Source organism: Chenopodium album, chromosome 9, assembly GCF_948465745.1.
Source record: "Chenopodium album chromosome 9, dcCheAlbu1.1, whole genome shotgun sequence".
NCBI classification, from domain to species: domain Eukaryota; kingdom Viridiplantae; phylum Streptophyta; class Magnoliopsida; order Caryophyllales; family Amaranthaceae; genus Chenopodium; species Chenopodium album.
The window spans coordinates 55,332,205-55,401,949 of record NC_137842.1 but is presented as its reverse complement, the minus strand read 5'-3'; the positions used below and the strand labels follow the sequence as shown (position 1 = coordinate 55,401,949).

Below are 69,745 nucleotides of genomic sequence, written 5' to 3'. Positions count from 1 at the left end.
CTCTCTTTTTGAAAGTGAATGTTGATGCAGCCTTCTGTCCCTCCACCAAAGAAACAGGCTGTGCAGGAGTTTGCAGGGATGAAAAAGGAAACTGGAAGGAAGACTTTCAGTGGAAGGGCTACTCTGCATCAGCTACTGAGGCTGAACTTCAAGCAATCTTCCTAGCTCTAACATGGATAAAAGATCGTGGATGAACACATTGTCACATTGAGTCCGATTGCAAGTTCATAGTGCAGGACATACAAGAATGCAGGGACTATTTCTAACCCCAAAACTGAATGCTTGCAGGCTGCTGCTACAGTAACAAACTGAGGTCAAGCTATACTATGGAGAAAGGGGCAAGAACAGCGTGGCTGATGCTTTAGCAAAACAAGCTAGAGGAACACTAAATGTTTAGAATCATGTTTGTAATATATTAGTTCCTCCAGTTGTCTGTAGGAAAAACTTAGAACTAGATGCTGCAAACTGTGTTAATTATGTTAGGGACCATGATCCCTATGCTGTACTTTTGGGCAACCCCATGGGAAGCCAACAAAACACTAACTTAACTTAATATATTGCCCTTTCTCTTCAAAAAAAAAAATATAAAATTTCCAATCAGATAGTTTGAATATTCAGTATCCAAAGATTTTAATAAGACCATCTTCAATGGTGAGACTCAAGTGAGTATTTTTAGGAAAGAGAGTGTTTTTTTGCAATGTATACCAATAAATTGGTATCTAAACTTAGCTACTCCTTTTGGAGTTGCTAAGTTTAGATACTCAACTTTGAGTCTCATTTGACAAAAAGAAGTTTAGATACTCAACTTTGAGTCTCATTTGACAAAAAGTGTGGACCTCTTGTCAATATTCTACTACCTCTGGTTCAATTTAGTTGCAACAAAGTACAACTTTTCGGAAACCAAGGCAAAAGATTGAAAACATGATTATGAAAAAAGGGTATATGCTTAACTATTAATCCAACCTTAAAAAAACAAATTTAACCTTAATTAAATTAAATAACCCACCACCACCAACACCACCAACCATCACCTAAACCACACACCACCACCCAGTACCAAACCCAGCACCGTCGACGCACCACCACCACCCCCCCCACGCACCCAACAAACCGCCGACACACCACCACCACCTCACGCACTCAGCAACCCGCCACCAGCAACCCAAGAACCCAGCCACCACATGAACCCAACCACCCCACGAACCTAGCAACCCACCGACCCACCACCACCCCACGCACCAAGCAACCCATGAACTCAAAACCCACGAACCTCGAAACCCAGAACCAGATGTTCGAGCTAGTAACCACGAACCCAGCACTGCTGATCTGCAACCACGAACCCAGCACCGTCGATCTGCAACCACGAACCCAGCACCGCCGTCCACCAACCCACACAACCAATGTAATCCCCCGTATTTTTTAAATATTTTATAAATGAAAATTTATTTTATTTATAATATTTATTTGTTATTTTTCATAATTTAATTTCAAAAGTTTCAAATTATTAATCTGGGTCGAAATTTATTTGAACAAATTATTTTATGCACCTTTATTCTACAATTTATGTCCAATCACACAAGCCTAACCCATTTGTAATCGACCCATTATTTTTATGAGGCTCAATCTTCTTATTTACCCTACAATTCTCTCCTATAAATACCCCATGAATCCCCAAAAAAATTTCCCACACAAAAAGGTTAGTCTTATTTTCTTTCTCCTTAGTTTTATTAATTTGTGTAATTATAATTATTGATTATGGGTTTTGATTTTATTATTTGAAATTAATTTAATTAGTATCAAATTGTATTTTGATGATTAAACTTTATAATTTCAGATTTTATAAGTGTCATAATTTTCAGATTTTGTAAATTTTATAACCTAGGGTTTTTAATTATTGAAAATCATGATTTTAGGGTTTTTATGAACAATTGATTTAGGGCTTTTATAGTAATGATGTTTTGAAATTTTGGTGATTATAAGTACTAATTAGTTTAACTTAATTCCAGATTGTTTTGAACACTTAAATTCGTGTTTTAATTTTAAGATTTCCGTTCATTAATATTAATCCCGTTTTAATCCCGATCAGGTTCTGAACTCATCCGATTTTGACAAATTCAGCCTCTAAATATGATTTTCGGGAAGTTTTTTATTTTAACGAAGTTTTTTATACTTAATATATTATCCTTGAGTTTGATTAATAAAATTAATTATGTTTAAAGTTAATTAAGCATAAATATATTTTTTTTTATTGAAGTTTTAAGTGCTGGAAATAGTTCCTAAGTACTACTTTTGATGTTTTATAAAGAGGGTTTAATCACCTATTAAAAAGGGAGATTATTAGAGGTTTTTAAATAATTTTAAGATTTTTATTAAACTTTAAACTTGCTGTAATTTCATGTATAATGATGTATTTTAAGGTTTTTATGAAGAAAATTTAAAGAACTATATATAAGCCTTGAATTTTAACTAAAGGGAGGGTTTTAAAGTGTTGTTTGATTTGGATTTTGAAGGTTTTAAAGTAAGTTAGTGTTGCTGTAAATTTGATTGATTGGGTATTGATTGAGATGTTATTGTTTGGTTTAGGAGAGGAGTTTATTGAAGGTGATTTCTAGTTTTTAAGTGGCAAACCGAATTGTTTACACGGGGTACGTACATGTCTACTTTGTTATAAGTAGTATCATGTTTAGGTACCAAAAGGAAAGAACTTAGTTTCATGATTAGGGAACACTTTGATGGAAATTGTTTGGTTACACATTGATTTAATTCATGTGCATATGTTTATGAGATATGTTTTGGTGAATTGATTATGTTTGTACGGAATTATGGATGCAAACATGTTGAGTTATATTAGATTAATTGTTTGTATGGAATGTTGATACAAACATATTTTATTGGATTGGTTTGTTAACCACATTTGGATTATTAAAGGATTGGAATTGAATGGTTTAAGTGGAATGAATTTATTAATTATTCCACAAGGTTATTATTTATTTATTTATTACTCAATCATGACTTGTTAGTATGTTGAGTAAAGGTGGATTAAGCCGAAATGGCTAGGTGGGTTGACTATGTTCAACAATTTTGAATAATTTGGAAGTTTAATGGAATTAAAGGTCAACTTGTGATGTGATCACCATTGTCCTAAATAAGATTAAAAGTGAATTGATGTATGATTGTTATGTATGGTCTTCTTGATTGAGTCGGCTATTAATTAAAATTGTAATCACGTAAAGTGAAACATGGATGAGCAATAAAACTCTGGAAAGCGTGCACTTCTAGAGTATTGACAATTATGGGTTGGGGTACACGGTGGTAGCCCGTGGATTTTCGAGGCTTGTTTGATCAACATGTCCTCTTCTCTTTTGGTATTTACATTTTTATTTTATAATGAAAGTTAGATGGGATCCTAGACTAACTTTGTGAGAATGGAGTCGCACTCATTCTTGCATCGAGCTAAACTTTTATTTTAAATGGTCATTTGGGACCAAAATTATTTGGTGGATTGGACAACCTCGTCTATTGCTTACTCCAAACTAAATTAATTAAATTAAGTATAAAGAATCAAGTGTTTGGAATTTATTAGCAAGTATGTTGAGTCGTTTGAATTGTTTAAGTGTAGAGTCTTGATTAATGAATTCGAGTTGTATATTTATTTACTTTAACTAGTTGAGCATGCTAGATTTTGTGCGTTGTAGCTTGTATGTACTCAGCTTTGCTGATTGCGTGCTTTTGTGTGTTTTCTTTTGGTCATGGCCTTCGCCTTTCAATGACCCTGTGATGATCCAATTATTACACTTGTATTATTGGGGAGCAGTATTGCACAGGTTATCTTGATGATGTGAAGTTCGGGGATTTGACATACGCATTGTCAAGGGATTGGTGTGATTGAGAGTATTCGTTCTTTGTGTTAAACTTATTTATGTTTTACTATTCTAATTATGTTTTGGGATTTTGATTATTGGTTTTTAAATAAGGGTCTTTATGGTTCCAATTTGTAAGCTTTGACTTATTGGTTTTCTAAATTACATTATTTTAAGATTTAAGTTGGATTTCCGCTGCAATACTTTGATAAAGCCTTAACGTTTTAACACATGGCGGTAACATGCCAATGGTTCTCATCTATTTTTATTTAAAGTAAGTGGTTTAAAAAGGGAGAATTATTGGGGTGTTACAACCAGCGACACCTAACCACGAAACCAAAACCCAGGAAACCCGACAACCAGCAACCCGACCCACGAATCAAACCACGAAACCCGACCCATGAATCAAACCCACGACGCCGCCGCCGATCTGCAACCCCCGCCGCTCTTAACACCACAAAGCCACCATGAAAATGGGGTTGGAGGAGGAGAGAGAAAATTAAAGGGGATGAGGGTTTAATTAATTAAGCTTGAGTTTTAATACTACATTCGGTCCACTTTACTAGCAACTTTGAGGGTGTTTGCGGAGGCCGAGGCAAAACTTTTAAGGGTGAATTAGAAAAAGTAAGGGTATGTAATTAGGAGATAAAATTGGAGGGAATTGTTGTGGTCCCCTATTTGACTTTTGTAACCCATTGTACTTTTGTGAAAGTAGTGGGAAATTCCCACCCTTATTTCCTGGCAGTGAAAGAAAGTAGTGAGAAATTTTTTCCCCACCTTGTTTCCCTCCCAAATTTTCCCCAAATTTCAAATTTTTTTACCAATTTCCCCCAATAAAATTTAAATTTATCAATTCAATTCAAACAAAATGCCCTATATAAAAGCAGGGCTTCCCTTTTAATTCCCCATTTTCAAAAGATCAATTTTAGGGGAATAGGGGAGGGGAGGATAAATTCAAGTACGATCACATCAGAAATTAGTTTAGTAAATCCAAAATACAGGCAGCCCTAACAAATTACAACCATCTAAATCTAGATTAGTTAAATCCTAATTCCTAAAGCTATATTAGTAGATGCAGCTTCATTAATTACAGGAATAGGCTCCGTTGAAGACCATCCAAAAACCACCAGTCGCCACTTCATCACCAAAAAACAATCCTGAAAAATAAAAAAAGAGAAGGTACGACTCATGGCAGAGTTCATAGACGAACTTATGGATGAGTTTATTCAACAGCAGCAACTCATGAAAGATGAATTGAACAAAGAACAATTCATCCAAGAAGAGTATCAATGGTCGTCAGATTCAGATCAGGAACAAGACCAACAACATGAAGATAATGATGCAGATGGCTATGATGCAGATGATGATGCAAACCAAGAAGAGCTACAACACAATGTCAGAGCAACCAGAGAGATGACAGTAGAACAGAAAAGAGCAATTGTTGATGAGATTATGTTGCACATGGAGGGGGACTCACTGCCAAGAGGCTTTTTAGCGAATTTGGCAAGAAAACATTCAGTGCACAAATCTACAACAACAAGATGGTTTCAGGTAATAAAACAATCTCTAGCACAAGGTATTGTTGTTGATGTCAATACAAAAAAATTAGGCAGGACAGGACGCAAAGCAAAAGAATACACAGTTGAGTTCCTGACTTCTGTACTATTGTACAAAAGAACAACTGAAAGGAGATATGCTGCTGCACTGAAAATACCCAAAACAACATTGCATAGGCTAAGGCAGCAAGGCAGGCTGAGAACACACACAAGCACAAATCACCCAGCATTGACAGAGAAGCACAAAGTGTCAAGACTTAAATGGGTTTTAAGTCTAATACATCCTGTACCAGCTGTAGGGGACCCAACATTCACTGATATGAAACAATGGATACATTTAGATGAGAAATGGTTCTACATTAATCCAGAAACAAGAACCTTCTACCTACTGCCAACAGAAGATGATCCATACATGGCTCAACAATCAAGGAGGTTCAAGATCAAAGCAATGTTTATGAGAATGATAGGGAAGCCATTGTTTGATGATGAAAACAACATGATACATGATGGGAAATATGGTCTTTTTCCTTTTGTAAAGTATGAAAGAGCCAAAAAGAAAAGCAAGAACAGAGATGTAAGGACTCTAGAGACAAAGGCAATACAAAGTGTCACAAAAGAGTGCATAAGGGAGATGCTGCTAACACATGTCATCCCCACAATCTATGAGAAATGGCCACAACAGCTACCAAAGGACATCATCATACAATGGGATAATGCTAGGCCTCATCAAGTACCAAAGGATAAAGAATTTCAAGCAGCTTATCATGCACATAGGTTCAACATTCAATTCATTTTCCAACCAGCTCAATCACCAAAAACAAATGTTTTAGAATTAGGCTTGTTTAGTGTGATTCAATCATTACAATATCAATCATTTCCAAGGAATCTAGATGACTTAATCAAGGAAGTTTCTAGAGCTTTTCAAGAATTTGATCCTACACTAAACAAGTACACATGGATCACACTTCAATCATGCATGATTAAGATACTAGAAAAGCAAGGTGGTAATAACTTCTCTCCCCCACACATGAAGAAGAGAAGTTTGGACAGCCAAGGTCTACTACCACAACTACTTAAAGTAAACAGGGATCTCATTGCTCAGGTAGTCCATTTTTTGGTCACAGTCACAATTATAGGAGATGATGAAGGGCACATGGAAGTAGATGCAGACTGATACATGTGCATCACTTTTAGAAGGATAGTATTAGGGGACTTAATTTTGACTACCACACATAACCTTTTCCTTTTCAAACAACTTTTTGAGTTAGATTATGTGTAGGTTATGTGTACTTTTGGTAGATACAAATGGATCATTTATTTGGCAGTCATGTAATAAGTCAAGTTCATATCTTTTGATTAAACAAACATTTACAAGTTAAAGTGTATCTGTGTTTATTTTTTAGAACCTATCATTTCCATCAGAATGGGTGTGTTTTCAGTCAAAGCTTTAGTGAGTGTTGGTACCTCAACAAAAACATCTGTGACAAGGTTTATAGAGCATCCAGACCACCCAAGTAGCTATCAGATGAGTCCCATCATCATATTAAAAACCAAAAGGGATATGCATTAACAAAAAAGGGACTCGATGCATGAATGGCAGAATACAAGGGACAAAATTCAACACCTCCATGGCTTCCATGCCAACTCGGTCAAGGTTGACAAAACCAGCAGGGGACTCAGATTCAACAGCCATAGTAGACCAATCAACTGTACAATCAACCAATGCAACAGACATATAGACAAACTTCTAAGTTCTACAGGTCAATCACATGACTTCTCCAACAAATGCAAACCAAGCAGTATATCACCAGTAAACAACCTACATGTCCAAACATACCAGTTTTAACACAAACAAACATCAAATTTTATCAAACACCAGCATCCCAAAACAGAGAGCCAAACAAAATTAACTAGTCACAGATAATCCAACACTCATGCAACACATTATTAGGTGAGCTAAACAACCGCAGCAACAACCAACCAAACAACTTTTCAACAAATAATTTCACATTACAAGCATAAACAGAGAAGCTTTGAAAAAAAAAATTAGGGTTTATAGAGTATACGTTGCGCATTCAATTATGAGGAGGGTTAAACTAAGGGTAGTAGATCTGCAGGTAAGCCTCAATGACTTCCTCCCTCGTCATGTCGTCCAGAGGTCCAGATTTGATGCGTTTTGTGCCGGAGGAAGGCCCCTCTTCACGGTCTTGGGACTCCGGTGGCTTAACTACCTCAAAAACCTCCAGATCTACTGGGGTAGACTCCCCGGTAGCAAATCCGGTGGATGAAACCTCAACCTCAGTCACTGGAGAACCAGAACCCCCAGCAGAAACACCGACAGCAACCACGGAACCCTCACCCGCAGGAACCACCTCAAATGGTGGTTCATCATGGGCCACAGCCTCAGAGACCACTACCTTCGGCGTCTCCTCCTCATCGCTGACATACTTAGCGAGTTTTGCCCCCCGGATCCGCCTCCTCACAATCACAGAAGCACGGCGAACGGGTTTCATGTTACCCGTTCCACGTTGGGGCTTGTAGGTGACGCTACTAGATCGGCGGCTAGAAGCACTGGATTCTAGGGTTTCATGGCAAGTTAGATATAGGTTTTTGTCGGTAGGAGAAGCCATTGACGGAGCTCAAAAGTTGAAACAGAGAAAGGATGAAGAGAGGAACTAACAGAAAACAAACCAAAGAAGAGAGACAGAGAGAGAGGATGGGATTCGGCGAGTGAGGAGAGAGAAAATAGGAAATAGGGTTTATTTGGGAGAGATTTATTCTGGAGAATTTTCTAGAATAAATGAACTTCAACCAATTCATCAGATGAATTGAATGAGGAGCATTCAATTAAGGTAGTTGGGGAGTTGTTGAATTTGAAGGGTTGGGGTATAATTTTGGTGGGAATGATTAATTTAATTAATCAGTTTTGTTTTGTAATCTGATACGGTTAGTAGTTTAATAAAGTTGAATTATTAAAAAAATAAGGGTAAAATGGTAAATTTCCCTAAAAAACTTTACTAAAAAAAGGAAATAAATGGGAAAGTTACAAGTAATGTGGACCAGCCCAAAAAGGAAATAGTTGCAAGTAAAGTGGACCAGAGGTAGTATAATAAAATCAGATTTGTAATTTAATAAGGTTGTTTTAAAAAAAAGTAAGGGTATATAAGTATATTGGTCAATTACCACCCCAAAACATACTAAAAAAGGAAAGAAACAAGTTTGTTGCGAGTAAATTGAACTACCCAAAAAAGGAAATTGTTGCGAGTAAATTGAACCGGAGGTAGTAATATATTTTTTAATTAGGAAATTCTCTTTGGTAACACTATAGTTTTAAGTTTTCTCAGTGGTGAATTGCAAAAAAACTTATTATCTTTGGTAAACTCGAATTTCTTATATTAAGATAACTGTAACATTAATGACTAATTTTAACTAAACATTTAACTATAGTTAGGTTATTTTAAAAAAAAAAAAAACCTAATTTAAAACTAATTTATATTTTTTAACTATAATTTTAAAACTAATTAATTTTTTTTAAAATCAAGCCCTTCCCGACCAGCATCCCACTACGCCGGCACCGGTGTCGGAGCCCACTCCCCTGCCCCAACCCACGTCGACACCTAGCCACCTCCCTCGCCGATGCAACATCGGCATCTCCAGCCCGCCGCACCTTTCCCCGGCCACATCCCTAAAACCAACCTCCTTTCCACCCGAAAATCCCAGAAACCACCCCCAAAAATCCGAAATTCCTTAGCCGCCCAATACCTCGAATTATTAAAAAAAAAAAAAGAAATTAACCATAGTTAGTGAATGTATATTAAAATAGTTATTCTCTTTGGTAATAAAAAAAATTCGAGTTTACCAAGGATAATAATTTTTTTGTAATTCACCACTGAGAAATATCAAAAGTATAGTGTTACCAAAGAGAATTCCCCTTTTTAATTTATTTAATTTTTACCTATTTTTAAATTTTACAATATTTGATATTAAAAAAGAAATGGATTTGGTGAGCAATAAATTGAAAGTGACATTTGTATATCTTAGAGAGTCTCACACTCTCTCCCACCATTGGGAAATTAGGCTTCACATGAGTTGCTAAATTGAGAGTTGAGTATGGTATCACCATTGGAGGTTAAAAACAACTCATTTTGTATTTCAATACTCAAATTTGAGTCTCACCATTGGAGATGGTCTAATAGTCTTAGTTAATAATGGTAGGTTTTTTTTTTTTTTTTTTTTTTTTGGGGGGGGGGGGGGGGGGGCTTATTCTTTGATCCTTAGCCAGTTAGTGAAAATCTTTCACTTGAAGTACTAAACCGCTAAACCCAGGAAAAACTCTTAAATAGACTTGACTCACATTAATTTATTGTAGACCACTAATATTAGAGTCACTGATCGTTTTATTAATTAAAAAAGGCATTAGGTTAAAATAAAAGTTATTGTGTTAAAGAAAAATCATTGTGTAAATATAAAGGTCATAAGAGTCTATTTTTTTTTAAATGAAAGTTTATATATATTAACTTGTCAATATGAATAATAAAAGTCATTGTGTTAAAATTGGGGTCACTATACTTAACAAAACATCCGCCGGCACATGAACTTCAGGTTCACAATTAATTATATTAAAAGTCACACAATTTTTAACACGGGCCACTAGCCCACTATGTGAAAATTATGACCACTTTGTTTAACGTAACTTCAATTGCATGCGTAGAGACCTCAGGTCCACTCAAGTTTTTTTTGAATGCATGGTGATATTGAGTAGTTGCATTTCTATTCAAATTATATATACTTTTGGAAAATTTGATAATTTACCCATACTATAGTTCATGTTTTAGTTATTACCACCAAATATTTATTTATTTATTCATTTTGAATTGCTCAAAACCTTAAATTTTACCATCAGCTTGCCCAAATGCCCTTTCATGACAGTCATTCCCTTCAATGTTCCTCAATTCCATTTTATTTCTTCTTTAATTACCAATGATGTTAACCCATCAAATTAATTATTTCTCTATTGCTTCTTTGATCTTTCTCTCCTCTTTCATTTTCAATTTTTTTGGGTAAATTTTTTCAAATTATAATTTAATGTCGATACAGGATAATAGGAGAGCCATCCACAAAAGCTAGCTCAGGAGGGGAGAACCCATTGTCCCATATAAACCCCACATTGGCCCTCATATGACCGATGAGGGACTCAAGTCCCAAACCTTGCAATGGATCATTAAATTCGCAATTAAGATACCCTCATGTAGCCTCAACGAGAGGGTCATAACAAGTTCTACCTCTGTTTCATATTTTTTGCAACTTTGGAATATTTTATATCTCACAAATAATACTCAAAGTTGCAAAAAAAAATATGAAACGGAGGTAGTATATAATTTCATCGTAAAAGAACGCAAAGAGGGACGAAAAATGAACAACAAAGACGATAATACCAACCTTTGGGAACCTATTGCTTTCAAACTCACGCATATTTAACAGACAAATAACTAGGTAAATTTGGGGTTTTTTTATTTATTGATTGTGGTAAATAAAACATCAATGACAACCATAATTTTGTTAATAATAATGTGAAATTCACAAAATTTGAGCTAATTTCCTGCACACCTCACTATAATCAAATTCTCAATTTGATTCCAAAACCCTAACAATTATTTGATTTCTAAACCTCCAATTTAAGTTTCCGAAAGCGCAAAACAATAATTCATACCTTTTTCTTCGATTACATTTGAGTATTAAAGCAAGGAGAATGATTTTTGAAAGCCTAATTTTAGTTTTCACTTTTAGATTTTAGGTTTTTTCGCAAATTTGAGATAGATTAATGAATAGAGAAGGGAAAATCGTGAGAAAAGGAAAAAAAAAAAGCGAAAAGTAAAGGTAGAACCCAAAAAAAAGACGTCATGCCAGAGGCTTAAGGCAAAGAGGTGGTACTTTTTGATGTTTTAGAAATGGTTGGTGGTAAAAAAAATATTGGTGATAATTACTAAAACGTGAAATATAATACGTATTAATTATCATTATATATAATTTTTAATTACGAATTGAGTAAGGCAACTCGGGTCTCACGAGCAATTCGAACTTGACTCGATGAACTCTCGGTCAAAACTCGACTCGAGTTTGCTCGTGCTCGCTCGAATTAGCTCGAAACTCGATAAATGCACCAGAAATTCAATCAATAAATCAATAACTTAATACTAAAACAGACACCGAAAGTGACACATGTCACACCCGGATGTTGTTTTTTCCCTCCAAAATTCCCCTTCCCTTTTTAACTAATTTTTATTTTTGAAAATAATTTATTCTATCTATACTAATATTATTCTAAATCTTTCGTTTTATCTTTATAAAATTATATTCCTTTTTGCTCCGTATTTGGTGTTCATAATTTTTCTATACACATTTACCTAAATAATTATTCCAACTCTTTTTTAATCATCTTTTAAGCGGAGCATTATTAGATTTTGTCAAAAAATGTGATAATAAAATTAAGTCATAAAATTGATGTTAGAGAAATTATTTTAAAACATCACTTAAATATTTTTTCCAATACGTACCTCTAGCTAATATTTTATTTCAATTTCAATATATATAACTATATACTCAAATTAATTACAATTTTGTTTCTAAAATTTTACTTTTATGTATATATTATCACAAGATAAGGATTTATAGATCGAGTATAGTATAACAATAAAATAAATGTTGTTTTTGACAATTATATAAAATATCAACTAATGTTTTTGTTAATTACGTTATTAAAAAAATCAATATTGTAGCAAAAACAAAAAAAAAATATTTTCTTTTACCGAGACACTTGATTGAGATGATAAATTTATTGCATTTGACATTCATAAATATCTGCATATTGAAAGACACGCACGCCGTACATAATGATAATTGACATCTCCTTTTGTTAAAGACACGCGTACAATGAACACAAATGATTCAACTACAATTATTGGATAGCTTCAAACACATTTTTTATAATAACAAAGAACGACGATATTATGTCCATAAAGCATCAATCCATCAAATCCATAAACCAAAATTGTAATAATATAGATTAGTGTTGCCCAATTATCGATTGCTCTTGCCTTTAATGATCATAATAGTATTTATTTCCATTGAAATGTCTGTCTTAGATATAAAAGGTGATATGGTACTTATAATTAATATATCTATGTGTATGTTGTGTACTTTGCTAATAGTTTTAGTGGAGATTTTAGTCTATTGATTGATTAATTATACCAATTGGATGTTGGTGTAGTGGTGATTGGGACTACACTTGGTAACATGTGTTCGATCCCCCGCAACAACAATTGGGAGGGGACTGGAACCTAACCACCCAAAACTAATCCCCGAATCTAGATTAGCCTAAAGAGTGAACCGGGTGGGACACCAAAAAAAAATTGATTAATTATTTTTGATGTATATTAAAAGGCATTTACAAATAAGTGTTTACTTATATGGCCACTAGACCTGATCAAATCAAGCCCCGCCTGAAAAAATTCTCGAGTTTTGGCAGCCTAAAAGCTAAAAAATCCAATTTTTTCTTTGTCTATCAATTACATACTACTAAAAGCGAATCTAAAAGGACACTTGTCAATGTGTTATTTAAAAAATTCCCGCCAAAATTACTTTCTAAAAAAATTATTATTACATTAAAAAAAGGATTGCATTTAGATTATGACTTTTATTATTACATTACATCAATTACATACTACTAAAAGCGAATCTAAAAGGACACTTGTCAATGTGTTATTTAAAAAATTCCCGCCAAAATTACTTTCTAAAAAAAATATTATTACATTAAAAAAAGGATTGCATTTAGATTATGACTTTTATTATACATTACATACTACTAAAAGTGAATCTAAAAGGAGACTTAGCTTGTCAATGTGTTATTTAAAAAATTTCCGCCAAAATTACTTTCTAAAAAAAATATTATTATATTAAAAAAAAGGATTGCATTTAGATTATGACTTTTATTTTATATAAAATCTAAAGTAAACTTCCTAAAATATCGACTTGCACATTATAACTATCATATATTTAAATATTTTCTCTCTCATGTTTTTATTGTTTTAATACGAACTGTATTTCAATTTTAATAAGAAATGTATTTCATACAGTTTAATAGTGATCAATCGATTTAGTTTTTTAATATCTAATTATATTTTCATTATAATTAGTCAATATCCGTGCATTGCACGGGGTTTCACCTAGTTTATAGATTATGACAATATAATTTTTATATATTTGATGTGTATGTTTTATCAAACTTTGTTTGTTAAATATATATAATTAATTTTCTTAAAAATTATTAGCATTGTCGCGTATGCTTGTATTTTTCTATTCTTCTATCTTTAAAAACAAAAATTAAATTTAACATTTAATAAAGTTTAAAATAATACTCAAGAAAATTTTATATAAAAAGAAAATTATATAATCAACAAATATTTGACAGACCTAATAACCTAAATATTTAAATGAGCAAATTGCCAAATCGTGATCGACTCGACTCGAATTTAAACTTAATGAGTACGAGGTGAACAACTCTGCTCATGATCGACTCGCTCGATTAAAATTAGGGATGTTAGTAGGGCGGGGCAAGTAGGAGACCCGTCCCATTCCCGACCCAATTGGGTGGGGATGGGTCTTGGTTTGGCGGGTGGTGGGGCGGGGATGGGGATAAAAATTATACCCGCCATGGGTGATGGGGCGGGGGTGGATTTTACATTGTACCCGCCCCATCCTCGCCCCGCCCCACTTCGTACCCACCTCACACCCACATCTATATATTTTTAAAAACAAAATTTATATTTTTAATACTATTTTATAAAAAAAATGTAAATTAAAATAGTAGATATAATAATAGTAATACACTAATATTATAACTAAAAGAGTGTGTAATGCTTCTTCTTAAAAAAAAAAAAAAAAAAGAAAAGAAAAGAGTGTGTAATATTAACAATAATTTTTTTCTTGTAATCTATATTAATGATGTTGAATTGTGTATTGGGAGGTGGGGATTAGGCGGGTCTTAGGTGGGGATGGATATCTAAGTGGGGGGTGGGGTGGGGTGGGGCGGGGATGGTTTTGAAAATGTACCCGTCGGGGCGGGGATGGGGATGAATTTTGAACCCGCCGCGGGGATGGGGATGAAAATTTTTGGTGAGGATGGGATGGGAAGGCCAAACATCTGCCCCGCCCATTGACATCTCTAATTAAGGCCATGCTCTTTTGAGCTTTTGGGCAGAACAGAGCAGATTTTATTATTATTATTATTATTATTATTATCATCATCATCATCATCATCATCATCATCTTCATCATCATCATCATCTTCATTATCATCATCATCATCATCACTATTACTATTACTACTATTTTACTATTATTAATATTATCGCATTATTATTATAATTATTAAATATTATTATTAAATATTAATTATTATTATAATTATTATTTTCATTATTATTACTAAAAATTAATAATAATTATTTTTCATCATCATCATCATCATCACTATTACTATTACTACTATTTTACTATTATTAATATTATCGCATTATTATTATAATTATTAAATATTATTATTAAATATTAATTATTATTATAATTATTATTTTCATTATTATTACTAAAAATTAATAATAATTATTTTTCATCATCATCATCATCATCACTATTACTATTACTACTATTTTACTATTATTAATATTATCGCATTATTATTATAATTATTAAATATTATTATTAAATATTAATTATTATTATAATTATTATTTTCATTATTATTACTAAAAATTAATAATAATTATTTTTCATCATCATCATCATCATCATCATCACTATTACTATTACTACTATTTTACTATTATTAATATTATCGCATTATTATTATAATTATTAAATATTAATTATTATTATAATTATTATTACTAAAAATTAATAATAATTATTTTTATTATTAATATTAAAAATGAATAATTAATATTATATTTAAATATTATTTATTATCTTTAAATATTAATTTATATTATAAAAAATCAGTTATTATTATTATTAATTTTTTTAATAATAAGTATTATTATTACTATTATTGTAATTATTAATTTTTTTGAGAAATTATTATTACCATTATTTTTTTTTCTATTATTATTATTTATTTATTACTATTAAATATTTATTATTATTTATAATTATTAGTTATTTATTATTATTATTATTATTATAATTCAATATTAATTATTAATTTAATTACTACCTCCGTTACATATTATTTGCAACGATTAAACATTTTTCCTCTATACTTTATGTCAAATCGTTGCAAATAATATGAAATGGAGGTAGTATTAAATAGTTTTATTTATTATTTTTTATTAAATATTAATTTTTAATAATATTATTATTAAATATTATTATTATTTATTATTATTATTATTATTATTTTAAATATTAATTTTTAATTATTATTATTAAATATTAATTATTATTATAATAATTCAATATATTATTTGTAAGCATAGCAGAGTAGCGCGGAGCGGAGCAGAGCAGTTAGCAGTCTAGCAGAACACCTCAAACGGGGCCTAAGATCCCTATCAAACACAAACACAACCCGTCCGCACAGGGTATCTGAAGTGCCCCATCATCAACAAACTCTGTGCTCAGTGCTCAGTGCTCAGTGCTCAGTGCTTACCGTGCTCGATAGTTAGACAGAAAAATGTGGAGAATGAAACGTTTTACAGACCAAGCAGCCACTGTAAGACGATCAATTCTATGCTCTCGGAAACAATTTGCAAATCATGATTCTTTCGCATTTTCCCCATTTCCCAATCCTTCAAACTCTACCTCTGTCCGCTTTCTCGATTTCTACCAGGTTTCTCTTACTATAAATGTCCTATTGAATCTTGTTCAATTTTGATTTTAATTTGAATTTTTTTGGTATTTTGTGAATGATTATTGATGTTAATATGTAATTTCAGATGGGTAACAAAGATGCAATTGAGAAAGAACGTGCTCGACTGTATGTATTCATGATTTGTCAACTGTGTTTTTTTTTACGAGTATTTTGTTGGGTTTCAAAATTTTGATATTTATGCATTTTGATGTGTGTTAATTTTTGTTTAAATTTAGGACAGTAAAGATGAGATGAGTAGGGGATATTTTGCTGATATGTCTGATCTCAAAAAAAATGGTGGCAAGGTAATCTTTTAAGTTAGTTTAAAGGGTTTTTCAATTTATTTCTGTGAAAAATTGTTGAAATTTGTGGTTATTTTGTTAGACAATATGCAAATTGGGTTTTTGGTAATTTGATGTTTTTGGACTTGTGTTATTCTGGTTAGATTGCTATGGCAAGTAAGACTCTAATCCCTGCTGCTGTAGCTGCAAAGTTTCCATCAGTGGATGTTAGTTATTCAGATGGTAAAAGTTTTAAGCTCCCAATTGGGTCAGATGGCAATGTGGTTGATCGCGACAATGTGGATCTTCCTAAAGCAACTTTACTTTGTCTGTCGTTTCGTGCTAGTTCTCAGGTTTGTATTTGAACTGTCCTATGCTACCTCTTCATATATGCCTTATATGTTAATTGTCTCGAGGATTATGATTTTTTCCGAAGTTGTTGAAATTGGGGATTGAAGTTATAGTTTATGAAGATCAGATTGTTGAAAACTTGTTTGCATTTCAAAGATTAGGTAGGCATGGCTATTAAAATTGGCTTACCTTGTCAATTACTATTTCTCTGAAGTGATTCAGCCTTTTGGATTTTTAGTGTTGCTGTCTTATCGATCCTTCTGTTTCGTCCAAATTAATTTGTATTATACCATAATGAAGAATTGAAGAGATTAATGTATCATATATCCACCAGCAACTCTTTTGTGTTTTCCTAATCTTCATGCCAAAAATGTCCTTACCCGTGAATTGCATTAGGCTTCACCCTCTATCCATTTTTTAGGAAGGATTTCACATTCACATTCACTCTCACATCTACGGGCTACAATCCAACTCTTATAAGGACCTGGTGGCTGCATTACTACTCTAGGAATTATCACACCAGAAGAAGCTCTGCTTTCTGAATATTCCCTGGTGGTGACGAAGTATGAAGTATTAGGTAGGAATTTCTCCTGAGTGATCTCTTGTAGCCGTTGCACTTGCTCGGTGACCCAGATATCACCCTCCCAACTTTTGGGTCTAGGCGTGGCATTTGAAGCGACATTCTTTTTATTATTTATTTATTTATTTTAATAATCATGGCCAACAGCTTGACTTTTTAAAACTATTAGGTTGTTTCAATCATAGGCTATCATCTGATCAGATATTACTTCCTTTAGATTCTCAACCACTACCATCTCTAGCCATTGCTAATTTGCTATATTAAATTTGCACTGAGTTGACTGGCAAATGAAATTTTTGATGTATACTTCGGCATGTAATGGAACTCTTGTAGCACTCCCATCCCTGTTCAATGATCTTTCACTTCGACAATTAAAAAGACCAGGAAATATGACCCATAGGGGTATGACTTGAAGAGATTTAGCTGTTAATATCAATATTTGAAATCCAGTGTTTAAGGATGATGGCAAGATCATTCATGATGTGTGGCTCAGAGTAGAGGACATTTCTATCCTCAATTGTCCTTAAATTTCACAATGCAGTATCTTCATGTTGAAGTATGGTAGGTCGTGATAAGATTCCATATTGCATCAATAGGTTTTCCTAGATTTATAATTGTCAGTCTCACACACAACACGAGATTTAAGAGTAGCATGTTATTTCTCAGATTTACTTATAACCTCATCTTTGTGTGATTGAGCCACTGGATTTTGAATCCTCAATCATAGAAACTATATAAGTCAAATCCTTTTTATTAGCAGCGAGTCTACCTCCCTTCAAATCTTTGGTGAGGGTTCCAATTGAAGCTCCCTATCTCTTTTCTGAACAACATTACCATCCTGCAAATTCAGCCTTCAAGCGACATATTAGCATGAGAGGATTTCTGGTGGGTCATTTGATATGGCAGGCTTTGCCCAGACTTTTGGCCCTTTCCAAACGTATCACTTTGTCCATTTTTCTCAGGGCTGTCCACTTGATCTGAATGTTTGAGGTTGTTGAGTCTGTTTATATAAATGTAAGCTTGTGTTCTTGCTGCATCAATATTGTCCTTTTGAACGTTATTTATGGTTGAGCACTTACACGCAGCCACTGCTAATATGTGTAGTATCAGGAGATTTGGTTTAGCTGTAAGAAGAATGGTCGGTTATTTTTCATGTTGGGAATCTGTTTTTCAATGTCTTGCTTTTTTCAATTGCATTGCTCTCTTGGTCCAGTGTGTAAAGTGTTGACTAAACAGCTGTGATATCCTAAAATACAAAATGCTTAATATCTTTAATTTTGTGCAAATCTGGGTCTTGGGCCCTACTGCCCTAGGGCATTTTTTTTTAAAAAGATTATTAAGGTGACATGTGCTTTTGCAGTAGCTCTTTGGTCTGACTTTTCCATGTTCATTTACAGGCAATGAACGATACTTGGAGCAAACCATTTCTGAATGCTTTCAGTGATTCCAAGAATATCCACCTTTACGAGGTACATTATGCTTTAAAATGTATCTTAGGATTAAATAGTGGATTGGCCTTTTGCATCCCCTATGTGCACAAGGTTAACCACAGCCCATAGGTTCTATGATTTCTTTAGTAAGCTGTGTTGTGCAGTTGAGTTTTTAGTAGCTGATGCTTTCATATGTGTTTTAAATGCATATGGTATAATTCTAATCTTTGATGGCTCAATAAGAAATATGAACAAATCCATGCATTGTGTTATGTGGCTTAGGTATGCTCTGGGGGCTTCCTCCCTAAATTATGTATATGCTTATTTTTATTTATTTGACCTATTGATAATATGAAATGTGTTTAACATAAAATTAAGATGTTTATATTATTTTAAGTGCATCCTTGTATTAACCTGCCTGGATGACTTTGTCTAATTGATAACAAAGTTCAACCATCCTAGCATTACTTCTTCCAATTCACAGGTCATATCTACGTATTTAATTTTATGTGGGATGTTCAGCATTGAATTTAATCCCTATAATTTCTGCAAAAGGTGACATACTTTGTATCTATTCGTGTTTTCATCCTCGCAGCATTCCAACTAAGTTATTTAAAGCTCTAATGCACTTTCTGCTCAACAAATTAATAGTTACTGTATGAATCAAAACGATCATATTCAGTGGGTTGTAGCTAAAAATCCTTTGCATAGACATTGTTGCTGGGCAGTAGGCTAGACATTTGAATGCAGCTTTAATTTCTAAGGTCTAGTGACTATAGAGTTGAACTTCATTTTAGAAATTTTTATTTCTAAATTTTTCCCTTCCAACAGAGGTCTTGGCACAATCACCTAAATTTCCTGTCAGCTTAGCTGATCTTTGATTTAAATTTTTAAGGATTTGATGTCATTTCAGAGCTTTTAACTTTTTGCAATACTGGTATGACTAGTGCTAGTAGCTTTTACTATTTTGAGGGCTGATCCTAGTCAATACATGAGGTTTGGAGTAATTGAAAAAGAATAACCTGCAGAATCATCTCTGATGAGTGGTTCCAGCTCTCCCTCTACAGAATATTACTAATGCAAAATATAATGAGAAGCTACATCTAGATTAAATCTTTCTAGTTTTATGCCTGTGTATTGGTGGCTAGTACTATATAACATGTTAATTACTCCTAATAGAGAATGAAAGTTTTAGAAAACTATGTGCAATTGTGCAGTATGGAATGGTGGGTTTTGTATAGATTCAGAAGAATTTTCCTGGTACTCGTATCTAGCAACCACTTACTCTTGGGTTTAGCTATAGTAGTTGGGATTTTTGTGCAGCGTGTTGCCTGTAGGTTTATCATGGTGCTGCTGTCTCCGCAATTTATTGATCACTTGAGGGGGTAGTTTTCCTGGACAAACTGCAGCTTGAAACTCGGTAACTCGTCATCCCCAGTAACTAAAAGCTTCACTTGTCCAGTATTGACAGTATGATTTGTTTTATGTGGATGCTTGAGCAACTCTTTGATGGGGAAGAGTATGGCTGGAAGAGCAAATTGGTTGCTTTTTCGCCCGTTACGTTTTTTAGTCAAATTGGTTCAGTTGTAAATGGTGACAGTAGTAGTCATAGAAAGAAATGGCCAGGGATCTCACTGAAGGCCAATCCTCATTTTAGTTTTCTTCTTTGGGTTTTACTGTAAATGAAAGGAGGGTAGATGACCAGAAGCTTCTCTAACTTGAACATATAGCTTTTTGCCTTTGGGCCTTTCCTACACAAATAATAGTCAATTTTACTAATTCTCTGAGATCCATGAAAATTTGGATAGCTAGTTATTGCTTGAGGCCACCCCTTTAACAGGTCAGGTTAAATTTTGAATCTTCAAGCTCACTAGTCAGTGAGGGCAACTGAAGTCATGCTCCTACTTTGTGTTGCAAAAATGCCCAAGCATGCACCATGAACCAATTGATTAGGAATTTATTTTGATTTTTTGTTTTTAGTTGGCTTGTCACTAAGTGAAAAAGCTGAATTCAAAACAACATAACAGAGTTAACTACTAGTAACAAGCTATGATATATGGATGGAATCACAGTATTTAATAGATAAAGTGTATTAAAACTGAAATTTGAAATTATAAATGAGGATATAGGAATTTGGGAGTGTAGGCGTCGTTTGAAGTGTGCCTACGTTAAAGCATGTGTGAATATGCTTGGCACTCATAGGAAGTGGGAATTGACATATACGATTAGGGACAAAGCAAAGTAGGGAGCCGCCAACAAGTTTTTAAGGAACTTGTATACTGTTCACGGATCTTTTAAGGCAACCACGATTAAGGGACAACGAAAGGCAACAACGATTGATCCATGAAGGTTACACCCCATTCATAATCCATGAGATTATTAACTCCATATGGTTCAGGACTGCAAAAGGATGATCGGGGATGATGGTACGAAGTGAGTCATAGAGTCACATTCGCCCGTATTGGCCTCTACTCGATTCTTATAGTGAAAAGTGATTCTTGCGATCTCAAAGGCATGCAAACAAAGATTCAATTTGCTCCAAACTATCATTGTGCTAAATTGGTTGAATATTAATGCAACATATAATTCTATAATATTGTGATCACTTGATTTAATAATAAGAATAAAAAGAAACTTAAACCGGTTGTTCAAATTATCTTATTAGTCGTGATTTTCAATTACATATTCCCTTTAAACATGCAATATGGTGATCATAAAAAATATAATAAAATCAACATTAATATTGGAAGCAATTCAACAATAAATTGTTAGTCAAATCAAATAATAATAATAAACCTAATCATGATACTAGCAATATTAAAATTAAATAAGTAATTAAATTAATTACTCACATTCCGCACACTCCTTTAAATTGCTACATCATGAATAAATTGTTAGTAATTTCAATAAAAATATAAATCAAATTGAAATAATTAATTAAAAAGTAGAGTTGATTTGGTTCAAACCCTCAATTAATTATACCTTTCACGCCTTGATTTAATGACAAAATCTCAGGTGTTGTATGGACTCCTTGGAGTGCTAAGGAAAAGTATTATGGAAAAATAAAGTGGCTAGAGTTTAGGCTAATGCAAGAGAGAAAGAGATTGTTGGTGTAGAGGGAGAGAGAATGATTTTTGGTGGCCCGAACTGTAGAAAGGAGGGGGTATTAATAGAGAAAATGAGTAGAGGGAACACGCGGAACCCTAAAAAGATAAAACCCTAGTTTTGGGGCGCCGTGACACGGCAGAGGTTGCCGTGACATGGCAAAACGTGCTATGACATGGTATATAATACCGCTTCGCGTTGCAATAGCTGCCCTAAAATGATAAAACGCGTGCAGGGTTTACGCGAAGAAAACACGGGAAAATCCCGTGACACGGCAGAAAATGCCGTGACGCGGCAAAGTCTATCGTGGCGCGGCACGTGGCGCCGTGTCACGGTGTACTTTTTTCCAAAATGCGTCCAGGTTCATAAACGGGTGAGGGAACGCGGAAAATACACGAAAAAAGCACCGTGTCACGGTGTAGAATATCGTGTCACGGCAATATGCACCGTGCCACGTCCGCTTTTTCCGCGTCGCGGCATTTTAGCTGCTGCTCGTTAATTCCAGTTTTTAAAACTACGATAACTTTTGATCCGTAACTCGGAATAAGGCATATAATATTTCATTGGAAAGATTATCAAGTCTACTTTCAAACCCAATTGGAATAAGGTCAAAATCATTTTTTAGATTTTAAGATATGGCCGTTTTAGTGAAAGGGTGTCGGTTTTGGGTCGAGTTTAGTATTTTGCTCATATATTCTTCGTTTTAAATCGGAACTGGGCTTATGATATATTGTTGAAAAGCTTATTTCAAGGCCTATCTAACCAAATTATTATTGGATCAAAATTATAGGTCCACAAAATCAGTTTCTCTCGGTTTAATGATGTGGACACGAAAAGTGGAAAGTCATGGTTTCGGGAAATGAGATAAGAATTGAGTTGGTTTATAAAATGTATTGGGAATGAATATGGATTTAAACACTCCAAAGGTTAAATACTCAACCCGACCAATAATGGCGGTGAAAGGTTGTTCATCATCGGGTTTGGTTTTGGGGAGACATTTTTAGGTGACTATAGGAGTATTGATTATTAATATACAATCCCAGTCCTTTGATTGGCCGTACACTCCCTACTACAATGTTTTAACAAAATTAGATTCACTCAATAAATTTTTGATTCTCTTACCTAACAAAACAAAGTTCATTCAATAATCACACGTACTACCTCATATCCTTTTTGTTCTTCCCACTTTGACCCTTTTTATATATAAAAAAAAAAAAAATCTCACAAAAAGATTTTAAATGGGTAGAACGAAGAAGATCATAGGGTAAATTGTCATAACAATGATTTCACTCATTAATTTTCTAACCTCCTTCCCTCTGTCACCAATAACTCATTATAGGATCTAGGCTAGTTTATTACCATCATATCTTGTAATCAACTAGTATTGAACATGGAAAATTCAATTCTTTTGGCAAGTTCAATTGCCCTTCCTGAGTCTAGTTTTACACATGAGGCAAGTCATCACTTGGCATGCCAAGCTCCCACTTAAATGAACATAGCTTCTCATATAATGATTTAAGGGTATATGGATATAACTTGTTGAGGTCAAGCTTGTTGTGGCTGTGTTATGGTGTCTGTAAATCTGTATGCAAATCGAAAAGTTGAGAACTTTATTTGGAAACATTAGTGGCATTTCAATGTGAGTTGAGATGTTCAGTGTGCGATGTTCGAGTGTATTTGGGGACATTAGTGGCATTTCAATGAGAGTTGAGATGTTCAGTGTACGGTTTTAGAGTGGATAACTGTTGAGGGTATTGGATTGTACTTAGAATATTTGCGGGTTCATATTATTGTCGAGGATTAATCCAAGTGCATTATATATTGGCAATTTGGTATCACGTGGAGGATAAAACAGAATCTTGAGAAATAAACAAGACTCAGAATTCAACAATGAAATTCAAACATGTCTTCTTTGTCCAAAAACATGGCTCAGATAATGAATCATTTTCCTAAGGTGTTGACGGACGTTTGACCATCACAGTGCAAATGTTGGAATTGTTTTTTCTACCAAATCTTTTACAAAAACACGACTTAGTATTGCAGAGCTTTTTTAATGCCCCTTTTAAGATCTAAATGATGAAAATATGAAAGTCACTATTTTTTTCATTGCCATATATTTACAAACGGGAGAATTATATGTAATATGAAAGTCATTTTTTTTTACTGTTATAGATTAACAAACGAGAGAATTTTATGTATTTCGATTGATGATTGAAAGAAGGGAAGCAACCATGGAAAATTATCAATAGTATCGATATTTTCTTGATGTAGAATGGGTGGATTTTGTTAGATATCCTGAATTGAATGTCGGGATCGAGCGGAGTTTTCTTGGACAGATGATGATATTGTAATTACAAGTTTTTGATTCCTTTCATCCCCAAGAAAAAATAAGAGTGTTCGAGTTTATTCACCTAATAAAAAATGGGGGTTGTTGATAATTTGCGTCATAAAGAATCATTCTCATCAAGTGTAATTGAATTCTTGTTCAATCAATTATTCAAAATCTTAGGTTATGAATAATTGATTAGGTATCTTTTGATGGTGTACAGTTGATGTTTTTTTATTGAGATTTTTTAAGTAAGCTTGTTAAAAGTCAAATCTCTATTCCGAATTCAAAGGATAATTTTAGTTAGAGTGAGGGTGGAGAGCTTACTTTCTTTATTTTTTAGGTTATGATGATGTTTATTGAAGAAATTCTTAATTGGTTATGATGGAATGACCTTGGATGCCGACTTAAGATATATAAATGTTTTTAACAATAGTTTATAATTATTAAGGCTGTAGTTATATGAAGAGAGATTATGGATTTGTCTCTTTATTTACAAAGTGTAAGCATAGTTTTTTGTTACGCATTAGGAAAAGTTGTCCTCATACTTCACATAGGTTGCCCTTAGTTCCTATGGTTGAACTAAGCACTCTCCCTTAGTGCCTTAGTCTACATTTATAACTAAGTGTCGTAGACAATTAAGCACACAAGCTATCACCCTTGCTAGTATGCCCGAACACTCACTTGATCCCCTTGTGACTTGGTTTTCCTCACACTCTCTAAATGTTTGAACGAAAGAAATTGAGTTGCAAGAAACCACAAGTGCTTTTGGAATGCTTTTACTCTCAACTAGAATGTATAAATGAGCCTTGGAGCACTATTTATAGAGCTCCATCCTACTTATAAGGAGTATCTAGAAAATTCCTATCCTCCTCAAATGGAGGGTAGACTAAAAGGATCTAGAGAGTTCTCACCTCCTTAGGAACTACATGCATGGAGGTTTTTACATCCTTCCTACTTAGAATGCTAAGGAGAACCCTGGAACATTCTAAAATATTACTCCCTCCATCCCTTATTGATAGTCCCTTATGGGGAAAAATCACGAGAATTAAGAAATGTAACTAAGAAGTAGTAAAAGTACATTGGAAAGGTAAATTTATATTGCGTATGCAAAAAAGTAGAGAGAGAAAGTAATAAAAGTACATGGAAAAACAATATTTACATGGGAAAGTTAAATTTGCACAATTATTGTTGCAAATTGGAGGGAATTTTAGTAAAAAATTAATATTAATGGTACTTGAAAAAAAACAAATGTGACTATCATTTTGGGACTTAAAATTGGCCAAAAGGGACTATCAATAAGGGACAGAGGGAGTATAAGAGATATGTACATATATAGAACTTATAAGACTTCTAATATGCACCGGTCCTTCCTTGATTATTCTAAAATCATCCACTCTAGAATAATTTTCAAAAGAACCTGCCAGAACCTTCTAGAAGCTTCCTGCGTTTTTCGGACTACCTACCGCCAAAAGTCGTACATTGGGACCTCATCTCGGATTACCGACACCACCATGGTCTTCATTGGCCCAAAATACTGTGGACCCCTAAATTTAGGTCCATTTAGACTTTGTTTGGGTCTCTAAATAGCCCATTATTATTATTTTTTTTTTGAAAGACCTAAATAGCCCATTATTGTTTTACTGTCACTTACTATTTTTAAGGCTACTACTTAATAAAGCTCTATAGGGAGAAGTGTGCTGCTAGGCATCAAGGGCAAGCCCCCTAGTCACGATTATGCCTTGTTGCCTAGTGACCCTAATGACGCCCATCCTTGGTGTGAGAGATGACTCGTGACAATATGCTATAATATTTAAAGGAGATGTATGTACAATTGTACATTCTTTCAATTTCTTTGTTCATTTTCTTTTCACTGAAGATGAACTTTTTAAATGCTCAGGTATCATTTGTGGACTCATGGTTACTGTCACGAAATCCTGTGAAATGGCTCTTGCTTCGAATGATGAAAAAATCAAATCCAGCTGAGAATTCAGGCGCTCTGCAAAGACAGTTAGTCTATTCTTTTGGCGATCACTATTACTTCAGAAAGGAGCTCAAGATATTGAACCTTTTGACTGGGTATTGGACCTTTGGCTTCTCTTAGTATTTACCTTGTTCAGTAATCTAACCTCTCAAGTCTTGAGTACTTTGTTAATATTTTTCAAAAAAATGTCTTTTCACAGGTACATGTTCTTGCTAGATAGTTTCGGTAGAATAAGATGGCAGGGTTACGGAGCTGCAACAGAAGAGGAGTTATCATCACTTCTTTCAAGCACTTCTCTTCTACTGGAAGAAAAGTAAGCTGTCAAAATCGTTTAATGTCAGCAGCTGTTAACGTGGATCATCTGTCAAAATTTTGGAACATAACATGAATAAAGAAACTTCTGGGACTACTTTAGTAAAAAGAAGCATTGATCACTTGTTATCTTTGTCTCTGTCAACCGTAAATTCCCAGTGGTGATTGACAGCACAAGTCACCCTTATAAAGATACCCCCCTTTACTTTGGGTTATGTTGTTTGCTTGCTTGATGCACCCACCAAGCTCGCATTAGAGGTTCTCATTTTGTTCTTAACTTCGACCTACAAACACCCCTTTTTGGTCTTTGAGCTCTATAGGGATTTGAGTTTCAGATTACACTTCGGTTTGGTTATTGTATTTTGAGAAGATTCCTCACTTATAATGTCAGTTTACCCCCAAGAATTCCCTGTGACGGGGTTGAATTTATTTAGTGTGGATGTGTACATTTCATTTTAATTACATATACAAGCAAAATGTGTAGTCATGCCATATTGTGTTTTGTATTCCTTTGTTAATTCTAACGGTGGCCTCTAATCATTTCACTTTCTATGCGGTGAAATTTTTTTTGGTTATATTCTATACTATCCCTCTGCTTTTGCTTTTGTATATATATTTGAAACGTGCTTTTACTGGTGTTTTACATGACTAACTTTGCCATTATATTACTACCTCCGTTACATGTTAAGTGCAACAAAGAGGCTTGCACACTTCCCAAGAAAAAAAATGAAAAAGTTGATTAACAAAAATATGGGCATGTGATTATGACAGGATTAGTAAATTAAAATCTCAACCCAACCATCATTATCACCCACTGCATCACCACCACCACCCATTTTCGCCACTATCAACAGACACACCACCAACCACCGTACGAACCACCAAAAGTACCATACCAGCCGCCGAAACCACCATACCAACCCACCACACTACCACCAAGATCCTAAAACCCACCTTAGAACTACCGAAAACCCCGCCATAACCACCAAAAACCACCACCCATCCCGAAGCCACCACAAACTCACTTATAAAACCGGTCATAATTCCCCCAAATTCACCTCCCATATTTGCCAATTTTGCTTTAGATTTGAGTTTTCAAACTTAATATTTCATTCCGATCCCCTTTTGGGTTTTCAATTTCTAGGGTTTTAATTTCAATTTCGACAAGGGGGGCGGGGACTCTCACGAGGAGGGGCAGCGACTCTAACAGGAGGGGTTAGAGGTCGAAACGGCGGCCTTTGGTGGTCGATGGTTTGTGGTGGTCGTGGTGTCGGTGGTGAACGGGTGGTGTTGGTGGTATGGTTTCGATGGTGTTGATGGTAGAATTGATGATCTTGGGTTGGTGGTGTTTGCGGTGGTCGTTGATGATGATGGTGGTTCTGTTTTCAGGTATAAGAGAAGAAAGAGGGTAGGAGAGAGAAGGGGGTGATTATTTGATTAATTGAATTTGGGTTAGTAAATTAAGTATTGTTATTAATTTTAAATTGGGGGTATTGTGGTAATTTCATTTTTAAAAACTTACCTAAAAAGGAAAGAAATTTTTTGTTGCACATAAAGTGTAGCATCTGTTTTTGGAAAATGTTGCACAAAACATGTAACGGAGGTAGTATATGACTAAATTTTGACCTTGATCTAAAAATTACCAACTCACCCTTGGTAAGACCATACCACCATGGCACCACCAGTGCCCACCACTTAAGCCACCCTGAAACCACCCCTACCTACCCGAAAGGCCGAAAGAACCCACCCCCACCGAAATCACCCACCTCTGTCTAGAATAGAATCTACTAAAAAAATCCCCTATAGCATTTATTAATAACTTTTGTATTACTTAAAAAGTGCTCAATAGCATTTATTAATCAACTTTTGTATTACATAAAAGGTGCTCAACAATCTACCCTGTATAAGCTCAAGTTTATCTACATATACACTAATGGCATGCCTGGAATTCCAGAAATTAAAAAGGGGGTAATATCTAATGGGGTAGATTCTACTTGAGTATTAATTTAGAGAGTAATAATTCATTTTCAAAGGTTTGGCAAGAATCCTGTGGTAAAGACAACCACTTCATGGCAATCGGCGGCAACAATCATGTCGTTGATAAATTTGAGACCACCACAAGCATCACCTCACTTGAAAGATCCAAAGTCCTAACCTTTTGTTCGACTATCTCTTCAACCAATGGCTCAATTCATGATACTTGTTTGTAATTCGCCAGAATTGATGAGCTATGGTGGCGGCTAGCAGCTTCCATCGGGTGGCTATAATGGCGGCCAACAGCTTTAATTGGGCGGAGTGAAATGGAGGTGAAGGAGGTAGTATAAGCAGGGGAGAAGGAAGATACAGTATAACAGTGGAGAGTATTTATTTTTGGGATAGTTTTCAAATGGCTACAATAAAATTGTGCCATTATACTAGATCGAATCTCAGCCATTCATAAGATTTTGACTAATCCAAGTCTTTTATTAGGATGACTTTGTGGTTTACAAAAATAATTTTACAAAAAAAAAAAAAAGGAAAATTTGAGTTTATAAATCCCAAGCCTTTTATTAGGATAACAGTGGAGATTATTTATTTTTGGGATAGTTTTCAAATGGCTACAATAAAATTGTGCCATTATACTGGATCGAATCTCAGCCATTCATAAGATTTTGACTAATCCAAGCCTTTTATTAGGATGACTTTGTGGTTTACAAAAATAATTTTACAAAAAAAAAAAAAAGGAAAATTTGAGTTTATAAATCCCAACTTTGGGCGATTTACTATGAAAAATCCCAACTATGCATTATCCCTCAAAAATCCCAACTTTGATACATATTTTCTTTTAAAGATCCCAACAGGTCACCAAACCTATTACTTTAGGTTACAATCCACGTGTCAACACGGGATTGGTAAAAAAATAATTCAAAAAAAAAAATTAATTAAAAAAAAAAACTAAATAAACCAAAAAAATCAAAACAGCAGCCCCTACCCCATCCCGGAAAACACCCTACCCACATCCCCACCCCGCCGGATTATCGCCCCCACCCCCGACAACCCCTCCCCATCGCCGGAATCCGACGACAAACCCTCTCCCACCCTCGAAAACCCACCCCTGTCCCTCCTCCCACCCTCGCGAAACCCCACCCACTAACCCCCCTAACCCGGAAAACACCTCTCCCCTAACCCCCATCTTCGAAAACGCCCCCTTCCCCTTCCCCAACCGTGGATCGATTTCTGGGGTGGGGGAAGGGAGGGGGGTGACTTCGAGGGTGGGGGTTTTGGGAGGGGGCTTTAAGGTTTAGGGTGGGAGGGTTTCGCGAGGGTGGGGGGTTTCGCCGGATTCCGGCGACAAGAAGGGATTATCGGGGGTGGGGGAAGGGTGGGCGCCGTTTTCCAGCGGCGGGGAGGGGTTTTCGGGGATGGGGGGCGATTTCCGGCGGGGTGCTGGTGGGGGTGAGGTGTTTTCCGGGATTGGGGTGGGAGCTGGGGGTTGGTTTTTTTTTTTAATTTTTTTTTTTGAATAAATCATATTTTTTTTAAAATAACAATTAATTTTATTGTTTGGACCACTAAAATTCTGACAAGTGGCAATTTTGTTTTAGAAAAAATGAGTTAACTTTCTCTTCAGGTAACCGGTCATCTGGGATCTTTAAAAGAAAATGGGTATCAAAGTTGGGATTTTTTTAGGGATAATGCATAGTTGGGATTTTTCAAAGTAAACCACCCAAAGTTGGGATTTATAATCTCAATTTTTCAAAAAAAAAAAAAATAAATAAAAAAAACTACGCACGTTCGTTCAGTTTCTATCCTTCAATTACTCTGTACTTTGCTTCATCATTTCATTCATTTGCGATTACTGTTTTATGAAGTTACATTAAAATCCTCACACATACTCCATGGTATGATGGAATTTGGGTGATTAAAGGTAGGATGATGATGAATTTTTAATTTGGGTGGGAAAAAAATCCAATTACCCTTTGTTAATTCTTAATTACCTAATCAACCTGTTCGCTTATATGGCTGAATGGCTCTATGCATATTTGATGGAGATGTGATGAAGATGTTCTTAGTTTAGAGGCAGAGAAACCATAAATGGCAACGAAACAATGTTTTAGTAAGAAATACGGTTTTTGTTTTTTTAGTTGTATTTTGAACTACACGGACGAACTAGATTGATCCGTAAAATTTAAAGGGTCAAGATTGAAAACAGTTACAATGACTACAATTTTATTATTGTAGCCATTGAAACGTCTTCCTCAATTTTTGTACAGGGGAGGTGTTACCCCAGAAATTCTTACGTGGACCTGGTCCACAATAATATTATTGTAGACCTAAGATTTATATACACGCGGAACTGATGTTATTTGGAACATAGTGATCGTAATTTTAACATAGCACCCTTATTTTTTTTAACATAGTAACCTTTATTAAAACTTGTGTGACCAGAGATGTTAATTATGTTTAGATCCCAATTGCTTTTATAATAGTACAAGCTTTTATAATGTAACAATTGCTTTTATTTCAACCTACAACCTTTATTTTATCGGCTATTTCACCAAATGCCACTAAGTAATTTAAAAATTCACCAAATGCCATCGGACTTTTCAGAATTCACCAAATGTCACCCGGTTTTAAAAAAATTCACTAGGTGTCATTAATGACCAACGACCGTTAACTCTGTTAGTAATTAGGGGTTAATCATGACACATGTCATGATATAATTGGACCATTTATCTAAATTTATTAAAATAAAATAAAAAAAAACCCCAAAATTTTCTCAACCACCCCCACCACCGCCAAACCCTAGCCCCTCCCCTCATCTCGCCGGAAAACGGTCGGCCACCACCTTAACCACCAACAATCGGTCGGCCGACCCTTTAGCTCCCCACCTGACCCACCCCGACCCCCAAAACCACTCACGCGGCTCATCCCGACCCCAAAAACCACCCACACATCCGCCCCGACCCCAAAAACCATCGGTAAAAAGCCCCTCCTCCCTTTCCCCACCCTCAAAATCGGTCGTTTCGACGGTGGGAGGATGGGCTTTTTACTAATGGTTTTTGGGGTCGGGGTGGCTGTGTGGGTGGTTTTTTGGGGTTGGTGATGCTCGTGTTTGCGGTTTTATGGGGTTGGGGCAGTTTGTGAGGGAGGTTTTGGGGGTCGGCGGTGGGTCAGGTGGGGAGCTAAAGGGTCGGCCGACCGATTGTTGGTAATTAAGGTGGTGACCGGCCGTTTTTCGGCGAGATAAGGGGAGGGGCTAGGGTTTGGCAGTGGTGGGGGTGGTTGGGAAAATTTTAGGTTTTTTTTTGTTTTTGTATTTTTTTTAACTTTTTTTGTTTTTATTTTTTATTTTTTATGAATTAAGATAAATGGTCCAATTATATCATGACACGTGTCATGATTAACCCCTAATTACTAACGGAGTTAACGGCCGTTGGTCATTAATGGCACCGGGTGAATTTTTTAAAAATTGGGTGGCATTTGGTGAATTCTGAAAAGTCTGATGGCATTTGGTGAATCTTTAAATTGCTCAGTGGCATTTGATGAAATTAATAGCCGTTATTTTAATGTAGTGACCTTTTTTTAAAAAAAAAAAAAAACAATCATAGTGTTTCTAATATTAGTGGTCCACAATAAATTAGTGTGAACCAGGTCCATTTAAGAATTTGTAGGTGTTACCCTAGGGGAGAGGTGGGTAATTATTAACCCTCTTTTTAAGGAAATAGATTACCCCACTAATCAATTACATAATACTAAAAGCAAATCTGACATGACACTTGTCATCTTTCGATTAAAAATTTTCCCGCCACTTTTTTCTTTCCATTTTTTTCTTTTTTGTACAAAATATTCATTAATATTATTTTATATATCCTATGATATTTAACTTTCAATTTGGCAACTATATACGAAATATATTCTATATGCATATCTTTCATATTTTTTATAATAGGTATTTTTCAATAATAAACAAACACATAATAAGGTAATATATTAGAATAATAAAATGTACTATTCCCGTACTTCGTATCATTCTACAACGTATTTTTTCTTTGAAAGTTTTTTTGCTCTAACCAGGATTTGATACTTTAGCTATTATTATATATTTATTGATATTTTTTTTTATTAATACGGAGTAATAACATTACAATTCAATAACTATAAACATAAATATAAAACAAAATTAAAAAATCATGATTATTAATTTTCATAAAAATTAATTAAATAAATTTGTAAAACATTTTGCCAGTTATAGTATGCTATAAAATATTGTGCCGGTCAAAACATGCCAACAAAATAGGGACATATGGGTATATAATTACATTGCACGGGTCATAATTATAAATTGCATTCTCATATGAAACACTATAATCATTAATTTTTTGTGTTTTTTTTTAATGTTTAATAATCAATAACTTTTGATAACAATATAATATTAATTCAAGTTTTTTGATTTTTTTTTTTGAAAAGAAATTCAAGTATTTGTTTCAATTAAAAATATTGTTTTTTTTTTTTTGAAAAAAAAATTATTGTTGTATTAACATTATAATTCACTGATTCATAATTTGATCAAGTAAAAACCGTGCGTTGCACGGGATTTAAACTAGTTAATTTTACTAAAAAAAATCCAGAAATTTTATTCATGTATTTTTTTCCCCTCCCATTACACCCATTTCAGGCAGCCCTAAGAGATTACATAATCTACATAATACACATACATAATCTACATTTTTCCTCATGAGGAAGGCTATCTAATATTTATTTTTCTTACCTTTCTAAAAAAAAAAAACCTACATATATAACTAATAGTATTTATATTCACCCCTTTTCTTTGTTTCATGGATGACAAGCTTGTTCTATCTTGGATGATATCCACCTTCCAAGCAATAAGCCTATTCATACTAGTGCTCAACCCTCCCCTATTATTATATCTTGGTCCCCTCCCCCGGTGGGCTACTGTAAGCTGAATTTTGATGGTTCCGCCCTTCACAATTCAGCATATGCTGGTGTTGTTATTAGAGACCATTTAGGGAATCATTATGCTGGCCGTACTTACAACCTAGGCTTTTGCCTGACTTTTCTCGCATAAGCCTTTGCTCTTCGCAATGGCCTCCTCTTAGCTAGAGATCATGATATCTTCAATATCTTTATTGAAGGTGATAATCCAACAATTATTAATATCTTGCAGAGTTAATATAAATGCTCTTGGAAGCTCTAATTGTTGATGAATAATGTCAAGCATATTTTGGATCCTTTCTCGAACTTCAAGTCCCAACATATCTACAAGTAGGAAATCGGGTAGCAATTTATGTTCTCTCTCTTGGATATTCTACTCCGATACACCAAGATATAGACCCTTTTATGGACACATTTTTTTTTAAATTTATTTATTTTTTAAATTAGGGCACAGTCTTGCGAGAAGAGATTCCTAACTTTTTTTTTTTTTTTTTTTTTTTTTTTTTTTTTTTTTTTACAAGAAGAAGAATATTATCATTAATAAATAGTCATACGACATCTACAACAATAATAAAGATTTGTAAACCACATATCTAGAGAAAATAACATAACTTTTACAATTAAAATCATAACTAATTTGCATATGGGCATAGCTCACACTCCACCGCTTCAAACTTGACGCGAGTAGTGATTTTCGATGTCTTTGCATCTTTCCAAGTAGAGACCTTCGCAATCTGCGCTGATGTTTTGATCGTAGAGTTGATGACGAACCCTAAACCCATATGAATCCAAATCACCTTCTCAATTATTATTAAAACCCTAAAAATAAAATTCTCATCCATAGATGAGAATCAAAATCCCAAAAAAATTGGGAAAAACCCAAAAAAATTGGGACAGACTCTCACAAACGGAGAGAACAAAACAAAGCAAAACAAATCAAATAACAAAAAGCAAATTAAATTGAAGAAAAGGGTCAGAAATAGTCTAATTTCCGAAGAAGTTAGACTATTTCCGGCCTAAACGGCCAAGAAAATTAAAACCCTAAAGAGAGGAGAGAGAAGAGGGAGGCGGCTCTGTTGAGGGTGAAGAGATTCCTAACCTAAGTTTGTAGATTATGTAGATTATATTTTGTTCACTTTTGTTACATCCGCAAAGTGTAAATCTAAATGCCACAATCTACATATGAGCTTAATCATGTAGTTTTTACTCTATTGTACATCCTCAAAGTATAAAGACATAATATATTGAGAGATCGGTATATCTGAAATAGGAAGGGAAGAACGTCGACATTTACTAGGATGCTTAGGCCCTGTTTTATTGAGCTTCTGGGCAGAGTAGAGCTGGACAAAGCAGAGTAGAGCATAGTTGGGCTTCCACACACCGCGGAGCAGAGTAGAACAAATTTTAACAGAGCAGAACATGCAGAGCAAATTAGATTTCAGGACAGAGCAGAGCAAATTAGATTTCAGTACAGACCAGAGCAAATTAGATTTCAACACAGAGCAGAGCAAATTAGATTTCAGTACAGACCAGAGCAAACAGGGGAGTGTTACTATCGTCTGTAATCATAATTATAGTGCATTAGTGCCCCTACATTGTATTTGTATTTGTGGGATGGAATATTGCTTTTCCCTTGTCTTAATCTTAGCCTTTTGAGTTGTGATCACATACTTATGTTTAAAATGTTTAAAAATATGTACCCTAACACAATATTAAAAAAAAAAAAATGGTGTGATTTTAATGTTTTAAAGTGGTCTCATGTAAGAAGAGATGGGAATAATGTTGCCCATCATCTTGCAAAGGTCGTTCCTTGTGGTGTCGAACAAGTGTGGGTAGATCATTGCCCTAGGGAGATTTCCCCGTATGTACTCTCGGACTTTTTGTCCCTTGATTAATATAATTGTTCGGCGTTTTTCAAAAAAAAAAAAAAAAAAAACACAATATTAAAAGAATAGAGAACATGTACTAGTATAAAAATCTAAGAAAAGCAAGGGTGTGGTTATTGGGTGGCATCTTCGTTGTGTATACAAAAGGTACAAAGTTACAAACCCAAAGTGGCCAAAGGTTGGCATGACGACTTGTTTTTCTCTTCAACCCCATTACACATTACACTCTCCTCAACCATCAGAATCCCCCAATTTGTTCCTCTCCTAAAACTAAAATAACCGCCTTGAATGACAGACCAATCACGCCCCGCCACCGGGTACCCGGCCCCACCCCAAAACGGTTACCCGCCACCGCCACCGCCACAATCCAACTATTATTATCCAAACTACAACGCGCCACAACCATATTACCCTCCCCAACCACGCGCTACCTTCTTCCGCCGCTTCTTCGCGGCACTCATCGCTGTTTTCATCATTTTCGGTGTCATACTCCTCATCGTTTGGCTCGTACTCCGCCCTCGTATCCCAGCCTTCACCGTTGATTCTGCCACGCTTTCTTCCCTCAACACCTCCACTTCCCCCTCCCAGATCTCCGGCACTTGGTCCCTCCACTTCTCCGTTGCTAACCCTAACCACAAGCTCCACGTCTACTACGACGAGATCGAGGCCCGCTTGTTCTACAAGAACTCGCTTGTTTCCCAGAATCAACTTCCGCCATTTGAGCAGGGGACTAAGAATGTCACCACCATGGATGCTCAGCTTGTGGCATCCTCGGCTTACCTTGAGTTGGATTTGGTGAATAAATTGAGGGATGATCGTTCTAGAGGTAGCGTCAAATTCGATGTTCAAGTGTTGGCGTTGGTCAGGTTTAAGGCTGGAGGTTGGAGAGCTCGAAGACGGTTTCTTAGGGTTTTTTGTGACGATTTAGCGGTTGCATTTTCATCTAATTCTACCAAGGGGAATTTATCTGGTGGGCCCCGACGGTGTTCTGTTGGTATCTGATTCCTGTTCTTCATCTTCTTTTTCCACTTTTCCAGGTGATTGAATTGATTAATCTTTGCTATTAATTCACTGTATGTATATGAATTATGTATGACACTGAAATCAGAGATACGCTAGCACGTTTATTACCTATTTCGTGTCTATTAATTGACAAATAGGTGTAGTTTGTTACTTAATTTGTATCAATTTATCATGTTTTCGTCATTGCAGCATTTCATCTGATGAACTCGTAGGTATTTAATAATCCTTTGCATAATGGCATTGTTGGTTGTATGGTAGGCTAGACATAAATGCAGCTTTAATTTTGGCCGAGGCTGTACCACAATTACTCAAGTTTCCTGGAAGCTAGCTGACCTTTGATTTGGGTTTTAAGGATTTGATGTCGTGCCAGAGCTTTTAACTTTTGCGATACTAATATGACTAGTGCTAGTAGCATTTAGAATTTTGAGGGCTGACTCTAGTTTTATTCCCGTGTATTGGTGGCTAGTGCAATATAGCATGTTAATTGCTCGTAATAGAGAATGAAAAGTTTGAAGAACTATGTGCAGTATGGAATGGTGGGTTTTGTATAGATTCAGAAGAATTTTCGTGGTATCATAGCAACTATTTTCTCTTGGGTTTAGATATAGTAGATGGGATTTTTGTGCAGCACGTTGCCTGTAGGTTTCTGATGGTGTTGCTGTCTCTGCAATTTATTGATCACTTGAGGGGGTGGTTTTTCTGGAGAGACTGCAGTGTGAGACTCACAATCCCCAGTAGCTTAAAGCTGAACTCGTCCAGTATTGACAGTATGAATTTTTTTTTTTTTTTTTTTTTGGTTACAATTATGTACTCTGTATTTCTGTAAGAGGTGTGGATGCTTGAGCAAGTCTTTGATGGGAAGAGTGTAGCTAGAAGAACAAATAGGTAGCTTTTTGCCCTTTACCTACTTTAGTCAGATGGGTTTTGTTGTAAATGGTGACTATACTAGTCATAGAAAGAAATGGCCAAGGATCCCACTGGAGATCAAGCCTCATTTTTGTTTGCTTCTTTGGGGTTTACTATAAATGAAAGGAGGGTAGATGAGCACATGCTTCCCTAACATGATCTTATAGCTTTTAGCCTTTGGGCCTTTCTTACGCAATTAATAGTCGATTTTATTATGGTTTGGTAGCTAGCTATTGCTCGAGGCTACCTCTTTGATAGGTAAGGTTATATTTTTGTCTAGAGTATTGAAGTTCACTAGTCAGAGAACTGAGGGTAGCTTAAGTCAGGCTCCTACTTTGTGTTGCCAAAAATACCCACACATGGTACATGGACAAGGCCAATTGATTAGAAATTCATTTTGATTTTTGTTTGATCTGGCTTGTCACCAAGTGAAAAAGCTGAATTCAAAACAACTTAGCAGACTTAACTACTAGTATCAAGCTATGACTTGCGGATGGATTTACATTTATTTAATAGATCCAATGATACATTGTATTAGAACTGAAGATTCGAAATATAAAAATGAGGACAAAGGAATTGGGAGAATATTGATTATTGGTATACAATCCCAGACCTTTGATTGGCTGGACACTCCCTATTACAAAGTTTAACAAAATTAGATTCACTAAATAATTTTCTGATTCTCTTACCTAACAAAACAAAATTCACTCAATAATCACATTCCTTTGATTGGTTTGACATTCCCTACTACATTACTAGATTTACTACCTTGAATCCTTTTTGTTCTTCCCACTTTGACTTTTTTTATCTCACAAAAAGATCAAAATGGGAAGAACAATGAAAATTAGAGGGTATATGCAAGGAACCAGAAGCCTCCTATTTTTTATTCACTTATTCCTGCAAGAAATGGCACCAAAGGTGGTTAAAACTACCTAAGGGTAGAGTAGTAATTCAACACTAGTTTGTTATGAGATGCCTGGCAAGAGGAGTTTGTTATGGGTTGCTTCGGATGAAGAGTTCTGTTAGAGGCCTTTAAATATAGATGCATTGTTAGCTGTTTTGCATGCTGAATATAGCTCTGGGAATTTTTCCTTTTAATTCTTCCTTGTGGGAAAGCCCTTACCTCTCGAAAGTAAGGAGGTTGTTTTGTGTGGTTACTTGGATCATCAATATAATTTACTATCCTTGTTCTGTTCTCTCTTTAATCTGCTGCTTTTTTACCTCTAGTTCCTGGCAGTATATTGTCATAACAATAATTCACTTAATAATTTTCTAACCTCCTTCCCTTTGTCACCTCTAATTGACTATTTGCCTTCCTCACCAAGCTAATCTTAATCAACTAATATGCCATACCAATTACCTCTAGGATTCAGGCTAGTCTATGACCATCATATCCTGTATCCAGCTATAACCAAACATGTAAAACTTAGTTATTTTGGCAAGTTCGTTTTTTTTTTTTTTTTCAGTCTAGCTTTACACATGAGGCAAGCTATCACCTGGTAAGCCAGGCTCCCACTCAAATTAGCGTTCTCATGTAATTATTTGAGGATATATGGATATAACTTGTCGAGGTCAAGCTTGTTATGGCTGCTTTCGGCTTGTTTGTTGATGGCTGCGTTAAAGTTGAGAACTTTATTTGGGAACATTAGTGGCATTTCAATGAGAGTTGAGATGTTCAGTGTGCGATTTGACAGTGGACAGCTGATGAAGGTAGTGAATTTTACCTAGAATTTGTGCAGGTTCATCATATAGCCTGAAAATTAATCTTAGTGCTCTCTATACTGGCAGTTTGTATCCCCTGGAGGATTAAACCAGAAGCTCGGGCTCTTCAGCTCAGTAGTCAGCCTTTCTTAGCTATTCAGATGGATATCCCGGTTGTTTGGTGCAGAATATGCCTCTATAATTGGATAAAGGAGGTCCAACTCTTCTCCTCTCTAGTGTTGGCTTTGGTATTAGAAATTTAGAACTAAGCAGCAATAGTGGCACCAATGGGTTAGTATTCCGAGGATGATTATATTCAAATTTCTTTTGTATTTGGTGGCAATTGAATCAAAGCTCATTAGTGGCTGCTATGCTGTTTGTTCAGTCAAGTTAGATGGATAAGGTGTCCATCTCACAAAGTTAGGGTTGATGTATGAACTTAGGCCTAAAAGATTTTCGTATCAAGTGGCTAAAGGAAACAAGTGTGTATCAATTGGTATATGTTGAGTAGAAGTGTGTAGCTCTACTGCAGTATGTTATGGAGCAGAGATAGCTCTTCTCTCATCCATCTGCCCCCTCCCAATTCTATTTTCCTTATCAGTATCGAACTTTTCTGTTAAAACATTTTTATCTCCATTTTCATGTTTAAAAATTATAAGAACTAGATATTAATAACTATCACACATAAAAATGAACAAAGTCTTTATAATATATTAATATGCCTTACATGCTTAACAAAATTAACCCACTAAACAACTAATTAAACTAAACAGTAGCAATTGAATCGCATTAGTTAGAGATCCACGCACATTCTACTACTTTGAAGCATTACAATCCACAACATTACCCTCATCATATAATTATAGATGTGGGGTGGGTTGGGGGAAAGAACCCTCATCAAATAATTATAGATGTGGTGGTGGGGTGGGGTGGGGTGGAGGGGGAGGAAAGGAAACTTCTCTTTTGTTCCACAATTTTCACCTTTTCATTCAACTCCAAATGAGTTGGAAAATTTGCCGGGAATTAATTGACATTTAGTTCATCCCTCAAAATAATCCCACTTTTTGATTTTTAATAATCCCACCTTTAATGTCAATTTGCTTAAAATGGTCCCAATCGGTCATTTAACTTGTTATAACTGACACGTGTTGACATCTGATTGGTCAAAAAAGTTAAATTTTAATTTAAAAAATAAAATTTAAATTTAAAAAATTAAATTTTTTGTAATTAATTTTTTTTTTTAAAAATAATTAACTAGTCAATAAACCACTATTAGCAGCCCAACCACCCTCCACGGCTGCCCCACACCTACCAGCCCGACCCCCTGCCTGCCACCCAACACCTAGGCGGCCCGCCAAACACCTCCCCTGAACGCCTACCCTCCTCCCCTCCTCCTGAACCACTAAACTACCCTCGAAAAATCCCTTTCCCCTTTCTCGTCGCGGTTCCAGCCTCGTCCTAATTCCGGTAGCGAAAGATTGTTCTTCTTCGACGACAATGATGATAAGAGGAGTAGCGCGATGCTCGTCAAGGAGAGTGACGACGACGAAGGTGGGTTCGGAAGAGGTGGATGTCGCAGCCATTGGAGGTGTTGGAAGAGAGAACGAGAGATTTAGGGTTCGCTGCCCTTAGGGAAAGGACGAAGGAGGGTAGCGGCGATGAGGAAGTTGGAGGAAAAGTGGGGTTGGGGACGTGTGGTTGTGGTCGGGGGATCGATGGCCAGGGTTGGGAGATGGGTGTTGTGGGTGGGCTGTCGGTTTAAATTCTATTTTATTTATTTTAAAATTTTTGATAAATCACGTGATACACGTGTATTTTGAAACCAAAAAAAATATTTACCTATTAATAGGTTATCAGTCACTTAGGACCATTTTAAGCGGATTGATATTAAAGGTCGGATTATTTAAAAATAATCGAAAGGTGGGATTATTTTGGGCGGATGAGCAAAAGGTCGGATTATTCCCAGTATTTTTTCCAATGATCAGTTTAAGAATAGTTTGACATTTTTACAAATTCAAGAGACCATTGAACTACTAACATTTATTTATTTATCACTGAAATTATCACATGTTTGAAAGGGAGGTTAAGGGAGATATAATATGAGAATAGTAAAATCAGAAAAACAAATGCCAAAGAGAGAATGAGTTTGTATATATTCTAATAGAATTTAGGTAAAATGCATTTCGTTTTTGCTTAAAAACAAGAGAACTAAGGGTTTGTTCTGATTTACTGAGTTGAACTGAACTAAATTGAATATTTTATGAGAGAAGAAAATTAGGAATTGAATTGAAATGATTGGATATGAACTGAGCTGGCTAAACTGAACTGAATTGAAATAAGCTGAAGATAACATACCCTAAAGGCCTAAATCATATACATAAAAAAAGTATTTGTAGAATATGTCCCAAGATTTAAGGTATGTTCTCATTGACTGAACTCAGCTGAACTGAACTGAACTGAGCTGAGCTGAGCTGAACTGAACTGAGCTGAGCTGAGCTGAGCTGAACTGAAATGAAATGAAATGAATATTTTATAAGAAAAGGAAATTAGGAGCTGAACTGAGCTGAACTGATCTGAACTGAACTGAACTGAAATGAATTTCAACGTAAGAGAACAGGCCCTTAGTACTCAAAACGGTTTATGTCCATTTTTGATGTGAATGTCGGATGCTTAAGGAGTATATTATTTTTCGAAGGAATAAAATTGATTAGGAGAACTTGAGAACATAGGACAAAGTTGATCGATTGGTTGATAATGTGGCCCATTTGTTTTTTCTATTGTACGTACATAATGTACAAAAAGATGAGCAAGTTAAGAGAAGATAATTAGGTTTTATTATGGATGAGGTTTTTGCATTCCTCAACTCCATTAAAAAATTTTATGATGTAATCAATTTTGTTGAAATAAGTATTGGATGAATCTACATTTTTTGATTTTGAATGTAAAGGTAAAAAAGTGATAGTTTATTAATATTAAAACTTGGGCCTCACACAGTCACATGTACACCTCCCTTAATTATGTTTATTAGTTTAAGACAGATTGCTGGCATTACTATTGATTGAAGCAACTACAATTATAAATAGATTCATTTATGTATATTATCATTCATTACTCTTGTTTTACGTAGAAATTTAGCCTTTAAAATCAGCTTCTTGAATTTGGAAAGCATGAAGAACTCAGCTTTGGTCTCTATCCTTTTAATCTTGTGCTTTCTTCTCTCATCAGGTAACTTAAATCTTCTAATAAATACAGTATTTAATTACTTTTTGTTGCATGGTACTCCGTATTTTGTACTCTCTCCGACTTTTTTATTTATTTATTTTTTTAAAAAAAATGTTAAATTGGGTAGAACAAAAAAGATTATATTGAAGGGAGTATGATGTTCTTTAACCAACAATCTATATTTGTCCATTTATGTACTCCGTAAAATGGAAAGAAAACATTCGTTGGTAAAAGACAAAGTTACTTCCTTATTTCTACTCCGTAATTTATTTTGCTTTCTTTTATTACTACTCGTAGTTTTTTTTGTTTTTTTTTTTATTTTATTTTTTTTATTTGTGTCTTTCTATTTTTGCCACTCGCAAATTTAATTTAAGTACTACGTATTTTTTTATTTTTTTATTTTTTTAAGTATCTAAAGTTAAGGTCTCGTATTGTATTTCATTCAACTTGACCTTTTTTTTTAATTTTTTATTTATTTTTTACTCCGTATTTTTTTTTTTAATTGTACCAAAATCAATACATCAAATCTTATCAAAGATTTTAAATTCATGTTTAACTCAAATTCAGGCTTATTATAGACTACTATAGTAATATTTCATCTCATAATTAAGCATATATGATTCATAAGAATCATAACTCAATAAATTTGTACATTTTGGCATTATTATTGTATTTCTCTAAAAAGGCTTTATTTATTTATTTGACTGGGAAATTCAGAAACAAGAGGTAGCATGAGCATGCCATGTGGATTTATAGGCAAATGCACCCCAAATGCTTGCAAGAAAGTATGCGAAGGAATTGGATCAAAAACACCTATTTGCATCTCTACTACTAATTGTTGCTGCCTTAGTGATCAACCAACAGCTTTGCACTATCTTTTTTATAAGCAACAAAAACTTCAAGGGAACTAATTAATTAGCCTCTTTCTACTCTTAATGTTTCCTTTTACGCGCTTATTGTATGTATTCTTGTAATTTTAATCTACTCCATTCGAATTTAATTGTCCAAGGTTAACCTCGATATTAATTTTGGACGGAGAAAGTACTACAGTATTTAAATCTGACCCCTTTTAATTGTAAAGTTTTGATAAACGTCAAAGTTGCATTTTATTGGGGTTTGGTCTGTAATAATATAATACAAAGTTGCTTGCTTTTACATTCATTGAATGGTACGATACTGAGTTACTTCAACACCTTGATAATATTTCTCTTATTGGAATAATTTCTTAATACAAGTATATCTTTTAGTAAACCTGAAGCATCTCCCTCTATGTCCAATTGTTCTTAGTTGCCAAATTGGCATATTTTACTGGTTTAGGCTAAGAACAATTATTAATAAACCCATTTTATATGTAATTTGCTTAATTAGCAAGAAAGAAAAACTCGAAATTGAAAGACGGTATCATCATTTATGCACTACTTAGGTTTTTATGCATCTATCTTTAATCGGGTAATTTACATCCAGTTATTCACACAAAATGACACTATGAATGAAATAAGCACGTCTAATATAGATTCCCGGAAGCCACCCAACTACTAGGATTTAATTTGGGAATACATACATCCAGAGTTACAATAGACAATAGACATGTCGCACATTCCATATTAACCCAGCAAGCCTTATAACACTTCTAAACAAGCTTGGGTTGCAATCACAAAACTATAGTCGTTTGATCAACTCACACCAGAGGTAGCAAGAGCCACATTGTACTTGTGGATTTGTGGATTCATAGGCATATGTACAATGGAAGCCTGCGAGAAAATATGCAGTAGCGCGATCACCCAAATGTATCTGAGACACTAACTGTTGGCCTGTTGCTGCCTTAATTGTCAATAGCTTCCTATCAAATGGTTGCATGCTACTCTGTTTTCTAAGCAAGAGAAGCATCCATAAAATAACTTCTCCCAGCTCTGAATATATTTCTTATATTTATGAAGTAATTTGCTGTAAAGTTGTTCAAACATCAAGTTTGCTAGCTATAACAGCCTTTGTTTTGGTTTTTGGATTCTTTTTTTTTTTTTATCGTAACTTGCTACTCCAAGTTCTCCAACCTCAGACTTATTGACAGTAGTAAGCTGAAAGCCAGCCCGGCTGTCATCTGACATTTTTTAATCTTTAACAAGCATTTGAAGTAAGAATTGAAAACACAATTGAAGTAATCCAAATCTACAAAATATAAACTAAAAATAAGGGAACATTTCTATAGTTCTATATTTAATCTTCAATATCTATTCTTATGCCCTAGTTGCCATTTGATGCCTTGTTCTTGAGATCAAGATAGAAATCGGCTCAATCAGTGATAATGTATAAGGTATGATACAATTGCGGGTAATCCCTTGTCCCAAGACTCCAGGAGTAACCATGTAATCTGGACATTTGAGTTCTGGACCCTGAAGTACGAAAAAGGCAGCATTAGGCTTGCTAATACAGAGAGCTGTAGCAAAAGATCTACAACATATCCATTCTAACTTTATAGTCCACCTTGCTAATTTTGATCTACTTATTATATTGTACTTTTTGGTTAATAAAATATGCTTAAAAAATTAACCCTTTCTTTTCCCACTGCAATTTTTAGGTTAGTTTGCTTACACCCCCTAAGCAATTGACAATATCTCTGAGACTTGTTTATGTTTCAGCAGCAAAGAGAAAGGCGGGAAGAGTTGTGGTTTCACAGCGCAATTATTCAAAATACATAGAAGTTCATAACTGCCTATCTTACGGAGAAAAATCTAACTCTACAAACCCAAACACCTCAAACAAATAAATAAATTTGACAATTGACAATTGATAAATACATGGTATATGATACTAGTTGTTAGAAATAATCTATGGAGAACAATGGCAAAACAACATTCCAGCAAATATAAAAATGCTAGCCTTTCCTAGCAACACCAATGCTGCAGAATTAACATTCATTCAATCAAGTATAATAAAACAACAGTTGCTGATTGAACACTCAGCTGGTAACAATATCAGATAATTTCAGATGCGTATGCAAGAGTCCGAAGGCAGAACAAAGAATGAACAGACTTAATGATTTAAAGCACTCTTCAAGCATGTCACACAACTGTGAGTAGCAATATACCCCTTCGCTCACCCCGACCCCCCCCCCCCCCCCCCCTCTTCAATAGGTCTTCTAAGTTCTTGACTTTAATTATTCCAACATTTTGCTTAAGACATTCTTTAATGGGGATGGCAACACAGACACCAATCTGCTTCATCATTTAAATAGGCCCAATTGACTACATTTGCTCAAAATGTAAAGATGTTTATATTGGGGGATTGGTACTAGGATGCTTGCATTTAAAACACTTGCAATTTGTTACTAGGATGCTTAATGCTACTATCGTCTATAATCATAATGATAGTGCCCTTACATGGTAATTGTGGAATGGACTTTGTCAGGTTGGGGCAAGAATGTTTTTCTCTGGATTGTGTTCCACAGCTCACTCTTCTTTTCTTCCTGGAAACAAAATCACACTCTAAGATATTCACTCCATGCTAATGCTTACAATAACAAACCATCGACAGCCAAGCCAAATCGGCAAGAACTTACTGATTTTTACTAAGTTGTTTAGCTAATTATGAACATCATAGGAGCTTCGAAGATCTAGTAAAATTATACTTTTTTCTTTGACAAAATTTTTTAATTTCTAAATTGAAATGTGAAAACCTCGATTTGGACCTGAGGAAAGGGCAATGCAATGAGATGATAATTAATCTTGTTTATCAGCCGCTATAATGTCATCTAAAGTTTATCTTATGTGAATAGTGCAGCTATTAGCCAGTACTAAAGTAAAAGACAAACTTATTGCATCATCTTATAGTTATTAAACAGATTATTTCCAGCACAGAACATAGGAATAAACAAAGATATAATCCGAAAAGAAGTAAGTGCTAGGAACTGACTTCATTAAAACACTAAAAATGGCAGTAAAACAGAAGAATTATGGCAGAAATTAAGAATGAAGATGATGTTTATAGTATTAAGATGAGAATTACAGCTAATTGAACGATAATCCCACTTTTGAGAGGTGGAATCTCTCCTAATATGAGCTTTCGAGAGGCTCACTCTTTCCCAATAACAAACCTCACAATATTAAACATGTCCTTATTCCTCCTAATGAGGTCTATTTACAGAAATCTCTCCTAACAAACCTCTAGCTTATTCCCTTAGTCACTACTAATAGACTATGACTAACATACCCTTCCCCTTAATATTGATTCCTTGCAGTAAGATGAAGGGAGAGGGAAGATAATGTGACAAAATAACACCTACTCTAAAGGAAAGACAAGAAGAAATATCAGAGGTGGATTTACACTGCAAACTACAGGGAAAATTTGAGCAATTACAAATTTACAAAGAAGATAAGCTCATTGGGTTTTAAGCTGTTGCGAGAAAGTAGAGGAATAAAACCATATTGCAAAAACATAAATTTCAAGTATAAGAGACATACCAAAGTGAAAATGTAACAGAGATGAAAACAAGTGATACACTGCTCAGATTGATATCCAATGCCGTTGCAAGAGCCGTAGGGAAAACTGTAAAATCCAAAGGCAATCTGTAGCATTAGTTATCAGATAAGTCAATGCTAACAGTCCAATAGTAACACTAAAAGGTTTGGACCGAAATTGGATTAAGGAAAGCCTAATCTATTCCATCCCATGTACATGCCTATATATGGCAATTAGCATCTTACAAAACACATACTTCATACTTAGTACAGAGGCTTTTGACCAAATTAAAGCCATAGTTAACATTTTTGCTAAATAACTTATTCACTAAGTATGTTGGAAGCTGGAACTAGAAAAGCTAATTTGCAAAGTATTATTAGAAGCGCAATACAAATTCAGCATTTAAAAGGCTTATATTGGAGAATGTTAAACTCCATGCAATCTTTTCATAGCATTTTCAATCAACATATACCCTCATATGTTATTATATATTTCCAAAATGCTACTCCTTATTAAATTGCTGACTAGGAGCTGCTAGTTTACCAAAATCTTCAACTAAATTGCTAGAGCTAACAGCTACAAGTAAAACATCAGGTTTGTCTCAGACACGAGAGAATTAATCAGCAAATGAAAATCTCATATCTGTTTTTGAACAAGTTTAGAAATAATTAAGCATTGAATACAGGAAATGCATATTTTCAAACTATAAAAAAAATTATTTAAAGAAATAAAAAACATAAACAAGCAAATGGAATAAATTTCCCTTCATCCCAAGGATATTTTGATTATGAATTGTGATTGGCAGAGGACAAGTAAATTCATCAACCTATTTAAAAGGTCTGTTCTTTCAAGGAACAGTTTGATTACAACCTGGGGCCAAATTTTTGCAAAGACCAAACTGGTTTGTGGTGGCGCTCGGGGGTTTACCAGACAAGTTCAAAAATAGAACACTAAGTTGAAAAGGTTCATACATAATAGTAACTTACAGAATCAACCAAATCATATCATTGATCGTTCTTCCAATATGCTGCAAAATAGCCACTGCCAGATATACACTAAGTCAGTTCAAAGCCATTCCATAAGTGCAGTCCCTAGCCTAGCAACCCAAACAAAGTCAATTTTAATAAAGACATAACAAAGGGCTTTATCAGTTGTCTATATTAAACCAATGAACCTGACTTACCACCTCAGCTTCATCTAACCGGCATATTCAAGAAAAAATTTCAATTGTATCTCACCGCTGAGATATAGCAAGTTCCTGTTGTTTATAGGGAAGAAAGAGCATATCCATGCTCACAAAGAGGAGCAATCAATGAGTCTAGATTGGCATAGATTGAATTAGCTTCAGGATGATTCTGGTCACCAGTAACGAAGATATGGACACTATTATTGACCTCAATCCAGCTATAACCAGGATTCTTGTTTATGTTTTGTCCTTTCATAGTCAATCTTAAATCCGACACTGCTTCATATTGACCAGCAGCACCATATATATTTGACATTAATACATAACTTCCACAGTGTTCGGGATCAAGTTCATTTATATGCTTGGCAGCGACTTCAGCAAAAGTAGAATTTCCATGGAGCCTACATGCTGCTAAAAAAGCCCTCCAAACAACAGCATTACTCTCAATAGGCATTGTCAATAACAATTCATAAGCCTCATCAAGCTGCCCTGCCCTACCAAGCATATCAACCACACAGGCATAATGTTCAATAGTAGGAACCACACCATATACAGACTCCATTTGTGAAAGGTATTCACGGCCCTGCCTTAGAAGACCAGCATGACTACAAGCTGACAGAATAGCAATGAATGTCACCTCATCTGGTGCTATTTTTTCAGCACACATAAAATCAAACATAGATAATGCCTTGTTCCCTTGGCCATGCATGCCAAATCCCATGATCATGATATTCCAAGATGCCACATCTCTGAAAATCATCTTGTCAAAAACCATGTATGCATATCTCATACTACCACATTTTACATACACATCCATAAGAGTATTGTTTACAAGCAAGTGGTCAAAATCACTCACAGTTTTACTACTCCCAAGCCCATTGACAATCATGTACCTATGGATTTCCTTAGCATGCAACAGAGCAGCCAGATGAGAACAAGCAGGAAGTACTATTGTAATAGTGACTAAATCGGGTCTAGCACCAGCGTCTAACATCCTGTGGAAAAGTTCCACTGCTCCATGTTGATCACCAGATTGTTCATGAACACTTAAAATTGTATTCCATGAGAATAAGTCCTTTTCTGCCATACACTCAAAGATCTTTGAGGCATCATCAACACATTTGCATTTCCCATACATATCAATCAATGTATTTGAAATTGAAACAACCGATTCATAACCCTTCTTTATAACAAAACCATGCATTGAACGTCCGTTAATAATGTCCACACTCATAGCCAAGGCTGATAAAACCCCTGTAGCGGTGAAGTTATTTGGCAAAGAACAATCTTCATTCATCTTCCTAAATATTTCCAAAGCCATTTCAAATTCCTCAATATGAACATAACCATTGATCATAGCATTCCAAAGCACAACATCCCTCACAAGCAACTCATTGAACACATTATAAGATTCACTCATAGCCCTGAACTTCAAATAGCAGTTGACCAAAGCACTGCCAATAAATACATCTGATTCCAACCCAAACTTAAACAACAAAGCATGAATCTTTTTCACTTCAACAACTTCTGAACAGCCCTTGATTGCACAAGGAAAAGTAAACTTATCTGGCTGCAAACCTTGATGCCTCATATCCACATAAAGCTCAAAACCTTCATCATTTAAATTATTCCCAACAAAACCCGCTATGATTGCATTGTATGTATAAACATTATGAATATCTTTGGATGTCAAAAACACAGACAACGCATAGGACATGTGATCACACTTAGAATACATGTTAATGAGACTCGTAATCGATAAAGGAGAACCCAAAAGATCGTGCCTAAACATCCATGAATGCAGTTCTTTGCCTTTGTACAAGTTGGAGTTCTTAGCAAACATCTGTAAGAAGGAAATACATCCAGGAATAGTCTCAATGTTCGGTTCAAAAGGCTGTAGAGAGGATATTGAGGCAAGCCCAAGAAAGCGAAACCGAGTTCTACTAGCAACAACCACAGAAAACAGATTACTTCTTCCATAAAACATGATACAAACAAAGTAATCCTTCCCTAATCCCTACCAAACTGCTTTCCGGCCTTTCGGGTTTTTTAATCAGGCTCGGCGATGAACATGGGCAAGAGGAGCGGCCGCCAAGATAATAGGTACATTTGCATAATTCAGTCCTAACATTAAAGGGTTATAAACAAAGGTCTGCAACACATTAGCAACCAAGTTTGACTCAAATTAGGCTTGAAATTTCGGATGAAATTCTTGTTGCTTAAGATTATCAATGTAAATTGTAAATAGAATTATTCTAACAACAATTTTGCTGGTTATAATCTAGCATAAGTTCGGTGATTGTAATCAATAGTTCAATAATACACCTTAGAAAAAGTGAATAACCCTAAATTACTGATAAACTAAACCCTAGAATGAAATCAGTAATGAATCATAAAAGATGAAAATCTTATCTGAAAAGCTGTTTGAATGGAGTTGAGAAAGGTCAGAAGTTGCTTCAAAATGTGCTTCAATGGAAGGGAGAGAGAAAAGGGTGCAGCACTGCAGCCGTGCAGCGTAAGAGTCTACTGTGTACATACTTCTAAGGTTTTTTTTTTTTTTTTTTTTTTTTTTTTTTTTTTTTTTTTAATTCCCACTAGTATACTCCAAGTTTTGACTTTTCCAAGCGGTACCACATTTTTTTTTACTTCCGGCTGATACTCCCCTTTTGACTTACTAACTCACGTGATTAGTATGGATAATAAGACGTTAGTAACTTGGTTTATAAAGTTTAATAGCAGCTTAGGTTAATAAAAATTAAAGAGAAAATACGGGTTAATATGTCATATTAACAAGTTACGTTTATATGAGGGTCAAAAGGTCATTTTCACTTATTTACTAAGGGTAAAGTCGTAAAAATGCAAAAGGACTTTAACATCATACTGTTGGCGTTAACTGCTTCCGTATCAACACTCCGTTGCAACACCTATTGTTACTTCGTTCTCCTCACTCTTATGAGTTCTGACTCTCCTCCCTAAGATACTGGCCATACTGCAATTCGAGAGCTTCTTCTCCACAAGTCCGATATGTCGCAATTCGAATCAAATTTCAAATTAATGTGGCGGCTGTTTGATGTGTCTATTTTATATAGTATTTTACCCCTTCCCTTGGTCATAAGTAGTAGTGTTTTTGGCTCTTTAGAGCCACTTTTATTACCAATTGGTGTTTTCTAGTGTTTTCGTAGATTTGGTTGACTTTTGCAGGGATTTATGCTTTTGGAGTATTTTCCCGAGTTATTTTGGAGCAATCACGAACATTGGAGAAGCACGACCAGATTTTATAGCCCAGGGCCGGTTAGAGCCATCGAACCGGTGATTAAGGGCTTGGTATGTGTGATACCGGGGCATTTGGACCGAGTATTCAAGACCCGAAGAGGAAACCCAGATTGGCCCGAAGAATTGGAGCCCAATCGTAGTCCAAATAGTGGCCCAAGAGAGCCGCCCGGCCAAAAAGGCTGGCGCCCGAAGGCGCGCCCGATGATCGGGCGGTGCCTCGCCCGATCGGGCACGTGTTATTGTTAGGAGACGATTAACGTCGTTAAAGTTTGTTTTAGTTTAGGATTCTTACGGAGTATAAATACTTCTCCGTAAAACGAATTTAGTACTTTTCTTTACCTTCTTTTTACTCTTTCTTAAGTTTTCTTTTCTCTTTTCTCTCTCTCCCTTAATTAAAATCTTAGTATTATTTTCTCTCTTGTTTTCTCTCTCTACAACTCTTGGTTTAATCTCAGTTATTTATTCTCTTTCTTTGATCATGTCTCCTCTAATTGTCTTGATTAGTTTAGTTTCTATTATGTGTGAGTAGTTTTATTTCTAGGGTTTATGGGGATCCATAAATAATATGAAGGGGTAATTTATTGTTGTTAATTATCAATGCTAGATTAATTTCCTATTGTTTGATTTAATGCTCTGTGACTAGATTAGGCCTGATCTTTTATGCATGAGTTTGACAATATTGATTCGAGATTCGACAGATGAGAATTAATGCTTAGGTCTAGTTTCAATAGGCAGGTTAATTTATAAATGGTTAAGTCGAGATTCGAGAGATGAGATTTAATACCGGTAGATTAATTCTGTGATTGAAATACGTAGCGAAAGCCCTTTACAATCTGGTTAATTGATGCATTGATGATTGACTATTATTGATTATTGGTATTGCATGATAATTTCTTATTGAATTGTTTTAACGCTTTACAATTGCGGCTTGTAAAAGTATAGCAATATTGAATTGATGAATCGAGCAGATGTTAATTTGATATTAAAGGCTATTTTCAATAGGAACTTAGATCTAGTAAGTTGCGAGAGCCTGTTAGATCTATGTTGGTTAATAAATTGCGAGAGCCTGTTAATCATGTTATTTATGCAATGTCAATGATTGATTATTATGTTTTACCCTGGAGTATTATTTATTGGTGAACCTATGCCCTAAATCCTTTTATATATTGTTTTTCTCCCTATTCTCAATCTTAGTAGTTTAGTTTCTTATTCAAATAAATATTGGTTACTTCATAATCTAGATTATTTTAGTTAATTAGGAATAGAAAGATCCGTTTCTCTGTGGATTCGACCCTACTTCCCTATCTACATTAGTTAGAGGATTTAGGTATTACTTTTGATTTGGGGATACGATTTTACCCTGTCAAAATTTGGCGCCGTTGCCGGGGAAACGGTTTTATTTTTATTTCTAATTATTATTAGAGTCTAGATTATTTTTTTTATTTATTTAATTTTTTTTTTAATTTTTAATTTTTTTTATGAGTTGAAAATATCCATGCTTACGCCACTACAAGAATTATATAATTTTTATGCAGCACCTAACTACTGTAGTTGTCAACGTCTTTGTCATGAAAATCCTGAATGCCCTTATAGTGAGTTTTTCGTGCGTGCTCCTGATGATTTTAGAGTCTTTCCATATACATATGATCATATTCGGAAACGATTAGTTGCTAATGAAAGTTATTGGAATGCTCTTGATGAAAAAGTCTATGGACACTATAATAATATGAATGTTATTGAGGATGAAGAACCATCGGTTATAGAATTTGTGGTTGAAAAATCATTGGTTAACGAATCGGTGATTGAAAAATCATTAGTTGTAGAAACGGTGGTTGAAAATTCCTTTGTTGATGATGAGGTTATTCGTAAGGGTGAAATTTTCAACTCATTATTGGATGATAAAGACGATGACTACCTCCATGTTCGTTCTATTAATTCTAAATTTTTAACGGAGGAAGTAGAAGGTTGTGGTGTATTTTCATCTCTCTCTTTTGATTTTTCCTTCTACCTTGAGTTCTCTTTATGCGCTCCTAACCTTTTCTTTGTAGGGATAAATGTGCTTGCTATTAAGCCCTATATAGTGCTTAATGAAATGTTTGCAGGAGCGTTTGATAAGTTACTCAAGGCATTGAATTCTTCCGATTGAGAGAAGGATTATGGTCGAGCGGGACCTTGATAAACTAGCGTTTTGCGGGAGGCAACCCGTATTTTGTTGCTTTTTATTTAGTTTTTTTTTTTATTTATTTTTGTTTGTGTGTTTTCTTTTTGTTTTGTTTTAGAGAGGTAGAGGAGAGTATATCTTATATTTGTGGGAGTGTGATTTTGTGCAGAGATACTAGCAAAGTCGAGAAAAGATCGAAGGGCTAAAGGAATCCCGGGGCAATTAGCAGCAGCAAGCTGCCCCGTCAAATCAGTAGCACGGGCCCGATCGGGCAGAGCTCGCCCGATCGGGCGCGCGTACGCGTCAGCAAACTTAGTCAACTTCGACAAGCCATAACTTTTGCGTTTCTTATCCGATTTTTGCGTGTGACCTGTCGTTGGAAAGCTCTTCAAGTTTAGTTTCCAATGCAATTAGAATCACTGTATTATCATTTATATATAAAAAGTTATGATAAGAATAGTGCACCTGACTCAAATTTGAACTTTTTCCCACTAACACTTTGTTTCTTTCTTGCCCAATTTTGTTCCAAAGAGATGCATTGCAATCCTCGAGGCTTTGGTGACATTAATGTGGTGATGATGAAGAGTAGTCACCTTGACTACTAGCTTCCCTTTAAGACAATGAGGACATTGTCTGATTTAGCTTGGGGGGAGGTTCTCGTGTTCGTATGGTACATCTTTCACTCTCTCTCTTCTCTTTTTATTTTTATTTTTCTCAGTATAGATTTTATTACTTTCTTAGGTTAGTTTTGTTCCAATGAATTGTAAATTATGCTTCCCTGTGCCCCTTACTTGAGAAAAATTATTTTGATTCCTGGTATTTGATGATAAGCATTGTGGATTAGTTGATCATGGTTTGATGTTTGATTGCCTTGAAACCTTGACATGCGTCAATTTTGTCCAACTACTTGTGAATATAGTGCTTGACTAGTTGATTTGGTTAGGAATGTGTGATAGTTCCATATTTACTGGTATGTCAATGAATTTGAGTATTGGTTTGCAACTATTAGTAATATTCATATGATTCATTATTATGCACATTGAGGAGGACGAAGGCATTTGTTCTTTTAGGTAGCCTCCAGACATTGTAGATACATTTGTTCCCTTCTTGCTACCCATGTTGTTGCCTTGACTTTTTGTTGTTTATCAGCCGCATTACAAGCCTATTTTGCCCCATTGGTTACTAGTCCCAAGCTTGGCTTGGGGGAGCTATTAGTGAGTGAGGTGAGGGAGTTTGTAGTGTGCTTATTATTTGCACAATTTGGGTGGGCTTTTGAGAGTTATTTTGTTGTTGATCATGTTTATTTTTTGATGAGTTTGAGAGTTATATTTTCTTGAAAAAAATAAAGCATGATATTATGAAAAAAAAAGAGAAGTTCAAAGAAAAATATGTTGAAAAAATTGAGTGAACTTCAAAAGAAAAGAAAAAAAAAGTGTTCAAATGTTCTAGTTGGAGGTTGATCAAAGAAAAATAATTTTGAGCCACAATGAAAAATTCAAGTTTGGAAAATAAAGTTTGTTTATTCACTCTACTTCTTCATTATTATATTTTTATGAGTGAAATTGTAAGTGTTGGGATTGTTTATATTGTTTGGAGTATATTTGGTTGATATTAGAGTTGGTTATGTAGGAGATGTTGATCATTATTTATTTTGATCATGGGTTTTTGATAGGATTTGGCTCTCTTAAGCATAGCTTTTCTCTCACTTGTTCCCAAATGATTCCGATCCTTTACCCTAGCCTTACATTACAAGCTTTAAAGACCTTCCGACCTTTGTGCGTAGAATTGTATGAATGTGAAAGTGTTGTTTATCAATGCAAGTTATGATTTGGCATATTTCGAGTCGACTAGTAGGATTGAGCGTTCATTGTTTTATACACGCGAGAGTGTGAGTTGGGAGGGCATTGTTCACATAAAGGGGTTGGATGGAGAGCGATCGAGTACATCTTTTACTCGCCACAAAAATGAGAGTTGAGTGCGTGCGCACTAGTCTTGAATTCTATATGATCTTGTGGTTTGCTCTGTTTGACAATTGTTCGGAAAGATTGGTAATTAGATGGATTTGATTGGTTGATTTTGAAGCATGTTTATTTGATTTACCCTGGATCGTTTGTACTTGATTTTTACTTTTGGGGTGAAACATATTTATTGATTCATTGATGAGATCTTTGCTTAGGGACAAGCAAAGGTTTGGCTTGGGGGAGTTTGATGTGTCTATTTTATATAGTATTTTACCCCCGTCCCTTGGTCATAATTAGTAGTGTTTTTGGCTCTTTAGAGCCACTTTTATTACTAATTGGTGTTTTCTAGTATTTTCGTAGATTTGGTTGACTTTTGCAGGGATTTATGCTTTTGGAGTATTTTCCCGAGTTATTTTGGAGCAATCACGAACATTGGATAAGCACGACCAGATTTTATAGCCCAGGGCCGGTTAGAGCCATCGAACCGGTGATTAAGGGCTTGGTATGTGTGATACCGGGGCATTTGGACCGAGTATTCAAGACCCGAAGAGGAAACCCAGATTGGCCCGAAGAATTGGAGCCCAATCGTAGTCCAAATAGTGGTCCAAGAGAGCCGCCCGGCCAAAAAGGCTGGCGCCCGAAGGCGCGCCTGATGATCGGGCGGTGCCTCGCCCGATCGGGCACGTGTTATTGTTAGGAGACGATTAACGTCGTTTAAGTTTGTTTTAGTTTAGGATTCTTACGGAGTATAAATACTTCTCCGTAAAACGAATTTAGTACTTTTCTTTACCTTCTTTTTACTCTTTCTTAAGTTTTCTTTTCTCTTTTCTCTCTCTAACTTTTCTCTCTCTCCCTTAATTAAACTCTTAGTATTATTTTCTCTCTTGTTTTCTCTCTCTACAACTCTTGGTTTAATCTCAGTTATTTATTCTCTTTCTTTGATCATGTCTCCTCTAATTGTCTTGATTAGTTTAGTTTCTATTATGTGTGAGTAGTTTTATTTCTAGGGTTTATGGGGATCCGTAAATAATATGAAGGGGTAATTTATTGTTGTTAATTATCAATGCTAGATTAATTTCCTATAGTTTGATTTAATGCTCTGTGACTAGATTAGGCCCGATCTTTTATGCATGAGTTTAACAATATTGATTCGAGATTCGACAGATGAGAATTAATGTTTAGGTCTAGTTTCAATAGGCAGGTTAATTTATAAATGGTTAAGTCGAGATTCAAGAGATGAGATTTAATACCGGTAGATTAATTATGTGATTGTAATACGTAGCGAAAGCCCTTTACAATTTGGTTAATTGATGCATTGATGATTGACTATTATTGATTATTGGTATTGCATGATAATTCTTATTGAATTGTTTTAACACTTTACAATTGCGGCTTGTAAAAGTATAGCAATATTGAATTGATGAATCGAGCAGATGTTAATTTGATATCAAAGGCTATTTTCAATAGTGTAGACACCCAAATGTGTCTCCCCAAAACCAAACCCAGTGATGAGTGCCTTTCACGTCGAATCATAGTCGAATGAAACGAAAGTGTGGAAAGGTCTAGTGTTGCGGAAAGTTTTATTTCTTTTCTTTTCTCTTCTCCCTGTTTTTGAAAACTTTATTTTAAGAAAACAGCCAATCCAGTTTGGTTGGTCCATGATATGGGTCCAATAGTGGTGTAGTTGGATGGGGTTTGCAAAGACCTTTCTAACGATATATTATAAGCCCAATTTCGATGAATATTGAGGAATTTATGGCCAATTTACTAAACTGGACCCGGTTTGAGCTTTAAGTACGGCCCAATGATCTAGGGGAGGGCCTAATATGATTTATCATTCCTAATGTAATTAGGAATGGTTTTGGTCTTTTAGAACATTCTAGAAGGTCTTATCATTCTTAATTCAATTAGGATTCTTCAGAGTTTTAATTAGATCAAATAGCATTTTCGACTGAAATTATATTATTTTATCTTCCAGTACGGGAAATTTATTAGATTTTCGAAAACGCGTTGAAAGCCAGTTTGGCGTCCATCCCCAGGCCTTGGCGCCTGGAATCAGGATTGGCGCCAGACGCCAGCATTGGCGCCTGGCGCTAGCCACTGGTCTTGGCGCCAATGAGCCAGGACTGGCGCCAAGTTAGTTTTGTGGTCTTCAGACTCTGTTTTGATAAATTATCTTTTTTGGATGATTTTCTCTATAAATATCGTATCAAAAACTCCGTTTTCATTCATCAACAAGCATCAATTATCATCTATACTGATCGTTCACCAATTCTTTCTCAAGCTTTCATTAATTCTTTAGTATTCTTTTCTAAACTTTGTTTTCAACATACAAAATTCCGCATTCGCAAGATCTAGAAACACCTAGCCATATTCGAAGTTGCTTTCGCCCTAGACGTGAAAGTTTTAATTTTTGAGGGTTTGGTCCCAAATTTCTATTTCAATTATTTAATTTGATTGTTTTGATTATTATTTTCCTTGAAGTTACTAACGTGTGTATTTTGTAATTAGAAAGAGGTATGAGGCATCCAAGTAAGTACTTTAATGGTTTAATTGATATTACGATGTAGATATCATGCTTATATTGTTATTTTGATTCCTAGTATCATGTCTAGGGTAACTTTAATATTAAGTACGATTAAAAGTACGATGCTTCCTATATTATTCCTAATATTTATTCATGTTAGTATCATGTTAGGACTAAAGATTTGATTTTTATTGCTTAGTGACATGCTAGGGTTTGTTATTAATCTTGTTAGTATCATGCCTAGGATCTTGCTATGTTTACTATGCTTTAACATGATTATGATGATGATTATTATTATTATTCACGATATTGATTATTTATTATGTTGCTTGTATCATATTTTATATTGTTATTGCTTGATCACCTTTATTGAATGTTTAAAGGGAATTGGTATTTGCAATCACGCTTGATAAGATAATTAATAATCTTGTTAGGTTAATTGTGATTATAATTTCAAGTGATCGCCAATAATAGTTTATATGTGCATTAAATTCAACCAACATAGATTAAACAGGTTTAGGGTTAAACCTATTGATTGCATGTTAATCAGAAAGCGCACATGAATACGAGCAGAATAAAGTAGAGGCCTATTATTAGGGCAGGTTCAATCTCTTTTAGGTTGGATTTGTACCATCATCCCCGAACCCTATTTTGGTTCATGACCTTATGGAGTTGACGATCTCTTGGATCGTTAAGGGGTGTAACCTTCACCTCGTGAACGGTTTACAAGTTCCTTAAAAACTTGTTGGCGACTCTTTTGCTCTATCTTCTTCCCTTTTGCACGCCACCGTACTTTAGTGTATGATCACAGTGGGGTTCAAGTTAGTGGGATTTTAAAGGCTTGAAACTATTCCCTACAGTTTTTGGCGACTCCACTGGGGAGGATTTCTATTTTAATTCCTGAATTTGTTTCGGCAATGATTTAGAATGAGTGGATGAGACTCGAAAAGTTCTAAGTATTTCATGTGCGTAATTTTGATTAACATTGTGTCATATGCATAAAAAGGTTCTCATTGGAAAGACCATCCGTAATGAGTCAAAAACATAGGATTTTTACACGTAGGAAATTTGAGAAATGTCTTTCACAACTAGGACTGAAATAACACCGCGCGAAACTGGATGATTTTATTGAGCACAGAAAGCTGCTGAGGCATGTGGGAAGTAGCGTCAGGGGCCAGAGCTTGGCGCTAAACTTTTAGCCGTAGCGCCAGACGCCAGTATTGGCGCCAGACGCTAGAGTTAAAAGTTGGCGCCAGTCTCTGTTTGCTGGCGCCAATTTCCCCCAATACCGAGCCAGAAATATGCGTTCTAATTTCGACCGGTTTTTCGTATTGTTTGCTCGATCCTACTTCCTGATTGAATTTTTTCTCACTTTTCTGAAACCCATATGTGTTCTACATATGGACATAACCCTCTGGGAATTCATGCTCTATCTACCTGACTGAACGCTCCTGGCAACAAAGGGTACATCTGAGAGGTTGAATTCACCAAACCATGGAAGTGAGTTTTTTTTCTAAAAACTCGCGGTGTTCTATCCACACGCGTTAACCCTTCACGGTTAGGCTTCTACGCGGTGCATCTGGACAATTAACCATGGGCCCTATTTGACTAAACCATATCCCGAACTTTAGAGAACTAGAGCCATGGTTAGGTTGCGAACTCATTGCATCATATTGTGCCTACTTGACTAATTGTGCATTATTTGTTGTGCATATATATCCTACGCTCCTCCTAACCGTTTGTTGATTTGTGTTGAGATTTAAATTAATGACTTAAAGAACTTTGCCTAATTAATTAATTAATTAATTAATTCGAGTCCATAACGTTTTTTCTTCTTTTAATCGGAATTGACCTAGTACGACTTTAGGCATACCCCAGTTGACTAATAATATCGAAAACAGTCCCAGACCGAGGCTCCAAAATTGGTGCCAAAATCTGAGCTGTAGCGCCACTGTATGGTGTGAGCGCCAGACATTTACTAAAAAGTCTGGCGCCAACCACCATATTGTGACGCCAATCCTGTCGTTTGGCCGACAATTCGGATTATTGGTCGAAGTCATCACCTAGGGTCTAATTAACCAGTTTGCTAATTAATTCGGTTAATTTCCGCTGTCAATAACACCTTGTCGAGCTATTAATCGAGTCTTGGTCACACAGTCTAGCCACATGGTCATGACACGAGTCTTAACGCACCATCTACACTCACTAGTCTTAGCACACACTTTGAGTATACATCACCATGGCCATGTCTTAGGTTCATGCATGAGTCTGTCTCTTCCGTCATTTGAGTTGAGGGGGTACATTCTACTCCTAATTCTTCATATCCCTCCGTCTAAATCTTCTTCACATTCTTCCATCTTTCTTCACCTCCTCCATCCATTGCATGTTGAATAAAGTTTTAGTCAAATAATTAACAATAAGTATCCCCAAATTCCTTTCCCACAGTACTTGGTCGAGGAGAGAAGGGCGATTAATCAAGGACAACTTCTTTATTCAAGTCTCGCTTTTTGATAAACCGATTCGTCAAAAGAGGAAGGCTAAGAAGATAATGGCAACTCAAGAAGAAGTCAATGAGCTTAGGAATCAATTGGTTACCATGACTGAAACACTGAAGCTACTCACCCTCAAGGTTGATGATCCCGTGAAGCAACAACAGATAGACCTCATGCAAGAGAGCCTAAGAAAGTTGTCTAGCGATTACAAGTTTCAAGAGCTTACATCACAAGGGGTCTCGCTGGATAAAGAACTTCTTCCGCATAAGTTCAATGCCAACGACATCCCAAAATTCAAGGCAACAGATAATCCTTACTTCCATCTAAAAGCTTTCGAAACTATAACGACCATTAAGGGTATTGATAAGAAGGTGTTCCCCTCTCTGTTCCCACTATCTCTTGAAACCGTTTGCCAACAATGGTTCTTCTCCCTTGACAAGGAGAAAACCTCCACCTGGGAATCGATAGTAAACGCTTTCGTTGATAGGTACAAATGCAATATTCAAGTTGAAACCGATCATAGACAACTTGAGATGCTAAGACAAAATGAGAATGAAGGCTTTACTTCTTTCTTTAATAAATGGAAGGAAACTTCCGCTAAGATGATTGAAGTCCCCACCGAAAAGGAATCTGTGAGGATGTTTATCAAGAATCTCCAAGAAAAGTATTCGAAGCACCTAAAATATCAACACAATTTGAATACCTTCAAGGCCGTCTATGACATCGGAATTGAAATCGAAGATGATCTTGCAAAGCAAAAAGCTACTAACAATAGTAACCACGGTGGCTGGAAAGGAAAGAAGAACGACAATCCTTCTTCTTCCAAAAACGCCCACTCTAGTAACAATGTTAGTACCTTTGATCTCAGTGAAGTTTTAGCCATAGATAACCAACGATCTAAGAAGCAACTAAGGAAAGACTTCACCCCCATTGGGATGAGCTACGATACTGCCTTCGATCGACTCCATGCCAAAGGACTCATTACTCCCATTGGACCTATTCAAGATCCCGCACCTGAAAAGAGATTGCCTAGTTGGAATCCAGACGAACACTGCAAGTATCATCAAGGTAGGGGTCATACTACTGAGAGCTGTTGGAAGCTAAAGGAGGCTATCTAACATTTGATTGATAATAACAAGCTTCCCATGCCTCTAGTTAACAAGAAGAGCGAGTGATGATAAAGGAAACAACACAAAACAAGAGGTGAGCTTCAACGACAAGATTTTATGACCTCTTTTTCTATTTCTTTTTTCATTTACCCCTTTTCCAATAAGTCTAGAATAGGCACCTTTTTTCCTTTCCTTAGATTAACCTTTGTAGATTCTTTATTTTCCTCTTTAATAAAATGAGCATTTATTTCCTTGCATATGATCATTTCATCACATTGCATTGCAAAAAAAAAAAAATAAAAAAAAAAAAGAAAAAAATCCATGTCGAACTGAGCACAAGGTATACCAATGATTTGAGGCACCCTTGTAACCACATCATATCTCCTTTCGCCCTTCAATTATACAATCCTTTCTTCATAAACCACTTTGAGCCTCGACTAACGATAGACCCTTCTTTTTTCAACCTACATCTACCTAACCTTGGGATGGGATGGTGTGCAACATATGCAATTCTAAAGAAAGCTTGAGCAAATTCAAAAGAAAGCAATAGCAAAAAATAAGCAATGATAAAAAACGAAAACAAGTATACAAAAGGGCAAGTGTTCCAATGTCTTTGATATGAAAATATCTTTGATATGAGCACGTCTCAGATTGCGTCTCTTATCGAGTGCTCGGTACCGTGCCTGAGAAACATGAATGCCAAGTGAGTGATAGACCGCAAGATCGGGATTGTCCACACTTATAGATGCTAAAGCAAAAGATAAAAGAGAGCTAAAAAAAAAAGAGTAGAAAACCTCAAGCATAAAAATACAAATATTCAAAAGCAAGGTTGCACACCTTGGGGGCTTATCTAGGGTCTTGAGCCTTTATCTCCTTCTTCTTTAAACCTTTAGCCCAACCACGCTACAACCCTTAAAAAGACCTTTTTGAGGTATACACACTTGTGCGAGGTTCGACTAGAGCTACGTTCGGCCTGATTCCTAACGGATACGTAGGCAACCTCACATCGAGGTGCGGCCGTAATAAACATGCATTCATATTCACATTCACACACTCACACCATGATCATATCAAGGAATTCCCTATGCTCATCCCTTTTCATTTAGAGCTAGACTTGGGGGCTTGATCCCTACATCATTAGCTTACCTAGCCTAAGAGTCACCATTTGACTCTTTTTAACAATATATTTTTTCACACACTTAGCTCTTGCGGCCTAACTTTAGTGTCACTATCACACACTGCACATATACATGACCAAATATACTTCCCTTAGGAACCCTTTGTCATGAAATCTTAATACAACGTTGAAGCATGTCTTGTCATATCAAAATCGCTCATCAATCGTAATCATCATTGCATCATGAAGTATGAAGTGCTTAGCCTCCGTGCCTAAGTTACCCAAATACTTTCATCATTGAGTCATCCATTGAGATAGCCTAGGATGGATTAATCCTTGAACCTTGAGAGATAGTATCAAATGACATTTGACTAAGCTCATTCAACATGCATCTTCAAACTTTTGATTTTCTTTTTTCGCGTCTTTCTTTTTCGGGAGAAAGTCGGTACCCTCCACAATTGACGGAAAATGTTTGCTTTTTTTTGCATTTTTCGAGTCGCACAATCACATTACAATGCACACACGAGTCATGTACACATTGAGTCATGTCGTGTCATATAACTTTGATTTGAGTCTAACACATGTCATTTCACTTCGAGTCGAGTCAACCTCGAGTCAGTCAACATATCGACTCAAGTTTATACCTTGAGTCGTGTCAAGTCAACGAGTCAAGCAACGTTAAACCTTAGGTCAACCCTAAGATGATTAAAGAGATTAGCAAAGTTCTATAGTCAAAATAAATACAGGTGCAGCAGAACAGGGAAGACCCTATCGCAGCGTTCGTGACGAACAGAGCAAGAAATAAAACGGAAAACTGAATTTAAAGAATCCGTGCTGGCGCCAGTCCCTAGGCATTAGCGTCACATTCTGTGCTTGGCGCCAGACGCCAATTCCAGCGCCTGGCGCTAACGCCATATGTTTGGCGCTGATTGATTTTCAGCGACGCCAAAGCAGCCAGCCACTTGTTGGGGTTGTGCTAGCCTTCTGCAATATAATTTCGGGTTCCTTGGTACGCCAGTTAGCCCCTATAAGCAATTTGACATGATTAAGTAGTCAGTTGGATTACAATTGCAATAAGTGATCGACCTGATGAAAGATCGTCTCACTTAGCTTAAAGCGCCTAGGCATTGGCTCAAAAGCAGAAAAGGCACCGACGTATAGGTTCAAAGCAACGAAAGCGCCGACGTACAAGCATAGCGGAAGCAAAGATCGAGCGAGCTTTAAAGATCGACAAGTGTTGGTCTTCGGTAATTTTCTTTGGAATATTATCGCAACAACTGAGGATGACTTCAAGTAAAGTTATTTTCGACGGCATTCGCTAAGATTGTGGAGGTTGTCACCCAAGACTTGAGAAGATAGCACGAGATGGGCAGTCTTCGACGGCATTCGCTAAGATTGTGGAGGTTGTCACCCAAAGATTTGAGAAGATAGCACGAGATGGGCGGTCTTCGACGGCATTCGCTAAGATTGTGGAGGTTGTCACCCAAGATTTGAGAAGACAGCACGAGATGGGCAGTCTTCGACGACTTTTGCTATGATTGGAAAGGTTGCTATGATTCAAGAAAAGGCTCAAGATATAGCAACATTGATCGACGGCGTTCCCTAGATTGCGGAAGATCGTCAAAACAAACAGCAAGATGGCGTTCCATAGATTGTGGAAGGTTGTCACAAACAACTGAAGGTAATTACGGGCGAAATTGTCTTCGATCATAATTCATGAGGCATGGAAGATGATCATAATGCGGATGAGAATTATTTCAAGAGAAATAATTTTCGATGATATTCCCTTGGACGTGGAATATTATCATAGCGGAGAGGATAGTTTCAGGCGAAACAATCTTCTAAATGGAAGCAGTTACAAGGCGTAGCGGTTTTCAGGCGGGATGGCATTCTCTAGCTTGCAGGAGGTCATCAAAAAAGCAGCAGCAGCAACAATCGGTTACTTTCAGAGACGTGTGCTCGACGGTGCAAGATACGCGTTTCTTAACTCTCTTATCTGTTTAACTAACATTGTTTTGCAGGTATCGGCGTTACAAGATTGATTTAGGATCGCAGAACGTTCTGAATCATTCTCCGTCCCTATCGCTACTTTGACTTTCGTTTTCGAAACTTGCGTTTCTCCAAACTCAGTCAAAGTGGGGGCTTCTGTAGACACCCAAATGTGTCTCCCCAAAACCAAACCCAGTGATGAGTGCCTTTCACGTCGAATCATAATCGAATGAAACGAAAGTGTGGAAAGGTCTAGTGCTGCGGAAAGTTTTATTTCTTTTCTTTTCTCTTCTCCCTGTTTTTGAAAACTTTATTTTAAGAAAACAGCCAATCCAGTTTGGTTGGTCCATGATATGGGTCCAATAGTGGTGTAGTTGGATGGGGTTTGCAAAGACCTTTCTAACGATATATTATAAGCCCAATTTCGATGAATATTGAGGAATTTATGGCCAATTTACTAAACTGGGCCCGGTTTGAGCTTTAAGTACGGCCCAATGATCTAGGGGAGGGCCTAATATGATTTATCATTCCTAATGTAATTAGGAATGGTTTTGGTCTTCTAGAACATTCTAGAAGGTCTTATCATTCTTAATTCAATTAGGATTCTTCAGAGTTTTAATTAGATCAAATAGCATTTTCGACTGAAATTATATTATTTTATCTTCCAGTACGGGAAATTTATCAGATTTTCGAAAACGCGTTGAAAGCCGGTTTGGCGTCCAACCCCAGGCCTTGGCGCCTGGAATCAGGATTGGCGCCAGACGCCAGCATTGGCGCCTGGCGCTAGCCACTGGTCTTGGCGCCAATGAGCCAGGACTGGCGCCAAGTTAGTTTTGTGGTCTTCAGACTCTGTTTTGATAAATTATCTTTTTTGGATGATTTTCTCTATAAATATCGTATCAAAAACTCCGTTTTTATTCATCAACAAGCATCAATTATCATCTATACCGATCGTTCACCAATTATTTCTCAAGCTTTCATTAATTCTTTAGTATTCTTTTCTAAACTTTGTTTTCAACATACAAAATTCCGCATTCGCAAGATCTAGAAACACCTAGCCATATTCGAAGTTGCTTTCGCCCTAGACGTGAAAGTTTTAATTTCTGAGGGTTTGGTCCCAAATTTCTATTTCAATTATTTAATTTGATTGTTTTGATTATTATTTTCCTTGAAGTTACTAACGTGTGTATTTTGTAATTAGAAAGAGGTACGAGGCATCCAAGTAAGTACTTTAATGGTTTAATTGATATTACGATGTAGATATCATGCTTATATTGTTATTTTGATTCCTAGTATCATGTCTAGGGTAACTTTAATATTAAGTATGATTAAAAGTACGATGCTTCCTATATTCTTCCTAATATTTATTCATGTTAGTATCATGTTAGGACTAAAGATTTGATTTTTATTGCTTAGTGACATGCTAGGGTTTGTTATTAATCTTGTTAGTATCATGCCTAGGATCTTGCTATGTTTACTATGCTTTAACATGATTATGATGATGATTATTATTATTATTCACGATATTGATTATTTATTATGTTGCTTGTATCATATTTTATATTGTTATTGCTTGATCACCTTTATTGAATGTTTAAAGGGAATTGGTATTTGCAATCACGCTTGATAAGATAATTAATAATCTTGTTAGGTTAATTGTGATTATAATTTCAAGTGATCGCCAATAATAGTTTATATGTGCATTAAATTCAACCAACATAGATTAAACAGGTTTAGGGTTAAACCTATTGATTGCATGTTAATCAGAAAGCGCACATGAATACGAGCAGAATAAAGTAGAGGCCTATTATTAGGGCAGGTTCAATCTCTTTTAGGTTGGATTTGTACCATCATCCCCGAACCCTATTTTGGTTCATGACCTTATGGAGTTGACGATCTCTTGGATCGTTAAGGGGTGTAACCTTCACCTCGTGAACGGTTTACAAGTTCCTTAAAAACTTGTTGGCGACTCTTTTGCTCTATCTTCTTCCCTTTTGGACGCCACCGTACTTTAGTGTATGATCACAGTGGGGTTCAAGCTAGTGGGATTTTAAAGGCTTGAAACTATTCCCTACAAATAGGAACTTAGATCTAGTAAATTGCGAGAGCCTGTTAGATCTATGTTGGTTAATAAATTGCGAGAGCCTGTTAATCATGTTATTTATGCAATGTCAATGATTGATTATTATGTTTTACCCTGGAGTATTATTTATTGGTGAACCTATGCCCTAGATCCTTTTATATATTGTTTTCTCCCTATTCTCAATCTTAGTAGTTTAGTTTCTTATTCAAATATAAATATTGGTTACTTCATAATCTAGATTATTTTAGTTAATTAGGAATAGAAAGATCCGTTTCTCTGTGGATTCGACCCTACTTCCCTATCTACATTAGTTAGAGGATTTAGGTATTACTATTGATTTGGGGATACGACTTTACCCTGTCAAAATTTGGCGCCGTTGCCGGGGAAACGGTTTTATTTTTATTTCTAATTATTATTAGAGTCTAGATTATTTTATTTATTTATTTAATTTTTTTTTAATTTTTAATTTTTTTTATGAGTTGAAAATATCCATGCTTACGCCACTACAAGAATTATATAATTTTTATGCAGCACCTAACTACTGTAGTTGTCAACGTCTTTGTCATGAAAATCCTGAATGCCCTTATAGTGAGTTTTTCGTGCGTGCTCCTGATGATTTTAGAGTCTTTCCATATACATATGATCATATTCGGAAACGATTAGTTGCTAATGAAAGTTATTGGAATGCTCTTGATGAAAAAGTCTATGGACACTATAATAATATGAATGTTATTGAGGATGAAGAACCATCGGTTATAGAATTTGTGGTTGAAAAATCATTGGTTAACGAATCGGTGATTGAAAAATCATTAGTTGTAGAAACGGTGGTTGAAAATTCCTTTGTTGATGATGAGGTTATTCGTAAGGGTGAAATTTTCAACTCATTATTGGATGATAAAGACGATGACTACCTCCATGTTCGTTCTATTAATTCTAAATTTTTAACGGAGGAAGTAGAAGGTTGTGGTGTATTTTCATCTCTCTCTTTTGATTTTTCCTTCTACCTTGAGTTCTCTTTATGCGCTCCTAACCTTTTCTTTGTAGGGATAAATGTGCTTGCTATTAAGCCCTATATAGTGCTTAATGAAATGTTTGCAGGAGCGTTTGATAAGTTACTCAAGGCATTGAATTCTTCCGATTGAGAGAAGGATTATGATCGGGCGCGCGTACGCGTCAGCAAACTTAGTCAACTTCGACAAGCCATAACTTTTGCGTTTCTTATTTGATTTTTGCGTGTGACCTGTCGTTGGAAAACTCTTCAAGTCTAGTTTTTAATGCAATTAAAATCACTGTATTATCATTTATATATAAAAATTTATGATCAGAATAGTGCACCTGACTCAAATTTGAACTTTTTCCCACTAACACTTTGTTTCTTTCTTGCCCAATTTTGTTCCAAAGAGATGCATTGCAATCCTCGAGGCTTTGGTGACATTGATGTGGTGATGATGAAGAGTAGTCACCTTGACTACTAGATTCCCTTTAAGACAATGAGGACATTGTTTGATTTAGCTTGGGGGGAGGTTCTCGTGTTCGTATGGTACATCTTTCACTCTCTCTCTTCTCTTTTTATTTTTATTTTTCTTAGTATAGATTTTATTACTTTCTTAGGTTAGTTTTGTTCCAATGAATTGTAAATTATGCTTCCCTGTGCCCCTTACTTGAGAAAAATTGTTTTGATTCCCGGTATTTGATGATAAGCATTGTGGATTAGTTGATCATGATTTGATGTTTGATTGCCTTGAAACCTTGACATGCGTCAATTTTGTCCATCTACTTGTGAATATAGTGCTTGACTAGTTGATTTGGTTAGGAATGTGTGATAGTTCCATATTTCCTGGTATGTCAATGAATTTGAGTATTGGTTTGCAACTATTAGTAATATTCATATGATTCATTATTATGCATATTGAGGAGGACGAAGGCATTTGTTCTTTTAGGTAGCCTCCAGACATTGTAGATACATTTGTTCCCTTCTTTCTACCCATGTTGTTGCCTTGATTTTTAAGATATTAAAAAGACAACATAATTTAAGATATTGCTTTTATGGCGAGTGTGTGTAATGTGTGAGATATATATATATATATATATATATATATATATATATATATATATATATATATATATATATAGTTTGGTGGAGTTGGTGGTGAAGTCACCTTGTGACTTTGAGGTCACAAGTTCGAGCCCTACAACCTACTAAATGCTTGGGAGTGGCAACATTTAGAAACATTTTTGAATTGTCTCCTTAGATGGAAACATTTTTCATTTGTTGTCTTTGTAAAAGTGTTGCCTTATGTATTATTTTACCTTGATTTTCAAAATTGTTTCCTTTGAATAAAAATGTGTTGCCTTATGAATAGACAACGGGGGCATATATTACGCCTCATATGTGTTGCCTTAGCTACAAGGCAACACTTTTTTTATATTAGGCAATGATTTTTCACTATTACTTTTGCTTTATTTTGTTGTAGTGGTGGTGGATGGTGGTGGGTTCTCGAAGAAGATAGGAGGTATGGTGATGGTAGTGGTGGCGGAGGCGGAAGCGGGCATGATAATTATTGGTTTGGTGGTGGCAAGAATGGGCTTTTTGGAACCAATTTGTTACCCTTTCCTTCCATTTGACTGTGAATGTTGATTATGCAAATTTAATGCAAGTTTTATTGGACTTGATTGTTTCATGATTGGTTTTACTAATTTAATTTTTTATGAAATTGAAATTAATAGAATTGCTAATGGTGGGATGTTATTGCTAATGTATGATTTAATTTTCTTTGGTAGCTGAATGATTATGTTTATGTAGTTGCTGAGGTTTGTTCAATGGAGAATGTTTGCTAAATTAAAGAGGAGAAAGGAGAGAAGAACGGGTGAATGAAGAAGAAACGGAGGGTGTAAATCGTTAGAAAACGTCTGGTTAATGTCACATCAGGCTCAATACTCATAATTGCGAATATGTCACTATATTAACAAAGTTTGTGTTAATATGGCATTGTGGTACCTGGTTTTTAGTGGACAGAAATTAGTCTATAA

At 35.5% G+C, this 69,745-nt stretch overlaps 3 protein-coding genes and 1 pseudogene across 7 annotated transcripts; 3 read left to right on the top strand and 1 right to left on the bottom strand.

Moving 5' to 3' along the window:
• Positions 1–5,048: 5,048 nt before the first annotated feature.
• Positions 5,049–6,590, top strand: LOC145557746 (uncharacterized). The gene has a single exon (XM_081618916.1). It carries the CDS (start codon positions 5,049–5,051, stop codon positions 6,588–6,590), a length of 1,542 nt encoding a protein of 513 aa, XP_081475042.1.
• Positions 6,591–16,026: 9,436 nt separating this feature from the next.
• On the top strand, positions 16,027–27,229 carry LOC145559906 (uncharacterized). Its single transcript, XM_081621185.1, has 7 exons — positions 16,027–16,298; positions 16,405–16,445; positions 16,561–16,624; positions 16,765–16,953; positions 18,929–19,000; positions 26,293–26,471; positions 26,576–27,229. Exons 1-7 carry the CDS (start codon positions 16,143–16,145, stop codon positions 26,691–26,693), a joined length of 819 nt encoding a protein of 272 aa, XP_081477311.1. The 5' UTR covers positions 16,027–16,142; the 3' UTR covers positions 26,694–27,229.
• Positions 27,230–35,701: 8,472 nt separating this feature from the next.
• Positions 35,702–36,716, top strand: LOC145559905 (uncharacterized protein At1g08160-like). The gene has a single exon (XM_081621184.1). The coding sequence runs from the start codon at positions 35,799–35,801 to the stop codon at positions 36,510–36,512; it is 714 nt and encodes a 237-aa protein (XP_081477310.1). The 5' UTR covers positions 35,702–35,798; the 3' UTR covers positions 36,513–36,716.
• Positions 36,717–44,494: 7,778 nt separating this feature from the next.
• LOC145559904 (pentatricopeptide repeat-containing protein At3g14730 pseudogene) lies at positions 44,495–50,565 on the bottom strand (annotated as a pseudogene). Of its 4 annotated transcripts, none has more exons than XR_014093024.1 (4): positions 47,804–50,565; positions 46,820–46,904; positions 45,740–45,825; positions 44,495–44,752 (listed from the first exon to the last, which is right to left on the bottom strand). The product of XR_014093024.1 is annotated as a pentatricopeptide repeat-containing protein At3g14730 pseudogene, transcript variant X2 (transcript). The 4 variants fall into 4 exon arrangements; XR_014093025.1 differs by lacking the exon at positions 45,740–45,825 and having other exon boundaries at positions 47,804–47,913; positions 48,001–50,565; XR_014093026.1 differs by lacking the exon at positions 45,740–45,825 and having other exon boundaries at positions 47,804–47,858; positions 48,001–50,565.
• Positions 50,566–69,745: the final 19,180 nt, after the last annotated feature.

Excerpts from the sequence above, each read along its gene's own strand:
- LOC145557746 (XM_081618916.1), top strand. The coding sequence starts at position 5,049 with ATGGCAGAGTTCATAGACGAACTTATGGATGAGTTTATTCAACAGCAG.
- LOC145559906 (XM_081621185.1), top strand. The coding sequence starts at position 16,143 with ATGTGGAGAATGAAACGTTTTACAGACCAAGCAGCCACTGTAAGACGA. Across the intron at positions 19,001-26,292 it reads AGAATATCCACCTTTACGAG|GTATCATTTGTGGACTCATG; the intron begins GTACATTATGCT and ends TTAAATGCTCAG. Across the intron at positions 26,472-26,575 it reads ATATTGAACCTTTTGACTGG|GTACATGTTCTTGCTAGATA; the intron begins GTATTGGACCTT and ends GTCTTTTCACAG.
- LOC145559905 (XM_081621184.1), top strand. The coding sequence starts at position 35,799 with ATGACAGACCAATCACGCCCCGCCACCGGGTACCCGGCCCCACCCCAA.